General features: G+C 48.2%; 1 protein-coding gene across 1 annotated transcript; it reads left to right on the top strand.

The window, feature by feature from the left end:
• The first annotated feature begins 19,013 nt into the window (after positions 1–19,013).
• On the top strand, positions 19,014–64,760 carry LOC137305396 (GTP-binding protein Rhes-like). The gene is made up of 3 exons (XM_067974228.1): positions 19,014–19,456; positions 47,438–47,717; positions 64,204–64,760. The coding sequence occupies exons 2-3, from the start codon at positions 47,447–47,449 to the stop codon at positions 64,731–64,733; spliced, it is 801 nt and encodes a 266-aa protein (XP_067830329.1). The 5' UTR covers positions 19,014–19,456; positions 47,438–47,446; the 3' UTR covers positions 64,734–64,760.
• The last annotated feature ends 7,329 nt before the right edge of the window (positions 64,761–72,089 follow it).

The following is a 72,089-nucleotide window of genomic DNA, read 5'->3' as shown; positions in this document are numbered from 1 at the left end:
AATAAAAATCTGGAATTAAAATACTAGGATCAGTAATGATGGCCATGAAACTACCGGATTGTCGTAAAAACCCATCTGGTTCACTCATGCCCTTGAGGGAAGGAAACCTGCCGTCCTTACCCGGTCTGGCCGATATGTGACTCCAGACCCACAGCAATGTGGTTGATTCTTAATTGCCCTCTGAAATGGCCCAGCAAGCCACTCAGTTGTAAAATCTCGCTACGAAAAGTCATAATAAGAATAAAACCGGACGGACCACCCGGCATCGGACCACTAGGCACCGGACACGACAACGGCAAAACACCAAGCCCAGTCGACCCTGCAAGGTCCTCCTTACTAACATCTGGGGACTTGTGCCAAAATTGGGAGAGCTGTCCCACAGTCTAGTCAAGCAACAGCCTGACTGCCATACTCACAGAATCATATCTTTCAGCCAACGTCCCAGACTCTTCCATCACCATCCCTGGGTATGTCCTGTCCCACCGGCAGGACAGACCAACCAGAGGTGGCGGTACAGTGATATACAGTCAGGAGGGAGTGGCCCTGGGAGTCCTCAACATTGACTCTGGACCCCATGAAATCTCATGGCATCAGGTCAAATATGGGCAAGGAAACCTCCTGCTGATTACCACCTACCGTCCTCCCTCAGCTGATGAATCAGTCCTCCTCCATGTTGAGCACCACTTGGAGGAAGCACTGAGGGTAGCAAGGGCACAAAATGTACTCTGGGTGGGGGACTTCAATGTACATCACCAAGAGTGGCTCGGTAGCACCACTACTGACCGAGCTGGCCGAGTCCTGAAGGACATAGCTGCCAGACTGGGCCTGCGGCAGGTGGTGAGCGAACCAACACGAGGGAAAATCTTACTTGACCTCGTCCTCACCAATCTACCTGTCGCAAATGCATCTGTCCATGACAGTATTGGTAGGAGTGACCACCGCACAGTCCTCGTGGAGATGAAGTCCCGTCTTCGCACTGAGGACACCATCCAACGTGTTGTGTGGCACTACCACCGTGCTAAATGGGATAGATTCAGAACAGATCTAGCAGCTCAAAACTGGGCATCCATGAGGCGCTGTGGGCCATCAGCAGCAGCAGAATTGTATTCCACCACAATCTGTAACCTCATGGCCCGGCATATTCCTCACTCTACCATAACCAACAAGCCAGGGGATCAACCCTGGTTCAATGAGGAGTGCAGAAGAGCATGCCAGGAGCAGCACCAGGCGTACCTAAAAATGAGGTGCCAACCTGGTGAAGCTACAACTCAGGACTACATGCATGCTAAACAGCGGAAGCAACATGCTATAGACAGAGCTAAGCGATTCCACAACCAACGGATCAGATCAAAGCTCTGCAGTCCTGCCACATCCAGTCGTGAATAGTGGTGGACAATTAAACAACTAACGGGAGGAGGAGGCTCTGCAAACATCCCCATCCTCAATGCTGGCGGAGTCCAGCACGTGAGTGCAAAAGACAAGGCTGAAGCGTTTGCAACCATCTTCAGCCAGAAGTGCCAAGTGGATGATCCATCTCGGCCTCCTCCCGATATCCCCACCATCACAGAAGCCAGTCTTCGGCCAATTCGATTTACTCCACGTGATATCAAGAAACGGCTGAGTGCACTGGATACAGCAAAGGCTATGGGCCCCGACAACATCCCAGCTGTAGTGCTGAAGACTTGTGCTCCAGAACTAGCTGCGCCTCGAGCCAAGCTGTTCCAGTACAGCTACAACACTGGCATCTACCCGACAATGTGGAAAATTGCCCAGGTATGTCCTGTCCACAAAAAGCAGGACAAATCCAATCCGGCCAATTACCGCCCCATCAGTCTACTCTCAATCATCAGCAAAGTGATGGAAGGTGTCGTCGACAGTGCTATCAAGTGGCACTTACTCACCAATAACCTGCTCACCGATGCTCAGTTTGGGTTCCGCCAGGACCACTCGGCTTCAGACCTCATTACAGCGTTGGTCCAAACATGGACAAAAGAGCTGAATTCCAGAGGTGAGGTGAGAGTGACTGCCCTTGACATCAAGGCAGCATTTGACCGAGTGTGGCACCAAGGAGCCCTAGTAAAATTGAAGTCAATGGGAATCAGGGGGAAAACTCTCCAGTGGCTGGAGTCATACCTAGCACAAAGGAAGATGGTAGTGGTTGTCGGAGGCCAATCATCTCAGTCCCAGGGCATTGCTGCAGGAGTTCCTCAGGGCAGTGTTTTAGGCCCAACCATCTTCAGCTGCTTCATCAATGACCTTCCCTCCATCATAAGGTCAGAAATGGGGATGTTCGCTGATGACTGCACAGTGTTCAATTCCATTCGCAACTCCTCAGATAATGAAGCAGTCCGAGCCCGCATGCAGCAAGACCTGGACAACATCCAGGCTTGGGCTCATAAGTGGCAAGTAACATTCGCGCCAGATAAGTGCCAGGCAATGATCATCTCCAACAAGAGAGGGTCTAACCACCTCCCCTTGACATTCAACAGCATTACCATCGCCGAATCCCCCACCATCAACATCCTGGGGGTCACCATTGACCAGAAACTTAACTGGACCAGCCATATAAATACTGTGGCGACAAGAGCAGGTCAGAGGCTGGGTATTCTGTGGCGAGTGACTCACTTCCTGACTCCCCAAAGCCTTTCCACCATCTACAAGGCACAAGTCAGGAGTGTGATGGAATACTCTCCACTTGCCTGGATGAGTGCAGCTCCAACAACACTCAAGAAGCTCGACACCATCCAAGATAAAGCAGCCCGCTTGATTGGCACCCCATCCACCACACTAAACATTCACTCCCTTCACCACCGGCGCACTGTGGCTGCAGTGTGTACCATCCACAGGATGCACTGCAGCAACCCGCCAAGGCTTCTTCGACAGCACCTCCCAAACCCGCGACCTCTACCACCTAGAAGGACAAGGGCAGCAGGTACATGGGAACAACACCACCTGCACGTTCCCCTCCAAGTCACACACCATCCCGACTTGGAAATATATCGCCGTTCCTTCATTGTCGCTGGGTCAAAATCCTGGAACTCCCTTCCTAACAGCACTGTGGGAGAACCTTCACCACACGGACTGCAGCGGTTCAAGAAGGCGGCTCACCACCACCTTCTCGAGGGCAATTAGGGATGGGCAATAAATGCCGGCCTTGCCAGCGACGCCCACATCCCATGAACGAATAAAAAAAAACATGTGCTCCAAACTGTTGTCCAGCAGGGTGGTAGGAGTGATGTGGACCTGGCTCAGGGGAGGGATGATGACGAAAGGGGACATGGAAGTGGGGACGCCACTCAAAGTGGCCCTACGTCTCACCCGTTGCCCTCCTCTCAACCAGTACCCCCAGTGCTGCCTCCTCTCCAGGTGGCCGAGTCTGCCCCTGCACAGGTGCAGGTGGAGCAGTCTGTGGAAGGGCCCTCACAGGCACCGAAACCCAGAAGACGTCGGCCCAAATCATCTAATCGGTCAGGGCATGAACAAGAGCAACCTGCCACTACCTCTGCTGCAGCCACAGGGGATGCACCGCGTAGGAGTAGTCGGAAGAGAAAGGCGGAGGTTTTGTGAGCACGAAGGGGATGCACAAGGGTGTTGGACAGTTGGTCATGTTTTTTATTTATATTTGATTTTTGTTAAACTCACGTTAAATATTATTATTGTCACCACTACTGCCTCGTCTTGGCCATTCTTGACTGGCTTCTGTGATAGGCCCTTTCATGAGGTTCACCATGAACGGCGACACTTGATGCCACCCAGTGGGTCACTCTACAGTGGGTGTATGTGTAATTGCAGGACTGTTTTGTGCGGGGGGTGTTGGGCGAGGCTGGTGATGTTGCTCATCCTCGGATGAAGTAATGAATGCAGCCATGGTGCCCCCCCATCCTGATGGTCTGAGTTTGAGGGGGTCCGCAAAGTAGGTAAGTGTGTTGGCACAGCAGAGTTTTGGGTGGAAGTAAGAATTTTGAGTGGAAAGACAAAGGTGTTGCTGCCAAAGCTTTGTCTGAAGTGACAGAGTGCCCTGCTGCTATAAATGAGGTTTCCCCTCACCTGTCAAATAATCCTTTGCATCTCCCACGGGCTGCTGGCTAAAACACGTCTGCTCCAACAGGGAGTGTTTCCCAACGCACGGGAAACACACTGAGAATCCTTCAAAATCGCACCGCTGCCAAAATCTCCACTCAATGAGGTCTCTCAAGTACTTTAACTATCTCTCAAACTATGTAAATCATCATCCCGCCGGCTTTAATTGCCGCTGGGAGTCCCACATTCGGGAGGTGCACACGCACCCAGACGTGTCACTGGGGAACCCGGAAGTCAGCGGGTTGGAGCCGGGCTCCGAACCCGCTCCAGATTTCTGCGATTTTCGGAGCCCCACTGCCCCCAACGCACCAGCTCCGCCATCCGAAAATCATTCCCAAAGAGAGAGAGACACACACAAACACCCACAGACAGAGACAGAGAAAGAGAGTCAGAGAGAGACAGACAGAGAGATAGACAGAGAACGAGAGAGACACAGAGTGAGAGAGAATATTATATGGAATGGAGCACTCTGTGTATATTACAGGGAATGGGACACTCTGTGTACATTACAGGGAATGGGACACTCTGGGCTCGATTTTGCGATCGCGTTTCCGGCGGGTTTCCAGCGGGTTGGCCCCGAAAATCCTGATATCCGGTCACGTGACCGGATCGCGACGAAATCCCGGCCACTTCCGGGTACCGCGCTGACGTGCGGGGCTGCGCGCGAAAGCCCCGCTGGTGGGAATCCCGCAGGCAATTAAAGCCAGCGGGGTTCCACTTGAGAGTACTTAACTTGCTCGTTGTGGTCAGTTAATGAGCTGAAGCAGCTGTCAAAAGAGGAAGTGTGGGATTTTAGGTTCAAGGCAGTCAGTTTCCCACACTGGGGGAAACAGTACCTTTCAAACCAGGCGTGTTGCAGCCAGCAGCCTGTGGCAGGTGCCAAGGTGCGCTCCACGGGGGAGAGCCCTCACCCACGCAGGAGGCCACCGCCTCACATAGGGCAACCCCTGCCCTCCACCACCCCCCGCCAAGCCAGAGGACAGACCGACACGAAACCGCAGCCCCAGTCCGAGGACCCACCCACCTACCCTGCACAACCCCTCAGACCAACACCTGCCAGATGGGTGGTGCGTTGACATCGTCGGAGGACGAACAGGATGACCAGCCCCAGCAGCCTCGCAGTCCACGCCGTCCGCCTCGGAGAGGTGGGGCCCCCCAACACGGTGCTGCGGCACACCCACCTGCACAGCAGGAGGGAGGGCAACCGCAGAGAGAGATGCGTCGCAGGAGGCACTACCCTCCGCACAGGGTGTACAGAGCGAGGCTCAGCTTCATGGACCTCTCCGAGGAGCAGTGCATACGGAGGCTCAGAGTCAATCGCCAGGTAGTCGCCGACATCTGCAGCCTCCTTAACGACGAGCTGCTCCCTGATGGACCAAGCAGCATCTTCTTACCTGTCGCCGTCAAAGTCACCACTGCCCTCAACTTCTTCGCATCCGGTTCCTTCCAGGGTGCCACCGGGGACATCACCGGGGTCTGTCAGTCCTCTGCACACAAGTGCATAAGGCAGGTCACCGATGGGTTGTTCCGCAGGGCCTCCCACTACATCAACTTCGCCATGGACGAGCGCAGCCAGATGGAGAGGGCGGTTGGATTCCATGCCATGGCCGGCTTCCCACGGGTGCAGGGTGTAATCGACTGCACCCACATCGCAATACGGGCACCTCCGCATGAGCCAGGGCTGTTCATCAACAGGAAGGGGTATCACTCCATGAACGCCCAGCTCATCTGTGACCACCGCCAGAGATTCCTACACGTGTGCGCCAGATACCCCGGCAGCTGCCACGATGCCTTCGTCCTCAGGGAGTCCGCCGTCCCGCCCATCCTGCAGGCACCCAACGCCGGCAACGGCTGGCTCCTCGGCGACAAGGGGTATCCCCTGCACACGTGGCTCATGACACCTCTGAGGAACCCCATCACCGAGCCAGAGCGTCGGTACAATGACAGCCACACTGCTACCAGGTCTACAATTGAGCAGACCATAGGGCTGCTCAAGATGCGCTTCAGGTGCCTTGATCGTTCTGGGGGAGCGCTGCAATACACACCATTCAGAGTGGGACGAATCATAGTTGTCTGCTGTGCCCTGCACAACATGGCCCAACAGAGAGGGGTGCCGCTGGAGGAGGCCCCATCCACACCCGCCACCCACATTGAGGAAGGCGAGGGCGAGGAGGAGGAGGAGGAGGAGGAGGAGGAGGCGGAGGAGGAGGAGGTGGAGGAGGAGGACGCGCCAGAGGATGTTGGACGACCCATGCGCCGAGCCGCGACTCACCGGGATGGTCGCCGGGCCAGGGAGGCACTCATACGTCAACGGTTCTCCTAGAGTCAGACACTGCGAGGCGCTCGCATCTCCTCACCTGCACATGCGAGGGGCCATACCAGCCCCCTCCACTGAAGAGTGTTGCCAGTAATCCTGCACCCACAGCAGTGTGCCCAATGGGTGGCAGCAGGTGTTCACCGTCATGGTGGCCTCCACGGAACGCACCTATTGCACAAGCCGCGGAAGAATGGACGAGAGGTGGCAGGAGTGGTGAGAATAGAGTATTTAATATCTCCAATGTGACATTATATAAGAAAAATGTACAAAATAATAAACACCCTGGTGTATTCCCTTTGTGATTATAAGGCCTTTGCAATTCTTCTCCGGGAACCCCTACGTGGTGCTACCCCTGTGGCTCCAGCAGAGGTAGTGGCAGGTTGCTCGTCTTCTTGCCTTGACCGGGTAGATGCTTTTGGCGGACGGCCCCTGGGTTTCGGTGCCCGTGAGGGCACCTCCACAGACTGCTCCTCCTGCACCGGGGCAGGGGCAGACTCGGCCACCTGGAGAGGAGGCACCATTGCGGGTACTGGTTGAGAGGTGGGCGACGGGTGGGCCGTGGGGACGCCTTGAGAGGCGTCCCCGCTTCCATGTCCCCGGTCACCATCATCCCTCTCTTGGCCTCGGCCCACATCACCCCTTCCACCCTGCTGGACGGCAGTTTGGATGGCATGTGTGAGGCCTTGCAAGGCCACCCCTAGTGTATCCCTCAGCCTGTTGGTGGCGTCGGAATGTTGCTCACCCTGAATCCGTACAGACGTTGTCAGGGCCTGCATGGACTCGATCTGGAGCTGTGCGTGACGCTCGAGGGAGGCCAGCCTGTCCTCCACCGCAGACAGTCCCGCACCTACCCGCGACACTGTGTCGCCGGTACCCTCCTGTGCCTGCGCCACCAATGCCCACATGCAGGAGGTGGACTCCTCCATCGCCTGCGCTATTGTGGACAATGCGCGCGGCACCTCTGCCAGTACCTCAGCAATTAGCTGGTGCCCCTCGACGACTCTCCTTTTCACTGGTGGCCCCCTGGGTTCAGCATCTGGGTCCGGCTGAGCAGAGCCTGGAGATGAGTGCTCCCTCCGTCGCGGACCCTCCGCGGCTGCCCCTGCCACCAGGGCCTGCTCATGCTCACTCGTGCGCGGTGACTCACCAAGTGCTACCCCAACTAGTTGGCGAGGGGGACCCACCGAGGTGCGTGTCTCTGCGCTGGTGGATGGTTGGCTCTGATGTGACGATGCACCCTCAGAGACCGCCATGTCCTCTGAGGAATCGCCCTCCTCGATCGCTTCACACACAGACGGACCTGCAAGAGAACAGAGGGCACTTTGAGGCATGTGGACCAACTTGACAGTGCGCCTGATGGCAGGTGATGAGACGGTAACTCGCGATCATGGGTGTTGAGTGTCAGCTTTCCCTTACCGGCCGTTTCGGCAGCGACACACTCGCCATCGGCCACCGACAGGCAATGTCGCGTGCGGGCGAGGTCGAGCGCCTCCACCTCGGCGTCGGTGAGCTCCACCACTTGCGGCGGCCCACCTCCGGTGCGTGCCCTTTCACGATCGTTCTTGCTTCTCTTCTCCTGTGAAGGCAAAACACAGATGTGTGAGTGGGTGCGTCTTGCATCGTGAGACGCATCGAGCGTCGGTGTGGTTGGGTTGAGCGTGGCGCGGAACGGATGGGAGGAAGCGTGGGCCACGTGCCCATCCCATTGCATGGGGATTGGGGTGTGTGGTAGTGTTCGGGTGGGGTCAGGGACGGTGGGTACTTGCGTGCACGGCGAGGATGGTGAATGAGTGGCTGTGAGGATTGCTGATGGAGCGCAGTGGTGGCTGTGCAGGAGGGGTTGTGATCTGCTTGGCGTGATGGTGGGGACGGCAGGGAACTTGCGTCCATCTTCTGGGAAGAGTGTTTCCCTCCTCCTCCTCACGCCCTCCAGCATCAGCTGCAGTGCCAGGTCTGAAAAACGGGGCGCAGCCTTTCCCCTTGGCTGAGCCATCGTCTCAAACCGCTTGCTTGTAGCAGGAGGGGCTTTGGGAGACTGCCCCTTTAACTGGAGCTCCTACATCGCGTCGACGGTACTGCGCATGCGCAGCCGGCCGGCACGCAGCTGGGGAGCGCAGAACCCGGAAGCAGGGCTTAATCGGTCCAATTATCCCGCGATCGCGTGGGGGACGCACACGATTAGCCGTCCGCGTTTTCGACGCTCCCGGAGGACCACCCGCTGGGAACCCGCAGGCCTGCTAAATTCGAGCCCTCTGTGTATATTACAGGAAATGGGGCACTCTGCATTTATTACAGTGAATGGGGCACTCTGTGTATATTACTGGGAATGGAGCACTCTGTGTATATTACAGGAAATGGGGCTCTCTGTATAATCCAGGGAATGGGGCATTCTGTATATTACAGGGAATGGGGCAATCTGTAAATTACAGGAAGTGGGGCACTCTGTGTATATTACACGGAATGGGGCACTCTCTGTATATTACAGGGAATGGGGCACCCTGTATATTACAGGGAATGGGGCGCTCTGTGTATATTACAGGGAATGGGGCACTCTGTGTATATTACAGGGAATGGGGCACTCAGGGTATATTACAAGGAATTGCGAACTCTGTGTATATTACAGGGAATGGGGCAATCAGTAAATTACAGGAAGTGGGGCACTCTGTATATTACAGGAAGTGGGGCACTCTGTATATTACAGGAAATGGGACACTTTCTGTATTTCAATGCTTGGGGCATTCTATAAATGCCTATATTACAGGGAATGGGGCATTCTCTGTTTTACAGGAAATGGAGCACTCTGTGTATATTACAGGGAATGGGGCATTCTGTGTATATTACAGGGAATGGGGCAATCTATATTACAGGGAATGGGGCAATCCGTAAATTACAGGAAGTGGGGCATACTGTCTATATTACAGGGAATGGAGCACTCTGTGTATATTACAGGAAATGGTGCACTCTGTACATTACAGGGAATGGCGGACTCTGTATATTGCAGGGAATGGGGCACTCTGTATGTTACAGGGAATGGGGCACTCTGTATATTAAAAGGAATGTAGCACTCTGTGTATATTACAGGGAATGGAGCACTCTGTATACTACAGGAAATGGGGCACTCTGTATCTTACAGGGAATGCGCACTCTATGTTTATTGCAGGGAATGGAGTACTTTGTATATATTACAATGCTTGGGACATTCTATAAATTACAGGAAATGGGGCAGACTCTTTTCATTACAGTGATTGGTGCTCTCTGTGTATATTGCAGGGAATGGGGCAATCTGTGTATTACAGGGAATGGGGCAATCTGTGTATATTACAGGAAGTGGGGCACTCTGTGTATATTACAGGGAATGGGGCATTCTCTATATTACAGGGAATGCGGCACTCTGTGTTTATTGCAGGTAATGGGGCACTCTGTGTATATTCCAGGGAATGGGTCACTTTGTATATTCCAGGGAATGGGGCACTCTGTATTTTACAGGGAATGGAGAACTCTGTATATTACAGGGAATGGAGCACTCTGTATATCACAGGGAATGGAGCACTCTGTATTTTGCAGGGAATGGAGCACTCTGTGTATATTACAGGGAATGGAGCACTCTGTATATCACAGGGAATGGAGCACTCTGTATTTTGCAGGGAATGGAGCACTCTGTGTATATTACAGGGAATGGGGCACTCTGTGTATATTACATGGAATGGGGCACTCTGTGTATATTATAGGGAATGGGGCACTCTGTATCTTGCAGGGATTGTGGCCTACTGGGTATATTGCAGAGAATGTGGCACGCTCTGTATATTGCAGGGAATAGGGCACTGTATATTACAGGAAATGGGGCACTCTGCATTTATTACAGTGAATGGGGCCATCTGTAAATTACAGGAAGTGGGGCACTCTCTGTATTACAGGGAATGGAGCGCTCTGTATATTACAGGGAATGGGACAATTTGTAAATTATAGGAAGTGGGGCATTCTGTGTATATTACAGGAAATTGTGCACTCTGTACATTACAGGGAATGGGGCACTCTGTATATTACAGGGAATGGGGCACACTGGGTGTATGACAGGGAATCGAGCACTCTGTATATTACAGGCAATGGGGCCATCTGTAAATTACAGGAAGTGGGGCACTCTGTGTATATTACAGGAAATGGGGCACTCTCTCTATTACAGGGAATGGAGCACTCTGTATATATTGCAATGCTTGGGGCATTCTATATATTACAGAAAATGGGGCAGACTCTGTTTATTACAGGGATTGGGGCTCTCTGTGTATAATTACAGGGAATGGGGCATTCTGTATATTGCAGGGAATGCGGCACTCTGTGTATATTACAGGGAATGGGGCACTCTGGGTATATTACAGGGAATGGGGCACTCTGGGTATATTACAGGGAATGGGGCACTCTGGGTATATTACAGGGAATGGGGCACTCTGGGTATATTACAGGGAATGGGGCACTCTGGGTATATTACAGGGAATGGGGCACTCTGGGTATATTACAGGGAATGGGGCACTCTGTGTATATTACATGGAATGGGGCACTCTGTGTATATTACAGGGAATGGGGCACTCTGGGTATATTACAGGGAATGGGGCACTCTGGGTATATTACAGGGAATGGGGCACTCTGGGTATATTACAGGGAATGGGGCACTCTGTGTATATTACAGGGAATGGGGCACTCTGTGTATATTACAGGGAATGGTGCACACTGTACATTACAGGATATGGGCCACTCTGTACATTACAGGGAATGGGGCACTCTGTGTATATTACAGGGAATGGTGCACACTGTACATTACAGGATATGGGCCACTCTGTACATTACAGGGAATGGGGCACTCTGTGTATATTACAAGGAATGGGGCAGTCTGTGTACATTACAGGGAATGGAGCACTCTGTATATTACAGTGAATGGGGCACTCTGTGTATATTCCAGGGAATGGGGCACTCTGTATATTACAGGGAATGGGGCACTCTGTGTATACTACAGGGAATGGGGCACTCTGTACATTACAGGGAATACGCACTGTGTATATTACAGGGAATGGGGCACTCTGTGTATATTACAGGGAATGGGGCACTCTGTGTATACGACAGGGAATGGGGCACTCTGTACATTACAGGGAATGGACACTCTTTGTATATTACAGGGAATGGGACACTCTGCATCTTACAGGGAATGGAGCTCTCTGTGTATATTACAGAGATGGGGCACTCTGTATATTACAGGGAATGGGTCATTCTGTATATTACAGGGACTGGGGCATTCTCTATATTACAGGGAGTGTTGCACTCTCTGTTTATTGCAGGTAATGGGGCACTCTGTATATTACAGGGAATGGAGCACTCTGTACATTACAGGATATGGGCCACTCTGTACATTACAGGGAATGGGGCACTCTGTGTATATTACAAGGAATGGGGCAGTCTGTATATATTACAGGGAATGGAGCACTCTGTATATTACAGTGAATGGGGCCATCTGTAAATTACAGGAAGTGGGGCACTCTCTGTATTACAAGGAATGGAGCGCTCTGTATATTACAGGGAATGGGACAATTTGTAAATTATAGGAAGTGGGGCATTCTGTGTATATTACAGGAAATTGTGCACTCTGTACATTACAGGGAATGGGGCACTCTGTGTATATTACAGGGAATGGGGCACTCTGTGTATATTACAGGGAATGGGGCACTCTGTGTATATTACAGGGAATGGGGCACTCTGTACATTACAGGGAATGGGGCACTCTGTGTATATTACAGGGAATGGGGCACTCTGTGTATATTACAGGGAATGGGGCACTCTGTGTATATTACAGGGAATGGGGCACTCTGTATATTACAGGGAATGGACACTCTTTGTATATTACAGGGAATGGGACACTCTGCATCTTACAGGGAATGGAGCTCTCTGTGTATATTACAGAGATGGGGCACTCTGTATATTACAGGGAATGGGTCATTCTGTGTATATTACAGGGAATGGGGCACTCTGTACATTACAGGGAATGGACACTCTTTGTATATTACAGGGAATGGGACACTCTGCATCTTACAGGGAATGGAGCTCTCTGTGTATATTACAGAGATGGGGCACTCTGTATATTACAGGGAATGGGTCATTCTGTATATAACAGGGATTGGGGCTTTCTCTATATTACAGGGAATGTTGCACTCTCTGTTTATTGCAGGTAATGGGGCACTCTGTGTATATTCCAGGGAATGGAGCACCCTGTATACTACTGGGAATGGGGCACTCTCTGTATATTACAGGGATTGGGGCACTGTGTACATTACAAGGAGTTGGGAACTCTCTATATCACAGGGAATGGGGCACTCTGTGCATATTACAGGGAATGGGGCACTCTGTGTTTTACAGGGAATGATGCACTCTGAATATTACAGGGCATGGGGCACACTGTATATCACAGGGAATGGGGAACTCTGGAAATTACAGGAAAAGGGGCACTCTCTATATTACAGGGAATAGGGCAGCCTGTATATTACAGGGAATGGAGCACTATCTACATTACAGGGAATGGGGCACTCTGTATATTACAGGGATTGGGGCACTCTGTATATTACAGGGATTGGGGCACTCTGTATATTACAGGGATAGGGGCTCTTTGTATATTACAGGGAATGGGGCACCCTGTGCATATTACTGGTATTGCGACACTCTGTATGTTACAGGGAATGGGGCATTCTGTATATTACAGGGAGTGGGGCTCTCTGTGTATTGCAGGGAATGGGGCTCTCTGTATATTACAGGGAGTGGGGCTCTCTATGTATTACAGGGAATGGGGCTCTCTGTGTATTGCAGTTTACAGGGCAATCTGTAAATTACGGGGAGTGGGGCACTCTATTTGTATTACAAGGAATGGGACATTCTGTGTATACTACAGGGAATGGGGCATGCTACATATTACAGGGAATGGGGCACTCTGTATATTACAGGGAATGGAGCACTCTGTATATTACAGGGAATGGGGCACTCTGTATATTACAGGGAATGGAGCACTCTATATTACAGGGAATTGAGCACTCTGTATATTACAGGGAATGGAGCACTCTATATTACAGGGAATTGAGCACTCTGTATATTACAGGGAATGGAGCACTCTGTATATTACAGGGAATGGAGCACTCTCTGCAAACCACAATGCTTGGGGCATTCTATATATTACAGGACATTGGGCACTCCATGTACATTACAGGGAATGGGGCACTCTGTGTATATTGCAGGAAACAGGGCACCTGTTATATTACAGGGAATGGGGCACTCTGTTGATTACAGATTATGGGGCTCTCTGCGTATTACAGGGAATGGTGCTCTCTGTGTATTGCAATTTACAGGGCAATCTGTAAATTACGGGGAGTGGGGCATTCAGTGTATATTACAGGGAATGGGGCATTCAGTGTATATTACGGGGAATGGGGCATTCAGTGTATATTACAGGGAATGGGGCATTCAGTGTATATTACGGGGAATGGGGCATTCAGTGTATATTACAGGGAATGGGGCATTCAGTGTATATTACGGGGAATGGGGCATTCAGTGTATATTACGGGGGATGGGCACTCACACTGTATATTAGTTCAGTTTCATTCGCAACCCTTCAGATAATGAAGCAGTCCGAGCCCGCATGCAGCAAGACCTGGACAACATCCAGTCTTGGGCTGATAAGTGGTAAATAACATTCACGCCAGACAAGTGCCAGGTAATGACCATCTCCAACAACAGGGAATCTAACCACCTCCACTTGACATTCAACGGCATTACCAACACCGAATCGCCTACCATCAACATCCTGGGGGTCACCATTGACCAGAAACTTAACTGGACCAGCCATATAAATACTGTGGCTACAAGAGCAGGTCAGAGGCTGGGTATTCTGCGGTGAGTGACTCACCTCCTGACGCCCCAAAGCCTTTCCACCATCTACAAGGCACAAGTCAGGAGTGTGATGGAATATTCTCCACTTGCCTGGATGAGTGCAGCTCCAACAACACTCAAGAAGCTCGACACCATCCAGGACAAAGCAGCCCGTTTGATTGGCACCCCATCCACCACCCTAAACATTCACTCCCTTCACCACCAACGCACCGTGGCTGCAGTGTGTACCATCCACAGGATGCACTGCAGCAACTCGCCAAGGCTTCTTCGACAGCACCTCCCAAACCCGCGACCTCTACCACCTAGAAGGACAAGAGCAGCAGGCACATGGGAACAACACCACCTGCACGTTCCCCTCCAAGTCACACACCATCCCGACTTGGAAATATATCGCCGTTCCTTCATTGTCACTGGATCAAAATCCTGGAACTCCCTTCCGAACAGCACTGTGGGAGAACCTTCACCACACGGACTGCAGCGGTTCAAGAAGGCGGCTCACCACCACCTTCTCGAGGGCAATTAGGGATGGGCAATAAATGCCGGCCTCGCCAGCGACGCCCACATCCCATGAACGAATAAAAAAAAATGACTGAGCTGACTGAGTCCTGAAGGACATAGCTGCCAGACTGGGCCTGCGGCAGGTGGTGAGCGAACCAACACGAGGGAAAAACTTACCTGACCTCGTCCTCACCAATCTACCTGTCGCAGATGCGACAGTATTGGTGGGAGTGACCACCGCACAGTCCTCATGGAGATGAAGTCCCGTCTTCGCACTGAGGACACCATCCAACATGTTGTGTGGCACTACCACCGTGCTAAATGGGATAGATTCAGAACAGATCTAGCAGCTCAAAACTGGGCATCCATGAGGCGCTGTGGGCCATCAGCAGCAGAATTGTATTCCAGCACAATCTGTAAACTCATGGCCCGGCATATTCCTCACTCTATGAGGAGTGTAGAAGAGCATGCCAGGAGCAGCACAGGCATAGCTAAAAATGAGGTGCCAACCTGGTGAATCGACAACTCAGGACTACATGCATGCTAAACAGCGGAAGCAACATGCTAAAGACAGAGCTAAGCGATTCCACAACCAACGGATCAGATCAAAGCTCTGCAGTCCTGCCACATCCAGTCGTGAATGGTGGTGGACAATTAAACAACTAACGGGAGGAGGAGGCTCTGCAAACATCCCCATCCTCAATGATGGCGGAGTCCAGCACGTGAGTGCAAAAAATAAGGCTGAAGCGTTTGCAACCATCTTCAGCCAGAAGTGCCGAGTGGATGATCCATCTCAGCCTCCTCCCGATATCCCCACCATCACAAAAGCCAATTCGATTCACTCCACGTGATATCAAGAAACGGCTGAGTGCACTGGATACAGCAAAGGCTATGGGCCCCGACAACATCCCAGCTGTAGTGCTGAAGACTTGTGCTCCAGAACTAGCTGCGCCTCTAGCCAAGCTGTTCCAGTGCAGCTACAACACTGGCATCCACCCGACAATGTGGAAAATTGCCCAGGTATGTCCTGTCCAAAAAAAGCAGGACAAATCCAATCCGGCCAATTACCGCCCCATCAGTCTACTCTCAATCATCAGCAAAGTGATGGAAGGTGTCGTCGACAGTGCTATCAAGCGGCACTTACTCACCAATAACCTGCTCACCGATGCTCAGTTTGGGTTCTGCCAGGACCACTCAGCTCCAGACCTCATTACAGCCTTGGTCCAAACATGGACAAAAGAGCTGAATTCCAGAGGTGAGGTGAGAGTGACTGCCCTTGATATCAAGGCAGCATTTGACCGAGTGTGGCACCAAGGAGCCCTAGTAAAATTGAAGTCAATGGGAATCAGGGGGAAAACTCTCCAGTGGCTGGAGTTATACCTAGCACAAAGGAAGATGGTAGTGGTTGTTGGAGGCCAATCATCTCAGCCCCAGGACATTGCTGCAGGAGTTCCTCAGGGCAGTGTCCTAGGCCCAACCATCTTCAGCTGCTTCATCAATGACCTTCCCTCCATCATAAGGTCAGAAATGGGGATGTTCACTGATGACTGCACAGTGTTCAGTTCCATTCGCAACCCCTCAGATAATGAAGCAGTCCGAGCCCGCATGCAGCAAGACCTGGACAACATCCAGGCTTGGGCTGATAAGTGGCAAGTAACATTCACACCAGATGAGTGCCAGGCAATGACCATCTCCAACAAGAGAGAATCTAACCACCTCCCCTTGACATTCAACGGCATTACCATCGCTGAATCCCCCACCATCAACATCCTGGGGGTCACCATTGACCAGAAACTTAACTGGACCAGCTACATAAATACTGTGGCTACAAGAGCAGGTCAGAGGCTGGGTATTCTGCGGCGAGTGACTCACCTCCTGACTCCTCAAAGCCTTTCCACCATCTACAAGGCACAAGTCAGGAGTGTGATGGAATACTGTCCACTTGCCTGGATGAGTGCAGCTCCAACAACACTCAAGAAGCTCGACACCATCCAGGACAAAGCAGCCCGTTTGATTGGCACCCCATCCACCACCCTAAACATTCACTCCCTTCACCACTGTCGCACTGTGGCTGCAGTGTGTACCAACCACAGGATGCACTGCAGCAACTCGCCAAGGCTTCTTCGACAGCACCTCCCAAACCTGCGACCTCTACCACCTAGAAGGACAAGAGCAGCAGGCACATGGGAACAACACCACCTGCACGTTCCCCTCCAAGTCACACACCATCCCGACTTGGAAATATATCGCCGTTCCTTCATCGTCGCTGGGTCAAAATCCTGGAACTCCCTTCCTAACAGCACTGTGGGAGAACCTTCACCACACGGACTGCAGCGGTTCAAGAAGGCGGCTCACCACCACCTTCTCGAGGGCAATTAGGGATGGGCAATAAATGCTGTGCTTGCCAGCGAGGCCCACATCCCATGAAAGAATAAAAAATTATGGGGCACTCTGTATATTACAGGGAATGGGACATCCGTATATTACAGGGAGTGGGACACACTGTATATGACGGGGAATGGGGCTCTCTGTGTATATTACAGGGACTGAGACATTCTGTATATTACAGGGAATGGGGCTCTCTGTGTATATTACGGGGAATGGGGCTCTCTGTGTATATTACGGGGAATGGGGCTCTCTGTGTATATTACGGGGAATGGGGCTCTCTGTGTATATTACAGGGAATGGAGCACTCTGTATATGATGGGGAGTGGGGCTCTCTGTGTATATTACAGGGAGTGGGACACTCTGTATTTAACCTGCTCCATGCCTGAATCCGATGCCTCCAAAGTTTTGCAAGTGAGTTTCTCCGCTCATTAGCATTAATGTGTGGGAGCAGGCTTTAACATGACCATGCTCTGCTGCTCTCTCCCTGCCCAGGATTGATGTATTTTACTGCTGAGTACAGTAACCAGATGTTTTGAGCGAGGGTGAATGGTCTGCACTCTGGAACGTGCTGGGGAGAGTGAGGATTGGTGGGTTTACTGACTGAGACCAGCTCGTTACTGGTTTATATGAAGGTTGCTGAGACATTGGGCTCAATTTTAGAATGGAGCTGGGAAGGGGCCGGGGGAGGGGGGTCAAATTGAGGATTCGTAAAATCTTTACGATTTTGACGTAAGGACGTCGGTTTTTTTTTTCAGTTTCCAATCCAACTGGCCGGCTGATTGACAGGGACGGGAGAGCAGCCAGGGAGAGGACGTCTGCAAGTAAGTCTGCAGTAAAGTCTTTCTTTGTATGGATGGGAGGGGGGTGGCACAGGGGGGCATGGGTGGGCACGGGGGTCACGAGTCATGGGGATCGGGATTGGGGGTCAGTCACGGGGGGTGTTGAGATCAGAGGTAATGGGATCGGGGTCTGAGGTCGGAGAGGGAGGATCGGGGGGCAGGGGATCGGGGGGTCCACGGGTGTTGGGAGGTTGGTGCAGGTCGCCTTGTTGGGCCTGGGGGAAGCACTCCTGCTCCTCGGGGCCCACAAACTGTGCCTTTCTCGGCACCTACCTGTTAGTCTCGGGCCTTCTCACCTTCTTTCACGAGGTGTAAAACAGAAGGCCGGGGAATCCTGGCCCCCCCCCCCCCCCGGGGTTAAAATCGGGAATTGGAGAAAACTGGAGGCCTGAAAGGTTTTCAGGCCCGACCTGCCTCCTGGGAGCGGATTGGTCATCCACCCCTCGTCCCGCGGGGTGAAAACTGGAAATGGGCGGGTTGGGGGCGGGTCTGAAATGGTGGCAATTTTCAATGCCCCCCGCACCCAATTTTGTACTTTGAAAATTGAGCCCATTATATTGCCAGTGTGGGTGAGTGTGGGGTGACAGAGCAGTGGGTGACCATCAGTGTGGCTTCCATGGGGTTCAAACTGCCCTGAGCTCTTGGTAGCCAATTGAAAGAGAGATTGTCATTTACTGCAAGATGGAACGATTTTAAAAATTCTCATCCTCATGTAATCCCTCCATGGCCTCCTCCCTCTCCAACATCCTCCAGCCCTACAACCCTCCCAGATCTCTGCGCTCCTCCAATTCTGGCCTCTGGAGCACCCTCTCTCTCCTCCTTAAAACCTCCCTCTTTGGTCACCTGTCCTAATATCTCCTTATGTGGCTTTGGAGCACGCCCTGAATTGGGCTCAGGCTCATTCCTTGTTTCTGGGACTGAGCCGGGCTGGTCGCAGAGAGGCTCCTTCCAGCTCCCACCCTCATCCCCTGTCAGAGAGCTCCTCATTCCGGGGTCCAATGTTTGTCTGACTGACCCTCCCTGGGAAGCGACTTGGGACGTTTAGCTACAATAAAGGCGTGTTATAATATTGACCAATATTCTCCATCTGTTGTAACACTGAATGTGGCGAATTACAGACTGTTCCCCCTCTCATCCCGGGTATCGAGCGGTGGAACTCAGGGAGCTGAGGGAGGGAGCGCATCTCTTCAATCTGGGCAGAGGCTGAGAGTGGAGACCACCCCCCTGGACTGGGCTCCCACCCTGATCCGTCCCGTCACTTCATCCGTGCTTTCAGCATCGAGTCCGGGGATCGAGGCTGCAGACACGGACCGGGAGCCAGCAATGATCTGCGGCCAGTGAAAGCCCGAGGAGCACCGACCCGCTGCACAGCCGCTTCCCCCCGACCCGCCGGAGACTGGGGGCGACCAGAAACACAAAGGTTGGTCCATCACCGCTCCCCGGGACCGCCCGCCGGCCAAACGGTGAGCTCCGAGCCTCGGAATCCGCAATAAACCCGCTCCCCAATAAACCCACTCCCCAATACCGCCCACTGATCCCCAATAAACCCACTCCCCAATAAACCCACTGATCCCCGATATACCCGCTCCCCAATAAACCCACTCCCCAATACCGCCCACTGATCCCCGATATACCCGCTCCCCAATAAACCCACTCCCCAACACCGCCCACTGATCCCCAATATACCCACTCCCCAATAAACCCACTCCCCAACACCGCCCACTGATCCCCGATATACCCACTCCCCAATAAACCCACTCCCCAATAAACCCACTGATCCCCGATATACCCGCTCCCCAATAAACCCACTCCCCAACACCGCCCACTGATCCCCAATAAACCCACTCCCCAATAAACCCACTGATCCCCGATATACCCGCTCCCCAATAAACCCACTCCCCAATACCGCCCACTGATCCCCGATATACCCGCTCCCCAATAAACCCACTGCCCAATACCGCCCACTGATCCCCAATAAACCCACTGATCCCCAATAAACCCACTGATCCCCAATAAACCCACTGATCCCCAATCCCGCCCGCTCCCCAATATACCCACTGATCCCCAATAAACCCACTGATCCCCAATATACCGCCCGCTCCCCAATAAACCCGCTCCCCAATAAACCCCCTGATCCCCAATAAACCCGCTCCCCAATAAACCCCCTGATCCCCAATAAACCCGCTCCCCAATAAACCCACTGATCCCCAATAAACCCACTCCCCAATAAACCCACTGATCCCAAATAAACCCGCTCCCCAATAAACCCACTGATCCCCAATAAACCCACTGATCCCCAATAAACCCGCTCCCCAATAAACCCACTGATCCCCGATATACCGCCCACTCCCCAATAAACCCGCTCCCCAATATACCCATTGATCCCCAATACCGCCCGCTCCCCAATAAACCCGCTCCCCAATAAACCCACTGATCCCCAATAAACCCACTCCCCAATAAACCCACTGATCCCCAATAAACCCACTCCCCAATAAACCCACTGATCCCCGATATACCCGCTCCCCAATAAACCCACTCCCCAATACCGCCCACTGATCCCCGATATACCCGCTCCCCAATAAACCCACTGCCCAATACCGCCCACTGATCCCCAATAAACCCACTGATCCCCAATAAACCCACTGATCCCCAATAAACCCACTGATCCCCAATCCCGCCCGCTCCCCAATATACCCACTGATCCCCAATAAACCCACTGATCCCCAATATACCGCCCGCTCCCCAATAAACCCGCTCCCCAATAAACCCCCTGATCCCCAATAAACCCGCTCCCCAATAAACCCCCTGATCCCCAATAAACCCGCTCCCCAATAAACCCACTGATCCCCAATAAACCCACTCCCCAATAAACCCACTGATCCCCAATAAACCCGCTCCCCAATAAACCCACTGATCCCCAATAAACCCACTGATCCCCAATAAACCCGCTCCCCAATAAACCCACTGATCCCCGATATACCGCCCACTCCCCAATAAACCCGCTCCCCAATATACCCATTGATCCCCAATACCGCCCGCTCCCCAATAAACCCGCTCCCCAATAAACCCACTGATCCCCAATAAACCCACTCCCCAATAAACCCACTGATCCCCAATAAACCCGCTCCCCAATAAACCCACTGATCCCCGATATACCGCCCACTCCCCAATAAACCCGCTCCCCAATATACCCATTGATCCCCAATACCGCCCTCTCCCCAATAGACCCACTCCCCAATAAACCCACTCCCCAATACCGCCCACTGATCCCCAATACCGCCCACTCCCCAATAAACCCGCTCCCCAATAAACCCACTCCCCAATAAACCCACTCCCCAATACCGCCCACTGATCCCCAATAAACCCACTCCCCAATAAACCCACTGATCCCCGATATACCGCCCGCTCCCCAATAAACCCACTCCCCAATACCACCCGCTCCCCAACACCGCCCACTGATCCCCTAAACCGCCCGCTCCCCAATAAATCCACTCCCCAATACCGCCCCTGATCCCCGATATACCGCCCGCTCCCCAATACCGCCCACTGATCCCCAATACTGCCCGCTCCCCAATAAACCCACTCCCCAATACCGCCCACTGATCCCCAATACCGCCCGCTCCCCAATAAACCCACTCCCCAATATACTCACTCCTCCCCTCTATGCTCACTCCTCCCCTCTATGCTCTACCCTCTGTACTCACTCCTCCCCTCTGTACTCACCCCTCCCCTCTGTACCCACCCCTCCGCTATGCACCGCCTGCTCACTTTTTGCCCTGAATTTTGATATTGGGAGCAGTTTGTAATATTTATTCATTGTTTTAAATGATTTGGAGAATTCCGAACATTTGATTGAGATAGCCCCGGAGAGCGGCTGTGCTGCGGCCGGTTTAACCTGCAGTCTTTCCTTGGAAGACATCCTGCAGCTTTATCAAGGGCACAATGTACAAGGTGACCCAGAGACCGGGGCGGGAGCGAGAATTCTCGGCCAGGACAGTCACTTGGACAGAACCTCAGTCAGCCTCTTCAGGTAACCGTGAAAGCGAGACTGCGCCGGGCACTCACCACTGGACCCGGACCCAGCACCACATCGCAGGCTCGGGACAGATGGAGAGGATCCGCGGCCCCCGCACTCACCCCGTCAGATCAATGTTATCAGAAAAGGTCACACAATGAAGGAGCGGTGGAGCAGTGGGGAAGGGGAGATCCGAGCCGGGAGAGGGGGAGGGAACTGAGTTTAGGATGGTGGGAGTTTAGAATGATCACTGTTCAGATTGGACTGATTATAAGAATGGTGTGGTTTATTTTAGAAAGGCGTGGTTTATTTTAGAATGTTGTGGTTTATTTTAGAATGTTGTGGTTTATTTAATTGTAAACAATTTTACAACACCAAGTTACAGTCCAGCAATTTTATTTTAAATTCACAAGCTTTCGGAGGCTTCCTCCTTCCTCAGGTGAACGATGTGGAAATGAAATCCTGGAAATGAAATCGCATTTATAATTCACAGAACAATGCTTGGTGATTACAGACAGTTTTTTCAACTGCCCGTTGCCAAGGCAATCAGTGTGCAGACAGACAGGTGTTACCTGCCAGGTCTCAGAATATACAAATCACCAAAAAAAACAACAAACAAAAAAAAAGAGATAGAGAGGTAGAAACATAGAAAAGACAGCAACTGACCCGTTATATTAAAAACAGATAACATTTGTTCGCTGGTGGGGTAACGTGTAGCGTGACATGAACCCAAGATCCCGGTTGAGGCCGTCCTCATGGGTGCGGAACTTGGCTATCAATTTCTGCTCGACGATTTTGCGTTGTCGTGTGTCTCGAAGGCCGCCTTGGAGAACGCTTACCCGAACGTCGGTGGCTGAATGTCCATGACTGCTGAAGTGTTCCCCGACTGGGAGGGAACCCTCCTGTTTGGCGATTGTTGCGCGGTGTCCGTTCATCCGTTGTCGCAGCGTCTGCATGGTCTCGCCAATGTACCATGCTCTGGGGCATCCTTTCCTGCAACGTATGAGGTAGACAACGTTGGCCGAGTCACAGGAGTATGAACCATGCACCTGGTGGGTGGTGTCCTCTCGTGTGATGGTGGTATCTGTGTCGATGATCTGGCATGTCTTGCAGAGGTTACCATGGCAGGGTTGTGTGGTGTCGTGGACGCTGTTCTCCTGAAAGCTGGGTAATTTGCTGCGAACGATGGTCTGTTTGAGGTTGGGTGGCTGTTTAAAGGCGAGTAGTGGAGGTGTGGGGATGGCCATAGCGAGGTGTTCGTCGTCATTGATGACATGTTGAAGGCTGCGGAGAACATGGCGTGGTTTCTCCGCTCCGGGGAAGTACTGGACGACGAAGGGTACTCTGTTGGTTGCGTCCCGGCATCTCCACATCGTGGTTTATTTTAGAATGTTGTGGTTTATTTTAGAATGTTGTGGTTTATTTTAGAATGTTGTGGTTTATTCAAGAATGTTGTGGTTTATTTTAGAATGTTGTGGTTTATTCAAGAAAGGTGTGGTTTATTTTAGAATGTTGTGGTTTATTTTAGAATGTTGTGGTTTATTTTAGAATGTTGTGGTTTATTCAAGAATGTTGTGGTTTATTTTAGAATGTTGTGGTTTATTTTAGAATGTTGTGGTTTATTTTAGAATGTTGTGGTTTATTCAAGAATGTTGTGGTTTATTTTAGAATGTTGTGGTTTATTCAAGAAAGGTGTGGTTTATTTTAGAATGTTGTGGTTTATTTTAGAATGTTGTGGTTTATTTTAGAATGTTGTGGTTTATTTTAGAATGTTGTGGTTTATTTTAGAATGTTGTGGTTTATTTTAGAATGTTGTGGTTTATTTTAGAATGTTGTGGTTTATTCAAGAAAGGTGTGGTTTATTTTAGAATGTTGTGGTTTATTTTAGAATGTTGTGGTTTATTTTAGAATGTTGTGGTTTATTCAAGAAAGGTGTGGTTTATTTTAGAATGTTGTGGTTTATTTTAGAATGTTGTGGTTTATTTTAGAATGTTGTGGTTTATTCAAGAAAGGTGTGGTTTATTTTAGAATGTTGTGGTTTATTTTAGAATGTTGTGGTTTATTTTAGAATGTTGTGGTTTATTTTAGAATGTTGTGGTTTATTTTAGAATGTTGTGGTTTATTTTAGAATGTTGTGGTTTATTCAAGAAAGGTGTGGTTTATTTTAGAATGTTGTGGTTTATTCAAGAAAGGTGTGGTTTATTTTAGAATGTTGTGGTTTATTTTAGAATGTTGTGGTTTATTTTAGAATGTTGTGGTTTATTCAAGAAAGGTGTGGTTTATTTTAGAATGTTGTGGTTTATTTTAGAATGTTGTGGTTTATTTTAGAATGTTGTGGTTTATTCAAGAAAGGTGTGGTTTATTTTAGAATGTTGTGGTTTATTCAAGAAAGGTGTGGTTTATTTTAGAATGTTGTGGTTTATTCAAGAAAGGTGTGGTTTATTTTAGAATGTTGTGGTTTATTCAAGAAAGGTGTGGTTTATTTTAGAATGTTGTGGTTTATTCAAGAAAGGTGTGGTTTATTTTAGAATGTTGTGGTTTATTCAAGAAAGGTGTGGTTTATTTTAGAATGTTGTGGTTTATTCAAGAAAGGTGTGGTTTATTTTAGAATGTTGTGGTTTATTTTAGAATGTTGTGGTTTATTTTAGAATGTTGTGGTTTATTTTAGAATGTTGTGGTTTATTCAAGAAAGGTGTGGTTTATTTTAGAATGTTGTGGTTTATTCAAGAAAGGTGTGGTTTATTTTAGAATGTTGTGGTTTATTCAAGAAAGGTGTGGTTTATTTTAGAATGTTGTGGTTTATTCAAGAAAGGTGTGGTTTATTTTAGAATGTTGTGGTTTATTCAAGAAAGGTGTGGTTTATTTTAGAATGTTGTGGTTTATTCAAGAAAGGTGTGGTTTATTTTAGAATGTTGTGGTTTATTCAAGAAAGGTGTGGTTTATTTTAGAATGTTGTGGTTTATTCAAGAAAGGTGTGGTTTATTTTAGAATGTTGTGGTTTATTTTAGAATGTTGTGGTTTATTTTAGAATGTTGTGGTTTATTCAAGAAAGGTGTGGTTTATTTTAGAATGTTGTGGTTTATTTTAGAATGTTGTGGTTTATTTTAGAATGTTGTGGTTTATTTTAGAATGTTGTGGTTTATTTTAGAATGTTGTGGTTTATTCAAGAAAGGTGTGGTTTATTTTAGAATGTTGTGGTTTATTCAAGAAAGGTGTGGTTTATTTTAGAATGTTGTGGTTTATTCAAGAAAGGTGTGGTTTATTTTAGAATGTTGTGGTTTATTTTAGAATGTTGTGGTTTATTTTAGAATGTTGTGGTTTATTCAAGAAAGGTGTGGTGTATTTTAGAATGTTGTGGTTTATTTTAGAATGTTGTGGTTTATTTTAGAATGTTGTGGTTTATTCAAGAAAGGTGTGGTTTATTTTAGAATGTTGTGGTTTATTTTAGAATGTTGTGGTTTATTTTAGAATGTTGTGGTTTATTTTAGAATGTTGTGGTTTATTTTAGAATGTTGTGGTTTATTTTAGAATGTTGTGGTTTATTTTAGAATGTTGTGGTTTATTCAAGAAAGGTGTGGTTTATTTTAGAATGTTGTGGTTTATTCAAGAAAGGTGTGGTTTATTTTAGAATGTTGTGGTTTATTTTAGAATGTTGTGGTTTATTTTAGAATGTTGTGGTTTATTTTAGAATGTTGTGGTTTATTTTAGAATGTTGTGGTTTATTTTAGAATGTTGTGGTTTATTTTAGAATGTTGTGGTTTATTTTAGAATGTTGTGGTTTATTTTAGAATGTTGTGGTTTATTTTAGAATGTTGTGGTTTATTTTAGAATGTTGTGGTTTATTCAAGAAAGGTGTGGTTTATTTTAGAATGTTGTGGTTTATTTTAGAATGTTGTGGTTTATTTTAGAATGTTGTGGTTTATTCAAGAAAGGTGTGGTTTATTTTAGAATGTTGTGGTTTATTTTAGAATGTTGTGGTTTATTTTAGAATGTTGTGGTTTATTCAAGAATGTTGTGGTTTATTTTAGAATGTTGTGGTTTATTTTAGAATGTTGTGGTTTATTTTAGAATGTTGTGGTTTATTTTAGAATGTTGTGGTTTATTTTAGAATGTTGTGGTTTATTCAAGAATGTTGTGGTTTATTTTAGAATGTTGTGGTTTATTTTAGAATGTTGTGGTTTATTTTAGAATGTTGTGGTTTATTCAAGAATGTTGTGGTTTATTTTAGAATGTTGTGGTTTATTTTAGAATGTTGTGGTTTATTTTAGAATGTTGTGGTTTATTTTAGAATGTTGTGGTTTATTCAAGAATGTTGTGGTTTATTTTAGAATGTTGTGGTTTATTTTAGAATGTTGTGGTTTATTTTAGAATGTTGTGGTTTATTTTAGAATGTTGTGGTTTATTCAAGAATGTTGTGGTTTATTTTAGAATGTTGTGGTTTATTTTAGAATGTTGTGGTTTATTCAAGAATGTTGTGGTTTATTTTAGAATGTTGTGGTTTATTTTAGAATGTTGTGGTTTATTTTAGAATGTTGTGGTTTATTCAAGAATGTTGTGGTTTATTTTAGAATGTTGTGGTTTATTTTAGAATGTTGTGGTTTATTCAAGAATGTTGTGGTTTATTTTAGAATGTTGTGGTTTATTTTAGAATGTTGTGGTTTATTTTAGAATGTTGTGGTTTATTTTAGAATGTTGTGGTTTATTCAAGAATGTTGTGGTTTATTTTAGAATGTTGTGGTTTATTTTAGAATGTTGTGGTTTATTCAAGAATGTTGTGGTTTATTTTAGAATGTTGTGGTTTATTTTAGAATGTTGTGGTTTATTTTAGAATGTTGTGGTTTATTTTAGAATGTTGTGGTTTATTCAAGAATGTTGTGGTTTATTTTAGAATGTTGTGGTTTATTTTAGAATATTGTGGTTTATTCAAGAATGTTGTGGTTTATTTTAGAATGTTGTGGTTTATTTTAGAATGTTGTGGTTTATTTTAGAATGTTGTGGTTTATTCAAGAATGTTGTGGTTTATTTTAGAATGTTGTGGTTTATTTTAGAATGTTGTGGTTTATTTTAGAATGTTGTGGTTTATTCAAGAATGTTGTGGTTTATTTTAGAATGTTGTGGTTTATTTTAGAATGTTGTGGTTTATTTTAGAATGTTGTGGTTTATTTTAGAATGTTGTGGTTTATTCAAGAATGTTGTGGTTTATTTTAGAATGTTGTGGTTTATTTTAGAATGTTGTGGTTTATTCAAGAATGTTGTGGTTTATTTTAGAATGTTGTGGTTTATTTTAGAATGTTGTGGTTTATTTTAGAATGTTGTGGTTTATTCAAGAATGTTGTGGTTTATTTTAGAATGTTGTGGTTTATTTTAGAATGTTGTGGTTTATTTTAGAATGTTGTGGTTTATTCAAGAATGTTGTGGTTTATTTTAGAATGTTGTGGTTTATTTTAGAATGTTGTGGTTTATTTTAGAATGTTGTGGTTTATTTTAGAATGTTGTGGTTTATTCAAGAATGTTGTGGTTTATTTTAGAATGTTGTGGTTTATTTTAGAATGTTGTGGTTTATTCAAGAATGTTGTGGTTTATTTTAGAATGTTGTGGTTTATTTTAGAATGTTGTGGTTTATTCAAGAATGTTGTGGTTTATTTTAGAATGTTGTGGTTTATTTTAGAATGTTGTGGTTTATTCAAGAATGTTGTGGTTTATTTTAGAATGTTGTGGTTTATTTTAGAATGTTGTGGTTTATTTTAGAATGTTGTGGTTTATTTTAGAATGTTGTGGTTTATTCAAGAATGTTGTGGTTTATTTTAGAATGTTGTGGTTTATTTTAGAATGTTGTGGTTTATTCAAGAATGTTGTGGTTTATTTTAGAATGTTGTGGTTTATTTTAGAATGTTGTGGTTTATTTTAGAATGTTGTGGTTTATTTTAGAATGTTGTGGTTTATTCAAGAATGTTGTGGTTTATTTTAGAATGTTGTGGTTTATTTTAGAATATTGTGGTTTATTCAAGAATGTTGTGGTTTATTTTAGAATGTTGTGGTTTATTTTAGAATGTTGTGGTTTATTTTAGAATGTTGTGGTTTATTCAAGAATGTTGTGGTTTATTTTAGAATGTTGTGGTTTATTTTAGAATGTTGTGGTTTATTTTAGAATGTTGTGGTTTATTCAAGAATGTTGTGGTTTATTTTAGAATGTTGTGGTTTATTTTAGAATGTTGTGGTTTATTTTAGAATGTTGTGGTTTATTTTAGAATGTTGTGGTTTATTCAAGAATGTTGTGGTTTATTTTAGAATGTTGTGGTTTATTTTAGAATGTTGTGGTTTATTCAAGAATGTTGTGGTTTATTTTAGAATGTTGTGGTTTATTTTAGAATGTTGTGGTTTATTTTAGAATGTTGTGGTTTATTCAAGAATGTTGTGGTTTATTTTAGAATGTTGTGGTTTATTTTAGAATGTTGTGGTTTATTTTAGAATGTTGTGGTTTATTCAAGAATGTTGTGGTTTATTTTAGAATGTTGTGGTTTATTTTAGAATGTTGTGGTTTATTTTAGAATGTTGTGGTTTATTTTAGAATGTTGTGGTTTATTCAAGAATGTTGTGGTTTATTTTAGAATGTTGTGGTTTATTTTAGAATGTTGTGGTTTATTCAAGAATGTTGTGGTTTATTTTAGAATGTTGTGGTTTATTTTAGAATGTTGTGGTTTATTTTAGAATGTTGTGGTTTATTTTAGAATGTTGTGGTTTATTCAAGAATGTTGTGGTTTATTTTAGAATGTTGTGGTTTATTTTAGAATGTTGTGGTTTATTCAAGAATGTTGTGGTTTATTTTAGAATGTTGTGGTTTATTTTAGAATGTTGTGGTTTATTTTAGAATGTTGTGGTTTATTCAAGAATGTTGTGGTTTATTTTAGAATGTTGTGGTTTATTTTAGAATGTTGTGGTTTATTTTAGAATGTTGTGGTTTATTCAAGAATGTTGTGGTTTATTTTAGAATGTTGTGGTTTATTTTAGAATGTTGTGGTTTATTTTAGAATGTTGTGGTTTATTCAAGAATGTTGTGGTTTATTTTAGAATGTTGTGGTTTATTTTAGAATGTTGTGGTTTATTCAAGAATGTTGTGGTTTATTTTAGAATGTTGTGGTTTATTTTAGAATGTTGTGGTTTATTTTAGAATGTTGTGGTTTATTCAAGAATGTTGTGGTTTATTTTAGAATGTTGTGGTTTATTTTAGAATGTTGTGGTTTATTTTAGAATGTTGTGGTTTATTTTAGAATGTTGTGGTTTATTCAAGAATGTTGTGGTTTATTTTAGAATGTTGTGGTTTATTCAAGAAAGGTGTGGTTTATTTTAGAATGTTGTGGTTTATTCAAGAATGTTGTGGTTTATTTTAGAATGTTGTGGTTTATTTTAGAATGTTGTGGTTTATTTTAGAATGTTGTGGTTTATTTTAGAATGTTGTGGTTTATTCAAGAATGTTGTGGTTTATTTTAGAATGTTGTGGTTTATTCAAGAAAGGTGTGGTTTATTTTAGAATGTTGTGGTTTATTCAAGAATGTTGTGGTTTATTTTAGAATGTTGTGGTTTATTTTAGAATGTTGTGGTTTATTTTAGAATGTTGTGGTTTATTCAAGAATGTTGTGGTTTATTTTAGAATGTTGTGGTTTATTCAAGAATGTTGTGGTTTATTTTAGAATGTTGTGGTTTATTTTAGAATGTTGTGGTTTATTTTAGAATGTTGTGGTTTATTCAAGAATGTTGTGGTTTATTTTAGAATGTTGTGGTTTATTCAAGAATGTTGTGGTTTATTTTAGAATGTTGTGGTTTATTCAAGAAAGGTGTGGTTTATTTTAGAATGTTGTGGTTTATTCAAGAATGTTGTGGTTTATTTTAGAATGTTGTGGTTTATTTTAGAATGTTGTGGTTTATTTTAGAATGTTGTGGTTTATTTTAGAATGTTGTGGTTTATTTTAGAATGTTGTGGTTTATTCAAGAATGTTGTGGTTTATTTTAGAATGTTGTGGTTTATTCAAGAAAGGTGTGGTTTATTTTAGAATGTTGTGGTTTATTCAAGAATGTTGTGGTTTATTTTAGAATGTTGTGGTTTATTTTAGAATGTTGTGGTTTATTTTAGAATGTTGTGGTTTATTTTAGAATGTTGTGGTTTATTTTAGAATGTTGTGGTTTATTCAAGAATGTTGTGGTTTATTTTAGAATGTTGTGGTTTATTCAAGAATGTTGTGGTTTATTTTAGAATGTTGTGGTTTATTTTAGAATGTTGTGGTTTATTTTAGAATGTTGTGGTTTATTCAAGAATGTTGTGGTTTATTTTAGAATGTTGTGGTTTATTCAAGAATGTTGTGGTTTATTTTAGAATGTTGTGGTTTATTCAAGAAAGGTGTGGTTTATTTTAGAATGTTGTGGTTTATTCAAGAATGTTGTGGTTTATTTTAGAATGTTGTGGTTTATTTTAGAATGTTGTGGTTTATTTTAGAATGTTGTGGTTTATTTTAGAATGTTGTGGTTTATTTTAGAATGTTGTGGTTTATTCAAGAATGTTGTGGTTTATTTTAGAATGTTGTGGTTTATTTTAGAATGTTGTGGTTTATTTTAGAATGTTGTGGTTTATTCAAGAATGTTGTGGTTTATTTTAGAATGTTGTGGTTTATTCAAGAATGTTGTGGTTTATTTTAGAATGTTGTGGTTTATTTTAGAATGTTGTGGTTTATTTTAGAATGTTGTGGTTTATTTTAGAATGTTGTGGTTTATTCAAGAATGTTGTGGTTCATTTTAGAATGTTGTGGTTTATTCAAGAATGTTGTGGTTTATTTTAGAATGTTGTGGTTTATTTTAGAATGTTGTGGTTTATTTTAGAATGTTGTGGTTTATTTTAGAATGTTGTGGTTTATTCAAGAATGTTGTGGTTTATTTTAGAATGTTGTGGTTTATTTTAGAATGTTGTGGTTTATTCAAGAATGTTGTGGTTTATTTTAGAATGTTGTGGTTTATTCAAGAAAGGTGTGGTTTATTTTAGAATGTTGTGGTTTATTCAAGAATGTTGTGGTTTATTTTAGAATGTTGTGGTTTATTTTAGAATGTTGTGGTTTATTTCAGAATGTTGTGGTTTATTTTAGAATGTTGTGGTTTATTCAAGAAAGGTGTGGTTTATTTTAGAATGTTGTGGTTTATTCAAGAATGTTGTGGTTTATTTTAGAATGTTGTGGTTTATTTTAGAATGTTGTGGTTTATTTTAGAATGTTGTGGTTTATTCAAGAATGTTGTGGTTTATTTTAGAATGTTGTGGTTTATTCAAGAATGTTGTGGTTTATTTTAGAATGTTGTGGTTTATTCAAGAATGTTGTGGTTTATTTTAGAATGTTGTGGTTTATTTTAGAATGTTGTGGTTTATTTTAGAATGTTGTGGTTTATTTTAGAATGTTGTGGTTTATTCAAGAATGTTGTGGTTTATTTTAGAATGTTGTGGTTTATTTTAGAATGTTGTGGTTTATTTTAGAATGTTGTGGTTTATTCAAGAATGTTGTGGTTTATTTTAGAATGTTGTGGTTTATTCAAGAAAGGTGTGGTTTATTTTAGAATGTTGTGGTTTATTTTAGAATGTTGTGGTTTATTCAAGAATGTTGTGGTTTATTTTAGAATGTTGTGGTTTATTTTAGAATGTTGTGGTTTATTTTAGAATGTTGTGGTTTATTCAAGAATGTTGTGGTTTATTTTAGAATGTAGTGGTTTATTCAAGAAAGGTGTGGTTTATTTTAGAATGTTGTGGTTTATTCAAGAATGTTGTGGTTTATTTTAGAATGTTGTGGTTTATTTTAGAATGTTGTGGTTTATTTTAGAATGTTGTGGTTTATTTTAGAATGTTGTGGTTTATTCAAGAAAGGTGTGGTTTATTTTAGAATGTTGTGGTTTATTTTAGAATGTTGTGGTTTGTTTTAGAATGTTGTGGTTTATTTTAGAATGTTGTGGTTTATTCAAGAATGTTGTGGTTTATTTTAGAATGTTGTGGTTTATTTTAGAATGTTGTGGTTTATTTCAGAATGTTGTGGTTTATTTTAGAATGTTGTGGTTTATTTTAGAATGTTGTGGTTTATTTTAGAATGTTGTGGTTTATTCAAGAAAGGTGTGGTTTATTTTAGAATGTTGTGGTTTATTTTAGAATGTTGTGGTTTATTTTAGAATGTTGTGGTTTATTTTAGAATGTTGTGGTTTGTTTTAGAATGTTGTGGTTTATTTTAGAATGTTGTGGTTTATTTTAGAATGTTGTGGTTTGTTTTAGAATGTTGTGGTTTATTTTAGAATGTTGTGGTTTATTTTAGAATGTTGTGGTTTGTTTTAGAATGTTGTGGTTTATTTTAGAATGTTGTGGTTTATTTTAGAATGTTGTGGTTTATTCAAGAATGTTGTGGTTTATTTTAGAATGTTGTGGTTTATTTTAGAATGTTGTGGTTTATTTCAGAATGTTGTGGTTTATTTTAGAATGTTGTGGTTTATTTTAGAATGTTGTGGTTTATTTTAGAATGTTGTGGTTTATTCAAGAAAGGTGTGGTTTATTTTAGAATGTTGTGGTTTATTTTAGAATGTTGTGGTTTATTTTAGAATGTTGTGGTTTATTTTAGAATGTTGTGGTTTGTTTTAGAATGTTGTGGTTTATTTTAGAATGTTGTGGTTTATTTTAGAATGTTGTGGTTTATTCAAGAAAGGTGTGGTTTATTTTAGAATGTTGTGGTTTATTTTAGAATGTTGTGGTTTGTTTTAGAATGTTGTGGTTTATTTTAGAATGTTGTGGTTTATTTTAGAATGTTGTGGTTTATTCAAGAAAGGTGTGGTTTATTTTAGAATGTTGTGGTTTATTTTAGAATGTTGTGGTTTGTTTTAGAATGTTGTGGTTTATTTTAGAATGTTGTGGTTTATTTTAGAATGTTGTGGTTTATTTTAGAATGTTGTGGTTTGTTTTCGAATGTTGTGGTTTATTTTAGAATGTTGTGGTTTGTTTTAGAATGTTGTGGTTTATTTTAGAATGTTGTGGTTTATTTTAGAATGTTGTGGTTTGTTTTAGAATGTTGTGGTTTATTTTAGAATGTTGTGGTTTATTTTAGAATGTTGTGGTTTATTTTAGAATGTTGTGGTTTGTTTTAGAATGTTGTGGTTTGTTTTAGAATGTTGTGGTTTATTTTAGAATGTTGTGGTTTATTTTAGAATGTTGTGGTTTATTTTAGAATGTTGTGGTTTATTTTAGAATGTTGTGGTTTGTTTTCGAATGTTGTGGTTTATTTTAGAATGTTGTGGTTTGTTTTAGAATGTTGTGGTTTATTTTAGAATGTTGTGGTTTGTTTTAGAATGTTGTGGTTTATTTTAGAATGTTGTGGTTTATTTTAGAATGTTGTGGTTTATTCAAGAAAGGTGTGGTTTATTTTAGAATGTTGTGGTTTATTTTAGAATGTTGTGGTTTGTTTTAGAATGTTGTGGTTTATTTTAGAATGTTGTGGTTTATTTTAGAATGTTGTGGTTTATTTTAGAATGTTGTGGTTTATTTTAGAATGTTGTGGTTTGTTTTCGAATGTTGTGGTTTATTTTAGAATGTTGTGGTTTGTTTTAGAATGTTGTGGTTTATTTTAGAATGTTGTGGTTTATTTTAGAATGTTGTGGTTTATTTTAGAATGTTGTGGTTTGTTTTAGAATGTTGTGGTTTATTTTAGAATGTTGTGGTTTATTTTAGAATGTTGTGGTTTATTTTAGAATGTTGTGGTTTGTTTTAGAATGTTGTGGTTTGTTTTAGAATGTTGTGGTTTATTTCAGAATGGTGTGGTTTATTTTAGAATGTTGTGGTTTATTTTAGAATGTTGTGGTTTATTTTAGAATGTTGTGGTTTATTCAAGAAAGGTGTGGTTTATTTTAGAATGTTGTGGTTTATTTTAGAATGTTGTGGTTTATTTTAGAATGTTGTGGTTTATTTTAGAATGTTGTGGTTTGTTTTAGAATGTTGTGGTTTATTTTAGAATGTTGTGGTTTATTTTAGAATGTTGTGGTTTATTCAAGAAAGGTGTGGTTTATTTTAGAATGTTGTGGTTTATTTTAGAATGTTGTGGTTTGTTTTAGAATGTTGTGGTTTATTTTAGAATGTTGTGGTTTATTTTAGAATGTTGTGGTTTATTCAAGAAAGGTGTGGTTTATTTTAGAATGTTGTGGTTTATTTTAGAATGTTGTGGTTTGTTTTAGAATGTTGTGGTTTATTTTAGAATGTTGTGGTTTATTTTAGAATGTTGTGGTTTATTTTAGAATGTTGTGGTTTGTTTTAGAATGTTGTGGTTTGTTTTAGAATGTTGTGGTTTATTTCAGAATGTTGTGGTTTATTTTAGAATGTTGTGGTTTATTTTAGAATGTTGTGGTTTATTTTAGAATGTTGTGGTTTATTCAAGAAAGGTGTGGTTTATTTTAGAATGTTGTGGTTTATTTTAGAATGTTGTGGTTTATTTTAGAATGTTGTGGTTTATTTTAGAATGTTGTGGTTTGTTTTAGAATGTTGTGGTTTATTTTAGAATGTTGTGGTTTATTTTAGAATGTTGTGGTTTATTTTAGAATGTTGTGGTTTATTTTAGAATGTTGTGTTTTTTTTGATAGCGGTGTGATTTATTTAAGAATATTTTTTTTAGCATCCAGTTGCTGTTTGAAGCCTCTTACACTGTCAATTTCAATCGATCTGCGTGGTATTGTGTTCCTTCACCCTCTCACACTTTTCATGATTTTTTAAAATCTGACTTCTTTTATTCTGTTTCCTAATCTGAATTGTGCCCCCTGGTATTTGAACTAATGTAGCGAACAATTTGTCAATTCCCTTCATATTCTTGAAGATTTCAATCAGGTCATCACCAAGTCTCCTTTTCGAATGGAAACAAATCCAACTTCCTCAATCATTCCTCGTGGTTTCAGCCCCTGACGCCCAGGACCTCTGCAACCCAGTGTTTCATTTGTCCGTTGTTTTAATGAGCTGTTGATGGCATAGATTTATTCAGCTTAACCCCTGGACCTTTATATTACTCAGTGCTGGCCCCGTGTTCTACTTAACAAACAATCTCTCTTTTGAGTCCTCACTCCCATATTAATTATTGTACGCCTATCACATTGAATTGCATCTGCCACCTATTGGCCCAATTACCCAGGTGATCTAAAAATAGTGTTTGTGATATTAGCTCTGGATATTTGAATTAATTATTCAATCGAGGTGTTGACCAGTTTAAAATACCAGACAGAATTATTACATTCAACAGCAATAATTGTTTGACCGTTAATATCACAGCCATTTCAACAGCAACAACAACCCCCATTTATACAGAGCCTTTAATGTAGTAAAACGTCCCAAGGTGCTTCACAGGAGCGATCATCAAACAAAAATTGACACCGAGCCACATAAGGAGATATTAGGACAGGTGAACAAAACCTTGGTCAAAGAGGGAGGTTTTAAGGAGCGTCTTAAAGGAGGAGAGAGAGGGAGAGGTTTAGGGAGAGAATTCCAGAGTTTAGGGCCCAGGCAGCTGAAGGCACGGCCACCAATGGTGGAGCGATTAAAATCGGGGATGTACAAGAGACCAGAATTGGAGGAGCGCAGAGATCTCGGAGGGTTGTAGGGCTGGAGGAGGTTACGGAGATAGGGAGGGGGCGAGGCCATGGAGGGATTTGAAAACAAGGATGAGAATTTTAAAATCGATGCGTTCCCAGACCGGGAACCAATGTAGGTCAGTGAGCACAGGGGGTGATGGGTGAACGGGACTTGGTGCGAGTTAGGATACGAGCAGGAGAGTTTTGGATGAGCTGGAGTTTATGGAGGGTGGAAGATGGGAGGCCGGACAGGAGAGCATTGGAATAGTCCAGTCTGGAGGTAACAAAGGCACGGATGAGGGTTTCAGCAGCAGATGAGCTGAGGCAGGGGCGGAGACGGGCGATGTTACGGAGGTGGAAGTAGACGGTCTCGGTGATGGAGCGGATATGTGGTCGGAAACTTATCTCAGGGTCAAATAGGACGCTGAGTTTTTACTTCCTTCAGAACATGATTGCATTCTTCATTATTTACCCTGCTTCCTATTTTGACACCTTGAAGACTTTGTTTAAAACACACTATCATTACTGTATCATCTAAAAATAGAAATGTCACACTTCAGCCGTCGAAATTCAGATCTCACACTCCAAGGGCTCGAATTTAGCAGGCCTGCGGGTTCCCAGCGGGTGGTCCTCCGGGAGCGTCGAAAACGCGGACGGCTAATCGTGTGCGTCCCCCACGCGATCGCGGGATAATTGGACCGATTAAGCCCTGCTTCCGGGTTCTCCGCTCCCCAGCTGCGTGCCGGCCGGCTGCGCATGCGCAGTACCGTCGACGCGATGTAGGAGCTCCAGTTAAAGGGGCAGTCTCCCAAAGCCCCTCCTGCTGCAATCAAGAGGTTTGAGACGATGGCTCAGCCAAGGGGAAAGGCTGCGCCCCGTTTTTCAGATCTGGCACTGCAGCTGATGCTGGAGGGCGTGAGGAGGAGGAGGGAAACACTCTTCCCAGAAGATGGACGCAAGTTCCCTGCCACCGCAACCAGGAAGGCATGGGCAGAGGTGGCGGCGGAGGTGAGCAGCAGGGGCAACACCCCAAGGACTTGGGAGCAGTGCTGCAAGCGCTTCAATGACCTGACTAGGTCTGGCAAGGTGAGTACACCAACGCACCCTCCCACATCCCGTCCCCACCATCACGCCAAGCAGATCACAACCCCTCCTGCACAGCCACCACTGCGCTCCATCAGCAATCCTCACAGCCACTCATTCACCATCCTCGCCGTGCACGCAAGTACCCACCGTCCCTGACCCCACCCGAACACTACCACACACCCCAATCCCCATGCAATGGGATGGGCACGTGGCCCACGCTTCCTCCCATCCGTTCCGCGCCACGCTCAACCCAACCACACCGATGCTCGATGCGTCTCACGATGCAATACCCACTCACACATCTGTGTTTTGCCTTCACAGGAGAAGAGAAGCAAGAACGATCGTGAAAGGGCACGCACCGGAGGTGGGCCGCCGCAAGTGGTGGAGCTCACCGACGCCAAGGTGGAGGCACTCGACCTCGCCCGCACGCGACATTGCCTGTCGGTGGCCGATGGCGAGTGTGTCGCTGCCGAAACGGCCGGTAAGGGAAAGCTGACACTCAACACCCATGATCGCGAGTTACCGTCTCATCACCTGCCATCAGGCGCACTGTCAAGTTGGTCCACATGCCTCAAAGTGCCCTCTGTTCTCTTGCAGGTCCGTCTGTGTGTGAAGCGATCGAGGAGGGCGATTCCTCAGAAGACATGGCGGTCTCTGAGGGAGCATCGTCACATCAGAGCCAACCATCCACCAGCGCAGAGACACGCACCTCGGTGGGTCCCCCTCGCCAACTAGTTGGGGTAGCACTTGGTGAGTCACCGCACACGAGTGAGCATGAGCAGACCCTGGTGGCAGGGGCAGCCGCGGAGGGTCCGCGACGGAGGGAGCACTCATCTCCAGGCTCTGCTCAGCCGGACCCAGATGCTGAACCCAGGGGGCCACCAGTGAAAAGGAGAGTCGTCGAGGGCCACCAGCTAATTGCTGAGGTACTGGCAGAGGTGCCGCGCGCATTGTCCACAATAGCGCAGGCGATGGAGGAGTCCACCTCCTGCATGTGGGCATTGGTGGCGCAGGCACAGGAGGGTACCGGCGACACAGTGTCGCGGGTAGGTGCGGGACTGTCTGCGGTGGAGGACAGGCTGGCCTCCCTCGAGCGTCACGCACAGCTCCAGATCGAGTCCATGCAGGCCCTGACAACGTCTGTACGGATTCAGGGTGAGCAACATTCCGACGCCATCAACAGGCTGACGGATACACTAGGGGTGGCCTTGCAAGGCCTCACACATGCCATCCAAACTGCCGTCCAGCAGGGTGGAAGGGGTGATGTGGGCCGAGGCCAAGAGAGGGATGATGGTGACCGGGGACATGGAAGCGGGGACGCTTCTCAAGGCGCCCCCACGTCCCACCTGTCGCCCACCTCTCAACCAGTACCCGCAATGGTGCCTCCTCTCCAGGTGGCCGAGTCTGCCCCTGCCCCGGTGCAGGAGGAGCAGTCTGTGGAGGTGCCCTCACGGGCACCGAAACCCAGGGGCCATCCGCCAAAAGCATCTACCCGGTCAAGGCAAGAAGACGAGCAACCTGCCACTACCTCTGCTGGAGCCACAGGGGTAGCACCACGTAGGGGTTCCCGGAGAAGAATTCCAAAGGCCTTATAATCACAAAGGGAATACACCAGGGTGTCTATTAATTTGTACATTTTTCTTATATAATGTCACATTGGAGATATTAAATAGTCTATTCTCACCACTCCTGCCACCTCTCGTCCATTCTTCCGCGGCTTGTGCAATAGGTGCGTTCCGTGGAGGCCATCATGACGGCGAACACCTCCTGCCACCCATTGGGCACACTGCTGTGGGTGCAGGATTACTGGCAACACTCTTCAGTGGAGGGGGCTGGTATGGCCGCTCGCATGTGCAGGTGAGGAGATGCGAGCGCCTCGCAGTGTCTGACTCTAGGAGAACCGTTGACGTATGAGTGCGTCCCTGGCCCGGCGACCATCCCGGTGAGTCGCGGCTCGGCGCATGGGTCGTCCAACATCCTCTGGCGCGTCCTCCTCCTCCACCTCCTCCTCCTCCGCCTCCTCCTCCTCCTCCTCCTCCTCCTCCTCGCCCTCGCCTTCCTCAATGTGGGTGGCGGGTGTGGATGGGGCCTCCTCCAGCGGCACCCCTCTCTGTTGGGCCATGTTGTGCAGGGCACAGCAGACAACTATGATTCGTCCCACTCTGAATGGTGTGTATTGCAGCGCTCCCCCAGAACGATCAAGGCACCTGAAGCGCATCTTGAGAAGCCCTATGGTCTGCTCAATTGTAGACCTGGTAGCAGTGTGGCTGTCATTGTACCGACGCTCCGGCTCGGTGATGGGGTTCCTCAGAGGTGTCATGAGCCACGTGTGGAGGGGATACCCCTTGTCGCCGAGGAGCCAGCCGTTGCCGGCGTTGGGTGCCTGCAGGATGGGCGGGACGGCGGACTCCCTGAGGACGAAGGCATCGTGGCAGCTGCCGGGGTATCTGGCGCACACGTGTAGGAATCTCTGGCGGTGGTCACAGATGAGCTGGGCGTTCATGGAGTGATACCCCTTCCTGTTGATGAACAGCCCTGGCTCATGCGGAGGTGCCCGTATTGCGATGTGGGTGCAGTCGATTACACCCTGCACCCGTGGGAAGCCGGCCATGGCATGGAATCCAACCGCCCTCTCCATCTGGCTGCGCTCGTCCATGGCGAAGTTGATGTAGTGCGAGGCCCTGCGGAACAACCCATCGGTGACCTGCCTTATGCACTTGTGTGCAGAGGACTGACAGACCCCGGTGATGTCCCCTGTGGCACCCTGGAAGGAACCGGATGCGAAGAAGTTGAGGGCAGTGGTGACTTTGACGGCGACAGGTAAGAAGATGCTGCTTGGTCCATCAGGGAGCAGCTCGTCGTTAAGGAGGCTGCAGATGTCGGCGACTACCTGCCGATTGACTCTGAGCCTCCGTATGCACTGCTCCTCGGAGAGGTCCATGAAGCTGAGCCTCGCTCTGTACACCCTGTGCGGAGGGTAGTTCCTCCTGCGACGCATCTCTCTCTGCGGTTGCCCTCCCTCCTGCTGTGCAGGTGGGTGTGCCGCAGCACCGTGTTGGGGGGCCCCACCTCTCCGAGGCGGACGGCGTGGACTGCGAGGCTGCTGGGGCTGGTCATCCTGTTCGTCCTCCGACGATGTCAACACACCACCCATCTGGCAGGTGTTGGTGTGAGGGGTTGTGCAGGGTAGGTGGGTGGGTCCTCGGACTGGGGCTGCGGTTTCGTGTTGGTCTGTCCTCTGGCTTGGCGGGGGGTGGTGGGGGGCAGGGGTTGCCCTATGTGACGCGGTGGCCTCCTGCGTGGGTGAGGGCTCTCCCCCGTGGAGCGCACCTTGGCACCTGCCACAGGCTGCTGGCTGCAACACGCCTGGTTGAGGAGGGACTGTTTCCCCCAGTGTGGGAAACTGACTGCCTTGAACCTAAAATCCCACACTTCCTCTTTTGACAGCTGATTCAGCTTATTAACTGACCACAACGAGCAAGTTAAGTGCTCTCAAGTGGAACCCCGCTGGCTTTAATTGCCTGCGGGATTCCCACCAGCGGGGCTTGCGCGCGCAGCCCCGCACGTCAGCGCGGTACCCGGAAGTGGCCGGGATTTCGTCGCAATCCGGTCACGTGACCGGATATCAGGATTTTCGGGGCCGCCCCGCTGGGAACCCGCCGGAAACGCGATCCCAAAATCGAGCCCCAAATGTCACAGTTCAAAGTGACAAAAGTATTTTAAGAAGAGAAGAGACAGTGTCATTGAAAGCTGAGGGGAATTGCTGGTTACTCTCTGTTGGTGAGGGAAGTTTGGAGATTGACCTGGAGTTGGACATTTGCAAACTTCCCTCACAAAATTCCAATTAAACTCTGATTAACCTCAGAACATTGTTGGACCACCTCCCTGATACGTCTGGTACTTGCATATTGTTCACTCAACTCTAGAGGGCCCCCTGATGGGAGTAAGCACTTTGTGGCAATTGTCCTCCAAGGTCTCTCCTGTGATGTTCCAGTTATTGTTTGACTGAAGATTGGAGAGGGTGCTGGAAGTAAAAGCAGCTGATTATTACCACACCAATTTGAGTGTTTATTCAGATATATCATTCCTCACAAGGGATTCCTGAGCAGTGGCCTTAAAGGGACAGACCAGGTTAGCAATTCAACATCACATGTGCACCAGATCTAAGACTATCTGTGACCAATGCCCCAGAATTGTTTATTAATATTTTCCAGAGCTCCGCACTTGTCCTGGTTGTTTTGAAGTTCCGAGTGTCGCTGGTTCAGAATGTTGGGCTGGGTTTAAACGTGATCTTAGAATGGCTTGTGCTGCCTGCCTGGTAGCAGTGCCATTGGTGGAAGTGAGTTGTCCGTCTGTGGGCCTTTAGATTGTTCCGAGGGAATTGGTGAAGGGGGAGAGGGGCACTGATGGTGAAGGTATCAGGGTGAGGAGTGCCTCGAATAGTTACCATGGAGGAACCGTCCTTGTAGCTACAGCAGGATGGTGAACAGAGTGGCATGACCTCAGGGACAGGCTCTTGGCATGGGTTCTAAAGTCATGTCTTTGTGGTGTCCTGATAATTGGCCATTGACATCTGCTGACAGCAGAACAGCTGAGAGCAGAACATTGTGTATTTACAAGGTGAGCAGAACCCTCCCTTATAACTGGTGGTATTTTCTCCAAGACTATTTAGCTCCAACTACAGGCTTTCGTGGTCAGTGGACTTTGTGTCATAGAATCAGATGGGGCCAATTTTAACCTAACTCGCCTGGCGGGAAACTGACAGGATCAGGTGCAACATCCTGCCCAACGTCACTCTCCATTGAAGTAAATATCGGCCAGGGTGTAAATACAGCGTTCCACCTGATCCCATTGGGTTTCCGCAAGGCAGGTTAGGTTAAAATTTCCGCCATAGAATCTTACAGCACAGAAGGAGGCCATTCGGCCCATTGTGCCTGTGCCGGCTCTTCAAAGGAGCTATCAAATAGGTCCCATTCCCCCCACTCTGGCAAGGCCGGCATTTATTGCCCATCATTAATTGCCCTTGAGAAGGTGGTGGTGAGCCGCCTTCTTGAACCGCTGCAGTCCGTGTGGTGACGGTTCTCCCACAGTGCTGTTAGGAAGGGAGTTCCAGGATTTTGACCCAGCGATGATGAAGGAACGGCGATATATTTCCAAGTCGGGATGGTGTGTGACTTGGAGGGGAACGTGCAGGTGGTGTTGTTCCCATGTGCCTGCTGCCCTTGTCCTTCTAGGTGGTAGAGGTCGCGGGTTTGGGAGGTGCTGTCGAAGAAGCCTTGGCAAGTTGCTGCAGTGCATCCTGTGGATGGTGCACACTGCAGCCACAGTGCGCCGGTGGTGAAGGGAGTGAATGTTTAGGGTGGTGGATGGGGTGCCAATCAAACGGGCTGCTTTGTCCTGGATGGTGTCGAGCTTCTTGAGTGTTGTTGGAGCTGCACTCATCCAAGCAAGTGGAGAGTATTCCATCACACTCCTGACTTGTGCCTTGTAGATGGTGAAAAGGGATTTGGGGAGTCAGGAGGTGAGTCACTCGCCGCAGAATACCCAGCCTCTGACCTGCTCTCGTAGCCACAGTATTTATGTAGCTGGTCCAGTTAAGTTTCTGTTCAATGGTAACCCCCAGGATGTTGATGGTGGGGGATTCGGCGATGGTAATGCCGTTGAATGTCAAGGGGAGGTGGTTAGACTCTCTCTTGTTGGAGATGGTCATTGCCTGGCACTTGTCTGGTGCGAATGTTACTTGCCACTTATCAGCCCAAGCCTGGATGTTGTCCAGGTCTTGCTGCATGCGGGCTCGGACTGCTTCATTATCTGAGGGGTTGCGAATGGAACTGAACACTGTGCAGTCATCAGCGAACATCCCCATTTCTGACCTTATGATGGAGGGAAGGTCATTGATGAAGCAGTTGAAGATGGTTGGGCCTAGGACACTGCCCTGAGGAACTCCTGCAATGTCGTGCGGCTGAGATGATTGGCCTCCAACAACCACTGGAGAGTTTTCCCCCTGATTCCCATTGACTTCAATTTTACTAGGGCTCCTTGGTGCCACACTCGGTCAAATGCTGCCTTGATGTCAAGGGCAGTCACTCTCACCTCACCTCTGGAATTAAGCTCTTTTGTCCATGTTTGGACCAAGGCTGTAATGAGGTCTGGAGCCGAGTGGTCCTGGCGGAACCCAAACTGAGCATCGGTGAGCAGGTTATTGGTGAGTAAGTGCCGCTTGATAGCACTGTCGACGACACCTTCCATCACTTTGCTGATGATTGAGAGTAGACTGATGGGGCGGTAATTGGCCAGATTGGATTTGTCCTGCTTTTTGTGGACAGGACATACCTGGGCAATTTTCCACATTGTCGGGTAGATGCCAGTGTTGTAGCTGTACTGGAACAGTTTGGCTAGAGACGCAGCTAGTTCTGGAGCACAAGTCTTCAGCACTACAGCCGGGATGTTGTCGGGGCCCATAGCCTTTGCTGTATCCAGTGCACTCAGCTGTTTCTTGATATCACGTGGAGTGAATCGAATTGGCTGAAGACTGGCTTCTGTGATGGTGGGGATATCGGGAGGAGGCTGAGATGGATCATCCACTCAGCACTTCTGGCTGAAGATGGTTGCAAACGCTTCAGCCTTGTCTTTTGCACTCACGTGCTGGACTCCGCCAGCATTGAAGATGGGGATGTTTGCAGAGCCTCCTCCTCCCGTTAGTTGTTTAATTGTCCACCACCATTCACGACTGGATGTGGCAGGACTGCAGAGCTTTGATCTGATCCGTTGGTTGTGGAATCGCTTAGCTCTGTCTATAGCATGTTGCTTCCGCTGTTTAACATGCATGTAGTCCTGAGTTGTAGCTTCACCAGGTTGGCATCTCATTTTTAGGTACGCCTGGTGCTGCTCCTGGCATGCTCTTCTACACTCCTCATTGAATCAGGGTTGATCCCCTGGCTTGTTGGTAATGGTAGAGTGAGGAATATGCCGGGCCATGAGGTTACAGATTGTGCTGGAATACAATTCTGCTGCTGCTGATGGCCCACAGCACCTCATGGATGCCCAGTTTTGAGCTGCTAGATCTGTTCTGAATCTATCCCATTTAGCACGGTGGTAGTGCCACACAACACGTTGGATGGTGTCCTCAGTGCGAAGACGGGACTTCATCTCCACGAGGACTGTGCGGTGGTCACTCCTACCAATACTGTCATGGACAGATGCGTTTGCGACAGGTAGATTGGTGAGGACGAGGTCAAGTAAGATTTTCCCTCGTGTTGGTTCGCTCACCACCTGCCGCAGGCCCAGTCTCGCAGCTATGTCCTTCAGGACTCGGCCAGCTCGGTCAGTCGTGGTGCTACCGAGCCACTCTTGGTGATGGACATTGAAGTCCCCCACCCAGAGTCCATTCTGTGCCCTTGCTACCCTCAGTGCTTCCTCCAAGTGGTGCTCAACATGGAGGAGGACTGATTCATCAGCTGAGGGAGGACGGTAGGTGGTAATCAGCAGGAGGTTTCCTTGCCCATGTTTGACCTGATGCCGTGAGATTTCATGGGGTCCAGAGTCAATGTTGAGGACTCCCAGGGCCACTCCCTCCTGACTGTATATCACTGTACCGCCACCTCTGGTGGGTCTGTCCTGCCAGTGGGACAGGACATACCCAGGGATGGTGATGGAAGAGTCTGGGACGTTGGCTGAAAGGTATGTTTCTGTGAGTATGGCTAGGTCAGGCTGTTGCTTGACTAGTCTGTGGGACAGCTCTCTCAATTTTGGCACAAGTCCCCAGATGTTAGTGAGGAGGACTTTGCAGGGTCGACTGGGCTTGGTGGTTTGCCTTTGTCGTGTCCGGTGCCTAGTGGTCTGATGCCGGGTGGTCCGTCCGGTTTTATTCTTATGACTTTTTTTAGCGAGATTTTACAACTGAGTGGCTTGCTGGGCCATTTCAGAGGGCAATTTAGAATCAACCACATTGCTGTGGGTCTGGAGTCACCTATAGGCCAGACCGGGTAAGGACGGCAGGTTTCCTTCCCTAAAGGACATTAGTGAACCAGATGGGTTTTTACGACAATCCTTAGACTATTAATCTCCAGCCCCTCTTTCTATACAGTGTGAATAGTGACTAAAACTGACCCCATGCTGCTGATCCACCACCTTTAACGGAACCCTGATCTGTGGACCTACTGCGCCTTCTGATTGGCCTCCGATCTGGGACTGTGCAACCTCTGATTGTCCACCCACTGTTCGACTTCTCCCTCCTCTGGGTTCAGTGAGTGCCTCCTGTTCTGATGACTCACCGGGCCGTAGAGGTGCAGACGGTCCTGGTCCTGGCCCTGGTCCTTGTGGTGTGGTGTGTATTGTTATTGTCTTCCTAGTGCAGGCAAATAATACTGAATAGAAAGCAAGTGGACTCTTACCATCGACTGCACCTCTTATCTGGTGCTTGAGAAAGTAGAAGATAAGGAGTAGGACACTTACCATTGTCACTGGGAGATACGCTCATTCCAGCTCTCTGACCCCCCTCCAGACTATCCAGGACAAATTCCACAACATTGTTCAGGTGTCACCACCTTGATAGTCTCCACCTTGTGATTTTGGATCATTACCTTCCTGATGTCATGGACTCTCCTTGTAACCTCCTGTCACCATCTGCAGATGGAACTTGTGATGTGGGACCGTTCTGGTGATTTCATCAGGGGCTGGCAGTCGTGGATATGGATTGTGGGCTGTGCATCAGAGCTGAAATGATAGCCCACATGGCCACCACCTGTTGGACAATCAGATTCACCTCTGTGGGAGGAAGGACTCGTTGGTCGATTCTTCAAGTATTGAGTTTCTGCTCAATACTTTCTGAATTGCTGAAAACTCTTTGCTTACGGAGGTCATGGGGCTCCCAGGGGTCACAAAGGGTGGTTTCTTATTGGAATCACAAGACCGATTGCTTATGGGGAGGTCACGAGGATCATTCTTTATTTAGGTCGAGGGTCATTTCTCATAGGGGTCAGAGAGTCATTTATTACAAGAGTCTCAAGTCGCATTTCTTGCTTGGTATGGTGCTGTGATTTAGATCCATCCTGTCCCTCTCTGTCCCAGTCTCTCTATCCCTCCATCCTGTCCCTCTCTGTACCAGTCTCTCTATCCCTCCATCCTGTCCCTCTCTGTCCCAGTCTCTCTATCCCTCCATCCCGTCCCTCTCTGTCCCAGTCTCTCTATCCCTCCATCCTGTCCCTCTCTGTACCAGTCTCTCTATCCCTCCATCCTGTCCCTCTCTGTCCCAGTCTCTCTATCCCTCCATCCCGTCCCTCTCTGTCCCAGTCTCTCTATCCCTCCATCCTGTCCCTCTCTGTCCCAGTCTCTCTATCCCTCCATCCCGTCCCTCTCTGTCCCAGTCTCTCTATCCCTCCATCCTGTCCCTCTCTGTCCCAGTCTCTCTATCCCTCCATCCCGTCCCTCTCTGTCCCAATCTCTCTATCCCTCCATCCTGTCCCTCTCTGTCCCAGTCTCTCTATCCCTCCATCCTGTCCCTCTCTGTACCAATCTCTCTATCCCTCCATCCTTCTCCAAGCTGTGACACTGGTTCCTGGTGAGATGGTGACTGCTACACCTGAATAATCACAAGAGAGAGAACGATAGAGTGGGAGCTGAGGAGAGGAGAGCAGGAGCCTGGGGCTGTCCGCAGGTGTCAGTGGAGTGAAGGTTTGGTCAGTAGTTCCATTGTATTAATTAGTTGATGAAATGGCACCCAATTGGAGTTGCTGGTTCCTTAGTCTGAGAATCTGAAACGACAGAATTGGAGGTGTATTGGGAGCGAGCTCAGTGCCTGGACGGGCCCAAGTCAGGGACTATTCTCTGCTCTCCATTCCAGTCATTGCCCCACTCTCCATATCCACCCACACCCCTCAATAGAGTGCTGATTCTCAGACACCCTGTCCAATGGTCTCCTCTCTCTCCTCCCCTCCCCTCCCCTCCCCTCCCCTCCCTTCCCCTCCCCTCCTCTTCTTCCCCTCCTCTCCTCTCCCCCTCTCCTGCCCTGCCTTCCCCTCCCCTCCCCTCGAGGCACTGACTCATGTGGGGCTCAGTCCCGTGGGAAACAGCTGCTCTGCACCTGATTATTGGACGGAAGCGGAGGGGGGTGGATGGCGGAGTGGGGAGGGAGGGAGGGATGGATGGAGGGGCGGGGGGGTGGATGGCAGAGCGGGTGGGGTGGATGGCGGGGCGGGGGAGGGGCGGATGGCGGGGCGGGGGAGGGGCGGGGGAGGGGCGGATGGCGGGGGCGGGGGAGGGGCGGATGGCGGGGCGGGGGGAGGGGTGGATGGCGGGGCGGGGGGGATGGCGGGGCGGGGGGGTGGATGGCGGGGGAGGGGTGGATGGCGGGGCGGGGGGGTGGATGGCGGGGGAGGGGTGGATGGCGGGGCGGGGGGCGTCGATGGTGGAGTCGGGGGGGGGAACCAGGAGGAGATTCCCTCCGAATTGGAGACCAATTGGAGCATTTATATTAAGCCTGGTTGGGGTCAGTTATGGGGCTCTGGGACTCCAGCACTCCATTTACCCATCCAACCATCAAGGCTCCGTTCAGGAGGAAAGGGGTCACGGTCATGCCCCATAAACAGATGAAATCAGTCCTTTAAGCGGCGTGTTGCAGCTCACCAGTCTGCCCTCAGACCCTTCAGTTGTACCTTGTAACTCTGCTTCTCTAACGTGGAGCTCTCCGTTGTCTAGGTGAGGGCGATGATGAAGACTTTCCATTCCACCCCAGCCTCGCTGAATGTGCCAGCCAAGAACTCCTACAGGATGGTGATCCTGGGGGCCTCCAAGGTGGGCAAATCCTGTGTTGTCTCTCGCTTCCTCAACAGTAGGTTCGAGGAGCAGTACACTCCCACCATCGAGGACTTCCACCGCAAAGTTTACAACATCCACGGCGACGTCTACCAACTCGACATCCTGGACACGTCCGGGAACCACCCGTTCCCCGCCATGAGGAGACTTTCCATCCTCACAGGTAGGGAGAGGGAGGGGGAGGCAGAGAGGGGGATGGAGGAAGCAAGAAGGAGAGAGAGAGAGACTGGAATATACAACAACAACCCCCATTTATATCACGCTTTTAACGTAGTAAAACGTCCCAAGACGCTTCACTGGAGCAATTATCAAACAAAATTTGACACCGAGGCACATGAGATATTAGGACAGGTGACCAAAAGCTTGGTCAAAGAGGGAGGTTTTAAGAAGCGTCTTAAAGGAGAGAGAGAGGGGGGGAGAGGTTTAGGGAGGGAATTCCAGAGCTCAGGGCTCAGGCAGCTGAAAGCACGGCCGCCAATGGTGGAGCGATTAAAATCGGGGATGGGCAAAAAGCCAGAATTGGAGGAGCGCAGAGATCTCGGAGGGTTGTGGGGCTGGAGGAGGTTACAGAGATAGGGAGGGGCGAGGCCATGGAGGGATTTGAAAACAAAGATAAGAATTTTAAAATCGAGGCGTTCCTGGACCGGGAGCCAATGTAGGTCAGCGAGCACAGGGGGTGATGGGTGAACAGGACTTGGTGCGAGTTAGGATACGGGCAGCAGAGTTTTGGATGAGCTGAAGTTTATGGAGGGTGGAAGATGGGAGGCCGGCCAGGAGAGCATTGGAATAGTCCAGTCTGGGGGTAACAAAGGCACGGAGGAGGGTTTCAGCAGCAGATGAGCTGAGGCAGGGGCGGAGACGGGCGATGTTACAGAGGTGGAAGTAGAAGGTCTTGGTGATGGAGCGGATATGTGGTCGGAAACTTATCTCAGGGTCAAATAGGTTGCTAACGGTCTGGTTCAGCCTCAGACAGTGGCCGGGGGGAGGGATGGTTTCAGTGGCGAGGGAACGGAGTTTGTGACGGGGTCATAAGAACATAAGAAATAGGAGCAGGAGTAGGCCATATGGTCCCTCGATCCTGATCCGCCATTCAATCAGATCATGGCTGATCTTCCACCTCAACTCCACTTTCCTGCCCAATCCCCATATCCCTTGATTCCCTCAGAGTCCAAAAATCTATCAATCTCAGTCTTGAATATTCTCAACGACTGAGCATCCACCGCCCTCTGGGGTAGAGAATTCCAGTGATTCACAACCCTCTGAGTGAAGAAATTCCTCCTCATCTCAGTATTAAATGGCCGACCCCTTATCCTGAGACTATGCCCCCTAGTTCTAGACTCTCCAGCCAGGGGAAACAATCTCTCAGCATCTACCCTGTCAAACCCTGTACGAATATTATATGTTTCAATGAGATCACCTCTCATTCTTCTAAACTCCAGAGAGTATAGGCCCATTCTACTCAATCTCTCCTCATAGGACAACCCTCTCATCCCAGGAATTAATCTAGTGAACCTTCGTTGCACCGCCTCTAAGGCGAGTATATCCTTCCTTAGATAAGGAGACCAAAACTGTACACAGTACTCCAGGTGAGGTCTCACCAAAGCCCTGTACAACTGTAGTAAGACTTCCTTACTCTTGTACTCCAATCCCCTTGCTATAAAGGCCAACATACCATTCGCCTTCCTAATTACTTGCTGTACCTGCATGTTAACTTTTTGTGTTTCTTGTACAAGGACACCCAAATCTCTCTGAACATCAATATTTAATAGTTTCTCATCATTTAAAAATATTCTGTTTTTCTATTCTTCCTACCAAAGTGAATAACCTCACATTTCCCCACATTATACTCCATCTGCCACCTTCTCACCCACTCACTTAACCTGCCTATATCCCTTTTCAGACTCTTTGTGTCCTCCTCACAGTTTACTTTCCCACCTAGCTATGTATCATCAGCAAACTTGGATACATTACACTCGGTCCCTTCATCTAAGTCATTAATATAGATTGTAAACAGCTGAGGCCCAAGCACTGATCCTTGCGGCACCCCACTAGTTACAGCCTGCCAACCTGAGAATGGCCCGTTTATCCCTACTCTCTGTTTTCTGTCCGTTAACCAATCCTCAATCCATGCTAATATATTACCCTTAATCCCATGAGCCCTTACCTTGTGTAACAATCTTTTATGTGGCACCTTATCGATTGCCTTTTGAAAATCCAAATATATTACATCCACTGGTTCCCCTTTATCTACCCTGCTAGTTACATCCTCAAAAAACTCTAATAAATTTGTCAATCACGATTTCCCTTTCATAAAACCATGTTAACTCTGTCTGATCATATTATGATTTTCTAAGTGCCCTGTTACCACTTCCTTAATAATGGATTCCAGCATTTTCCCTACTACTGATGTCAGGCTAACTGGTCTTTAGTTCCCTGTTTTCTCTCTCCCTCCTTTCTTGAATAGCGGGGTTACATTTGCTACCCTCCAATCCACAGAGACCGTTCTAGAATCTCGGGAATTTTGGAAGATCACAATCAATGCATCCACTATCTCTGCAGCCACCTCTTTTAGAACCCTCGGATGTAGGTCGTCAGGTCCAGGGGATTTATCAGCTTTTAGTCCCATTAGTTTCTCAAGTACTTTTTCTTTACTGATAATAATTACTTTAAGTTCCTCACTCTCATTAGACCCTTGGTTCCCCACTATTTCCGGTATGTTTTTTGTGTCTTCGACTGTGAAGACAGATACAAAATATTTGTTTAACGTCTCTGCCATTTCATTATTCCCCATTATAATTTCTCCTGTCTCAGCCTCTAGGGGACCAACGTTTACTTTCACTACTCTCTTCCTTTTTACATACTTATAGAAGCTCTTACAATCTGTTTTTATATTTCTTGCTAGTTTATTATCATTTTTGGTCATTCTTTGCTGGTTTCTAAAACTCTCCCAATCCTCAGTCTTACTATTCTTCTTGGCCCAAAGACAATGGCTTCGGTCTTCCCAATATTTAGTTGGAGGAAATTTTTGCTCATCCAGTAGTGGATGTCGGACAAGCAGCGTGACAAATGAGAGACAGTGGAGGGGTGGAGGGAGGTGGTGGTGAGGTAGAGCTGGGTGTTGTCAGCGTACATGTGGAATCTGAAGCGTGTTTTCGAATGATGTCGCCGAGGGGCAGCATGTAGATGAGAACATAGAGATTCAAGGGTATTCACAGAGAGAGAGAGAGGGATATATACAGAGAGAGAGAGAGGGATATACAGAGAGAGAGAGAGAGACAGGGATATACAGAGAGATAGAGCGAGGGATATACCGAGAGAGAGAAAGAGAGAGAGAGAGAGAGAGAGACAGGGATATACCGAGAGAGAGAGAGAGAGACAGGGATATACCGAGAGAGAGAGAGAGAGAGACAGGGATATACCGAGAGAGAGAGAGACAGGGATATACCGAGAGAGAGAGAGAGAGAGACAGGGATATACCGAGAGAGAGAGAGAGACAGGGATATACCGAGAGAGAGAGAGAGACAGGGATATACCGAGAGAGAGAGAGAGAGAGACAGGGATATACCGAGAGAGAGAGAGAGACAGGGATATACCGAGAGAGAGAGAGAGAGAGAGACAGGGATATACCGAGAGAGAGAGAGAGAGAGACAGGGATATACCGAGAGAGAGAGAGAGACAGGGATATACCGAGAGAGAGAGAGAGAGACAGGGATATACCGAGAGAGAGAGAGACAGGGATATACCGAGAGAGAGAGAGAGACAGGGATATACCGAGAGAGAGAGAGAGAGAGAGAGAGACAGGGATATACCGAGAGAGAGAGGGAGGGAGAGAGAGAGAGAGAGACAGGGATATACCGAGAGAGAGAGAGAGAGAGAGACAGGGATATACCGAGAGAGAGAGAGGGAGGGAGAGAGAGAGAGAGAGACAGGGATATACCAAAAGAGAGAGAGAGACAGGGATATACCGAGAGAGAGAGAGAGAAAGAGAGAGAGACAGGGATATACCAAAAGAGAGAGAGAGACAGGGATATACCGAGAGAGAGAGAGAGAAAGAGAGAGAGACAGGGATATACCGAGAGAGAGAGAGAGACAGGGATATACCGAGAGAGAGACAGGGATATACCGAGAGAGAGACAGGGATATACCGAGAGAGAGAGAGAGACAGGGATATACCGAGAGAGAGAGAGAGACAGGGATATACCGAGAGAGAGACAGGGATATACCGAGAGAGAGAGAGAGAGAGAGAGAGAGGGATATACCGAGAGAGACAGAGACAGGGATATATCGAGAGACAGAGACAGGGATATACCGAGAGAGAAAGAGATAGGGATGTACACACAGAGAGAGAGAGAGAGTCCGGGATATACAGAAAGAGATAGATAGAGATACACACAGAGACAGGAGTATATATAGAGAGAGAGACAGTGATATATACAGAGAGACAGGTATACAGAGAGAGAAAGAGACAGGTATACACAGAAAGAGTGACGGGGATGTGGGCAGAGAGTGACGGAGATTTCAGGAGAAACTTCTGTACCCAGAGAGTGGTGAGAATGTGGAACTCACTCCCACAAGGAGCAGTTGAGGCGACTAGCATAGATACATTCAAGGGGAAGCTGGATAAACACACGAGGGAGAAAGGAATAGAAGGATATGCTGATAGGGTGAGATGAAGTAGGGAGGGAGGAGGCTCGTGTGGAGCATAAACATGGACTCGTTGGGCTGAATGGCCTGTTTCTGTGCTGTAGATTCTGTGTAATTCCAGGTAATATGCACATATATACAGAGAGAAAGATAAGGATATACACAGAGAGCGAGGGATATACAGAGAGAGAGAGAGAGAGACAGGGATATACACAAAGAGAGAGCAATATACAAAGAGAAACAGAGTCAGTGATATACACAGTGAGAGAGAGAGTGATATACAGAGAGTTGGGAATATACTGTACAGAGAGTGGGTGGGATGGGCTTGGATGGGAGGTGTTGGGGTACAGGAGGGATGGGCTTGGATGGGAGGTGTTGGGGTACGGGAGGGATGGGTTTGGATGGGAGGTGTTGGGGTACGGGAGGGATGGGCTTGGATGGGAGGTGTTGGGGTACGGGAGGGATGGCCTACAGGGATTTTCCCTACCTTTTCTTGTTCCTCTCAATAAAAGTTTGACAAGCATTTCTGATGAAGACACTCTTCCTTTAAAGATGTGTTGGGGGTGTAGCAGGCCTGTGCCAGGGCTAGACTGCCTCCAGAGGTCAACAAGGACAACTCCATGTTGAACACCACTTGGAGAAAGCTCTGAGGGTAGCAGGGGCACAGAATGTACTCTGGGTGGGGGACTTCAATGTCCATCACCAAGAGTGGCTCGGTAGCACCACGACTGACCGAGCTGGCCGAGTCCTGAAGGACATAGCTGCTAGACTGGGCCTGCGGCAGGTGGTGAGCGAACCAACATGAGGGAAAAACCTACTTGGCCTCGTCCTCACCAATCTACCTGTCGCAAACGCATCTGTCCATGACAGTATTGGTAGGAGTGACCACCGCACAGTCCTCGTGGAGATGAAGTCCCTTCTTCACACTGAGGACACCATCCAACGTGTTGTGTGGCACTACCACCATGCTAAATGGGATAGATTCAGAACAGATCGAGCAGCTCAAAACTGGGCATCCATGAGGCGCTGTGGGCCATCAGCAGCAGCAGAATTGTATTCCAGCACAATCTGTAACCTCAGGTAATGGCCCGGCATATTCCTCACTCTACCATTACCAACAAGCAAGGGGATCAACCCTGGTTCAATGAGGAGTGTAGAAGAGCATGCCAGGAGCAGCACCAGGTGTACCTAAAAATGAGGTGCCAACCTGGTGAAGCTATAACTCAGGACGACATGCATGCTAAACAGCGGAAGCAACATGCTATAGACAGAGCTAAACGATTCCACAACCAACGGATCAGATCAAAGCTCTGCAATCCTGCCACATCCAGTTGTGAATGGTGGTGGACAATTAAACAACTAATGGGAGGAGGAGGCTCTGTAAACATCCCCATCCTCAATGATGGCAGAGTCCAGCACGTGAGTTCAAAAGACAAGGCTGAAGCATTTGCAACCATCTTCAGCCAAAAGTGCCGAGTGGATGATCCATCTCGGCCTCCTCCCGATATCCCCACCATCACAGAAGCCAGTCTTCAGCCAATTCGATTCACTCCACGTGATATCAAGAAACGGCTGAGTGCACTGGATACAGCAAAGGCTATGGGCCCCGACAACATCCCAGCTGTCGTGCTAAAGACTTGTGCTCCAGAACTAACTGCACCTCTAGCCAAACTGTTCCAGTACAGCGACAACATTGGCATCTACACGACAATGTGGAAAATTGCCCAGGTATGTCCTGTCCACAAAAAGCAGGACAAATCCAATCCGGCCAATTACCGCCCCATCAGTCTACTCTCAATCATCAGCAAAGTGATGGAAGGTGTCGTCGACAGTGCTATCAAGTGGCACTTACTCACCAATAACCTGCTCACCGATGCTCAGTTTGGGTTCCGCCAGGACCACTCGGCTCCAGACCTCATTACAGCCTTGGTCCAAACATGGACAAAAGAGCTGAATTCCAGAGGTGAGGTGAGAGTGACTGCCCTTGACATCAAGGCAGCATTTGACCGAGTGTGGCACCAAGGAGCCCTAGTAAAATTGAAGTCAATGGGAATCAGGGGGAAAACTCTCCAGTGGCTGGAGTCATACCTAGCACAAAGGAAGATGGTAGTGCTTGTTGGAGGCCAATCATCTCAGCCCCAGGGCATTGCTGCAGGAGTTCCTCAGGGCAGTGTCCTAGGCCCAACCATCTTCAGCTGCTTCATCAATGACCTTCCCTCCATCATAAGGTCAGAAATGGGGATGTTCGCTGATGATTGCACAGTGTTCAGTTCCATTCGCAACCCCTCAAATAATGAAGCAGTCCGAGCCCACATGCAGCAAGACCTGGACAACATCCAGGCTTGGGCTGATAAGTGGCAAGTAGCATTCGTGCCAGACAAGTGCCAGGCAATGACCATCTCCAACAAGAGAGAGTCTAACCACCTCCCCTTGACATTCAACGGCATTACCATCACCGAATGCCCCACCATCAACATCCTGGGGGTCACCATTGAACGGAAACTTAACTGGACCAGCCATATAAATACTGTGGCTACAAGAGCAGGTCAGAGGCTGGGTATTCTGCGGTGAGTGACTCACCTCCTGACTCCCCAAAGCCTTTCCACCATCTACAAGGCACAAGTCAGGAGCGTGATGAATACTCTCCACTTGCCTGGATGAGTGCAGCTCCAACAACACTCAAGAAGCTCGACACCATCCAGGCAAAGCAGCCCGCTTGATTGGCACCCCATCCACCACCCTAAACATTCACTCCCTTCACCACTGGCGCACTGTGGCTGCAGTGTGTACCATCCACAGGATGCACTGCAGCAACTCGCCAAGGCTTCTTCGACAGCTCCTCCCAAACCCGCGACCTCTACCACCTAGAAGGACAAGAGCAGCAGGCACATGGGAACAATACCACCTGCACGTTCCCCTCCAAGTCACACACCATCCCGACTTAGAAATATATTGTAAACAATTTTACAACAACAAGTTATAGTCCAACAATTTTATTTTTAATCCCACAAGCTTTCAGAGGCTTCCTCCTTCCTCAGGTGAACGGTGTGGAAATAACATTTTCGAATCCTTCGCATTTTAAAATCACAGAACAATGCCTGGTGATTACTGCCCGTTGCCAAGGCAATCACAGTGAGCAGACAGAAAGGTGTCACCTAAAAGGCCACCGAATATACAAACCCCCAAAAACAAAAAAAGAGAGAGAGATAAGGAAGACAGTCATTGACCCGTTATATTAAAAACAGATAACATTTGTTCGCTGGTGGGGTTACATGCAGCGTGACATGAACCCAAGATCCCGGTTGAGGCCGTCCTCATGGGTGCGGAACTTGGCTATTAATTTCTGCTCGACGATTTTGCGTTGTCGTGTGTCTCGCAGGCCGCCTTGGAGTACGCTTACCCGAAGGTCGGTGGCTGAATGTCCCTGACTGCTGAAGTGTTCCCCGACCGGGAGGGAACCCTCCTGTCTGGCGATTGTTGCGCGGTGTCCGTTCATCCATTGTCGCAGCGTCTGCATGGTCTCGCCAATGTACCATGCTCTGGGGCATCCTTTCCTGCAACGTATGAGGTAGACAACGTTGGCCGAGTCACAGGAGTAAGAACCGTGCACCTGGTGGGTGGTGTCCTCTCGTGTGATAGTGGTATCTGTGTCGATGATCTGGCATGTCTTGCAGAGGTTACCGTGGCAGGGTTGTGTGGTGTCGTGGACGCTGTTCTCCTGAAGGCTGGGTAATTTGCTGCGAACGATGGTCTGTTTGAGGTTGGGTGGCTGTTTGAAGGCGAGTAGTGGAGGTGTGGGGATGGCCTTAGCGAGGTGTTCGTCGTCATCGATGACATGTTGAAGGCTGCGGAGAACATGGCGTAGTTTCTCCGCTCCGGGGAAGTACTGGACGACGAAGGGTACTCTGTTGGTTGCGTCCCGTGTTAGTCTTCTGAGGAGGTCTACGCGATTTTTTGCTGTGGCCTGTCGGAACTGTCGATCGATGAGTCGAGCATCATATCCCGTTCTTACTAGGGCGTCTTTCAGCGTCTGTAGGTGTCCATCGCGTTCCTCCTCGTCTGAGCAGACCCCGTGTATTCGCAGGGCCTGTCCATAGGGGATGGCCTCTTTGACATGGTTAGGGTGGAAGCTGGAAAAGTGGAGCATCGTGAGGTTGTCCGTGGGCTTGCGGTAGAGTGAGGTGCTGAGGTGCCCGTCTTTGATGGAGATTCGTGTGTCCAAGAAAGAAACTGATTCTGAGGAGTAGTCCATGGTGAGCTTGATGGTGGGATGGAACTTGTTGATGTTATCGTGTAGTCTCTTTAGTGATTCCTCACTGTGGGTCCATCGAAAGAAAATGTCGTCGATGTATCTGGTGTATAGCGTTGGTTGGAGGTCCTGTGCAGTGAAGAAGTCCTGCTCGAACTTGTGCATGAAAATGTTGGCGTATTGGGGTGCGAATGTGGTCCCCATGGCTGTTCCGTGTGTTTGGGTAAAGAACTGGTTATCGAAGGTGAAGACATTGTGATCCAGGATGAAGCGGATGAGTTGTAGAATGGCGTCTGGAGATTGGCTGTTGTTGGTGTTGAGTATTGATGCTGTCGCAGCGATGCCGTCATCGTGGGGGATACTGGTGTAGAGTGCCGAGACGTCCATCGTGGTGAGAAGTGTTCCTGGTTCAACAGGTCCGTGGGTACTGAGTTTTTGTAGGAAGTCTGTAGTGTCGCGACAGAAGCTGGGGGTTCCCTGTACGATGGGTTTCAGGATGCCCTCGATGTATCCAGAGAGGTTCTCACACAGGGTTCCGTTGCCTGATACGATAGGACGTCCGGGTGTGTTGGCTTTGTGTATCTTTGGGAGGCAGTAGAAGTCTCCCACGCGGGGAGTACGTGGGATGAGAGTGCGTAGGATGCTTTGAAGGTCTGGATCGAAGGTCTTGATCAGTTTGTTGAGCTGATGGGTGTGTTCTTTGGTCGGGTCTGCGGGTAACCGTCTGTAGTGTTCCTGGTTGTCCAGTTGTCGGTATGCTTCTTTGCAATAGTCCGTTCTGTTCTGTATGACTATGGCTTCTCCTTTGTCCGCTGGTTTGATGACGATGTTGCGGTTGGTCTTGAGAGCGTTGATGGCGTTGCGTTGTGCTCGGGTGACATTCTGGACTGTCTTCCGAGTACGGCTGATGAATCTGGCATAGACGCATTTCCTGACAGCTTGAGCATACATGTCAAGCTGAGGGCAGCGACCCTCCGGAGGAGTCCAGTTTGACTCTTTCCTCTTCGGTTGCTGTACCGCGGATCCCTCTGTCTGCTGTTCTGGATCGTTGATTGTCTCATTGGGTTCGCTGATGAATTCCTCTGTGTCCGCCGCGAGACTAGTGGGGTCCATTTTGGTGTTGGGGCAGAAATTGAGCCCTCGGCTGAGAACTTCGATTTCGTCTGGTTGAAGGGTGTGGTCGCACAAATTGACAATAGACTTCCCTGTGGCTCTGGGAATTCTACCACAAACCACAAAATTTCAGCAGCGAACCCAATGAGACAATCAACGATCCGGAACAGCAGACAGAGGGATCCACGGTACAGCAACCGAAGAGGAAAGAGTCTCACTGGACTCCTCCAGAGGGTCGCTGCCCTCAGCTTGACATGTATGCTCAAGCTGTCAGGAAATGCGTCTATGCCAGATTCATCAGCCGCACTCGGAAGACAGTCCAGAATGTCACCCGAGCACAACGCAACGCCATCAACGCTCTCAAGACCAACCGCAACATCGTCATCAAACCAGCGGACAAAGGAGGAGCCATCGTCATACAGAACAGAACGGACTATTGCAAAGAAACATACCGACAACTGGACAACCAGGAACACGACAGACGGTTACCCGCAGACCCGACCAAAGAACACACCCACCAGCTCAACAAACTGATCAAGACCTTCGATCCAGACCTTCAAAGCATCCTACGCACTCTCATCCCACGTACTCCCCGTGTGGGAGACTTCTACTGCCTCCCAAAGATACACAAAGCCAACACACCCGGACGTCCTATCGTATCAGGCAACGGAACCCTGTGTGAGAACCTCTCTGGATACGTCGAGGGCATCCTGAAACCCATCGTACAGGGAACCCCCAGCTTCTGTCGCGACACTACAGACTTCCTACAAAAACTCAGTACCCACGGACCAGTTGAACCAGGAACACTTCTCACCACGATGGACGTCTCGGCACTATACACCAGTATCCCCCACGATGACGGCATCGCTGCGACAGCATCAATACTCAACACCAACAACAGCCAATCTCCAGACGCCATCCTACAACTCATCCGCTTCATCCTGGATCACAATGTCTTCACCTTCAATAACCAGTTCTTTACCCAAACACACGGAACAGCCATGGGGACCACATTCGCACCCCAATACGCCAACATTTTCATGCACAAGTTCGAGCAGGACTTCTTCACTGCACAGGACCTCCAACCAACACTATACACCAGATACATCGACGACATTTTCTTTCGATGGACCCACAGTGAGGAATCACTAAAGAGACTACACGATAACATCAACAAGTTCCATCCCACCATCAAGCTCACCATGGACTACTCCTCAGAATCAGTTTCTTTCTTGGACACACGAATCTCCATCAAAGACGGGCACCTCAGCACCTCACTCTACCGCAAGCCCACGGACAACCTCACGATGCTCCACTTTTCCAGCTTCCACCCTAACCACGTCAAAGAGGCCATCCCCTATGGACAGGCCCTGCGAATACACAGGGTCTGCTCAGACGAGGAGGAACGCGATGGACACCTACAGACGCTGAAAGACGCCCTAGTAAGAACAGGATATGATGCTCGACTCATCGATCGACAGTTCCGACGGGCCACAGCGAAAAATCGCGTAGACCTCCTCAGAAGACTAACACGGGACGCAACCAACAGAGTACCCTTCGTCGTCCAGTACTTCCCCGGAGCGGAGAAACTACGCCATGTTCTCCGCAGCCTTCAACATGTCATCGATGACGACGAACACCTCGCTAAGGCCATCCCCACGCCTCCACTACTCGCCTTTAAACAGCCACCCAACCTCAAACAGACCATCGTTCGCAGCAAATTACCCAGCTTTCAGGAGAACAGCGTCCACGACACCACACAACCCTGCCACGGTAACCTCTGCAAGACATGCCAGATCATCGACACAGATACCACCATCACACGAGAGGACACCACCCACCAGGTGCACGGTTCTTACTCCTGTGACTCGGCCAACGTTGTCTACCTCATACGTTGCAGGAAAGGATGCCCCGGAGCATGGTACATTGGCGAGACCATGCAGACGCTGCGACAACGGATGAACGGACACCGCGCAACAATCGCCAGACAGGAGGGTTCCCTCCCGATCGGGGAACACTTCAGCAGTCAAGGACATTCAGCCACCGACCTTCGGGTAAGCGTACTCCAAGGCGGCCTTCGAGACACACGACAACGCAAAATCGTCGAGCAGAAATTAATAGCCAAGTTCCGCACCCATGAGGACGGCCTCAACCGGGATCTTGGGTTCATGTCACGCTGCATGTAACCCCACCAGCGAACAAATGTTATCTGTTTTTAATATAACGGGTCAATGACTGTCTTCCTTATCTCTCTCTCTTTTTTTGTTTTTGGGGGTTTGTATATTCGGTGGCCTTTTAGGTGACACCTTTCTGTCTGCTCACTGCGATTGCCTTGGCAACGGGCAGTAATCACCAGGCATTGTTCTGTGATTTTAAAATGCGAAGGATTCGAAAATGTTATTTCCACACCGTTCACCTGAGGAAGGAGGAAGCCTCCGAAAGCTTGTGGGATTAAAAATAAAATTGTTGGACTATAACTTGTTGTTGTAAAATTGTTTACAATTGTCAACCCCAGTCCATCACCGGCATCTCCACATCATGGAAATATATCGCCGTTCCTTCATCATCGCTGGGTCAAAATCCTGGAACTCCCTTCCTAACAGCACTGTGGGAGAACCTTCACCACACGGACTGCAGCGGTTCAAGAAGGCGGCTCACCACCACCTTCTCAAGGGCAATTAGGGATGGGCAATAAATGCCGGCCTCGCCAGCGACGCCCACATCCCATGAACAAATAATAAATACTGCTGGGTTTATATAATGTGGGCACCACTTGGAGCCCTGTAACTTCAGGCCTCTGGGGGCAGGAGTGGCAGATCGGGAAGGCTTGTGTTTGTATTGTGCCCTGTCGTGGCATGGTGCCCCCTGGGGAAACATTAAACAGCAACCCCTTGCCCCTTTCCACTAGCTCACTGGGCCCAGCCAGACCGTGTGGTCAGCCTGCGAGTTTGGCCATGTGATTTGAAGATGGCAACACGATAAAGTTCACCCTCCCAATCAATGCCCGGCTTCACCTGCAACGGATTTGAACTCAGTAATCAGAGGGCGCTGTCGCACCGGGGTTGCCAACTGTGATTGGACGATTGGACTGGAGGATTCATCACATGACCTCCTGCATCTAACCGTCCCGCCCCCACTCTGCCACCATTGGTTGCCCGACATGTCCAGCCTCTCATCGCCCCACACCCCCCACTCTCCCATTGGAAAGTGAACAGACTCTTCATTACCCAATTGGATGATTTTTGACTGTCAGTCAAACAACCCCCATTTATACAGAGCCTTTAACATCGTGAAACGTCCCAAGGTGCATCACAGGAGCGATTATCAGACAGAATTTGACACCGAGTCACATGAGATATTAGGACAGGTGACCAAAAGCTTGGTCAAAGAGGGAGGTTTTAAGAAACATCTTAAAAGGAGGCGAGAGAGACAGAGAGGTTTAGGGAGGGAATTCCAGAGCTTAGGGCCGAGGCAGCTGAAGGCACGGCCACCAATGGTGGAGCGATGAAAATCGGGGATGCACAGAGGCCAGGATTGGAGGAGCGCAGAGATCTCGGAGGGTTGTAGGGCTGGAGGAGGTTACAGAGATAGGGAGGGGCGAGGGCCATGGAGGGATTTGAAAACAAGGATGAGAGTTTTAAAATCAAGGAGTTCCCAGACCGGGAGCCAATGTAGGTCAGCGAGCACAGGGGGTGATGGGTGAACGGGACTTGGTGCGAGTTAGGATACGGGCAGCAGACTTTTGGATGAGCTGAAGTTTATGGAGGGTGGAAGATGGGAGGCCGACCAGGAGAGCATTGGAATAGTCCAGTCTGGAGGTAACAAAGGCATGGATCAGGGTTTCAGCAGCAGATGAGCTGAGGTAGGGGCAGAGACGGGCGATGTTACGGAGGTGGAAGTAGACGGTCTTGGTGATGGAGCGGATATGTGGTCGGAAACTCATCTCAGGGTCAAATAGGACACTGAGATGCGAACGGTCTGGTTCAGTCTCAGACAGTGGCCAGGGAGAGGGATGGAGTCGGTGGTGAGGGAACGGAGTTTATGGCGGGGACCAAAGACAATGGATTCGGTCTTCCCAATATTTAGTTGGGGGAAATTTCTGCTCATCCAATACCGGATGTCGGACAAGCAGCGTGACAAATCAGAGACAGTTGAGGGGTCGAGGGAGGTGGTGGTGAGGTAGAGCTGGGTGTTGTCAGCGTACATGTGGAATCTGAAGCGTGTTTTCGGATGATGTCGCCGAGGGGCAGCATGTAGATGAGAAATAGGAGGCGGCCAAGGGTAGATCCTCGGGGGACTCCAGAGGTAATGGTGTGAGAGCGGGAAGAGAAGCCATTGCAGGTAGTTCTCTGGCTACGACTGGATATGAATGGAACCAGGTGAGCCCAGTCCCACCCAGCTGGACGATGGAGGAGAGGCGATGGAGGAGGAGGGTGTGGTCAATCATGTCAAAGGCTGCAGACAGGTGGAGAAGGATGAGGAGGGAGAGTTCACCACGGTCAGAGTGACATAGGATGTCATTTGTGACTTTGATAAGGGCCGTTTCAGGGGGCGGAAATCTGATTGGAGGGATTCAAACATGGAGTTGTGGGAAAGATGGGCACGGATTTGGGAGGCAGCAACACGTTCAAGGACTTTGGAGAGGAAAGGGAGGTTGGAGATGGGGCGATAGTTTGCAAGGTCAGAGACGTCAAGGTTGGGTTTTTTGAGGTGGGGGGTGATGATGGCAAATTTGAAGGGGAGGGGGACTTGAGGAGAAGGAACCATTAACAATATCAGCTAAGATGGGGTCCAGGAAGGGAAGTTGGGTGGTCAGCAGTTTGGTGGAAATAGGGTCGAGGGAGCAGGAGGTGGGTCTCATGGTCAAGATGAACTCGGAGAGGAGATGAGGGGAGAGAGGAGAGAAACTAGAGAAAGATGTGAGTTCAGGGCTGGGGCAGGTGGGCACCGTAGGGGAAGTTTGGCTCGGTGGGCTAGGGGAAGGGAGGGAAACGGCAGAGGCAGCTGAACGGATGGTCTCAATGTTAGTGAGAAAGAATTCCATGAGCTCCTCGCACTTGTTGGAGATGAGAGAGGAGGGGGCAGGGAGAGGGGTTTAAGAAGACGGTTTGTAGTGAAGAGAAGCCGGGGGTTATCTTTGCATTCCAGGATGATCCTGGAATAGTGAGCAGTTTTGGAAGAGGAGAGCAGGACCCGATTTGCTTTATGTGGTCCAGCCAGATCTGGCGATGAATGGCTGAACCAGTTGTCCACCATAAATGTTCAAGTCTGCGTCCCTTGGACTTAAGGGAGTGGAGGTGAGGGCCGTACCAGGGGGAATGATCATGGTGAGAGAGAGTAATGGTTTTAATGGGGACAAGGGAATCAATGGTGGAGGTGAGGGAGTGATTGATCAGATTGGTAGCTGCAGAAATGTCGTGGTGAGTGGAGGGTCAAAGGTTAGAGAGTTGGGAAACAGCCTTTTTTTCCCATTTATAACTAATAAACAAAAATGTTGGAAGAAAATTTTAAAAACACACCATTTTTTAAAATCCGCCAATGATTTTTGTCCTGGAGATTCAGGTTTAATTCCGGGAGACCCCAGGGCAATCCTGGAGTGCTGGCAACCCCGAGGGAGTAACTTCACTTTCTCCATAATACTGGGTTCACTGTCCAATTGACCTCTAAACTTTAACCTTTGTCCACTCCATATGTTGGTGCCTGTGTCAAGCCTTTGATCCACCCAATCCCTTCCCCCGCCGGGGAAACTCGGGAATGTAGTAAACAATGTGGAGGAGAGTAACAGACTTCAGGAGGACAGAGACAGACTGGTGAAATGATCAGACACGTGGCAGATAAAATTTAACCCAGAGTAGTGATGCATTGTGGTAGGAAGAATGGGGAGAGGCAAAATAAACTAAATGGTACAATTTTAAAGGGGGTGCAGGAACAGAGAGACCTGGGGGTGTGTGTACACAAATCTTTGAAGATGGCAGGACAAGTTGAGAAGGCTGTTGAAAAAACATATGGGATCCTGGGCTTTATTAATAGAGGCAGAGAGTATAAAAGCAAGGAAGTTATTCTAAACCTTTATAAATCACTGGTTAGGCCTCAGCTGGAGTATTGTGTTCAATTCTGGGCACTTTAGGAAGGATGTCAAGGCCTTGGAGAGGGTGCAGAGGAGATTTACTAGAATGGTGCCAGGGATGAGGGAATTCAGTTATGTGGAGAGACTGGAGAAGCTGGGATTGTTCTCCTTAGAACAGAGGTCAAGGGGAGATTTGATAGAAGTGTCCAAAATCTTGAAGGGTTTTGATAGAGTAAATAAGGAGAAACTGTTTCCAGTGGCAGTGGGTCATTAATCAGAGGACACAGATTTACGGTAATTGGCAACAGAACCAGGGGGGAGATGAGGAGAATGTTTTTACACAGCGAGTTGTTCTGATCTGGAACGCGCTGCCTGAAAGGGCGGTGGAAACAGATTAAATAATAACTTTCAAAAGGGAATTGGATAAATACTTGAAAAGGAGAAATTTGCAGGACAATGGGGAAAGAGCAGGAGGATGGGACTAATTGGATAGCTCTTTCAAAGAGCCGGCATAGGCACGATGGGCCGAACGGCCTCCTTCTCTGCTGTTTGATTCTGTGATTCAATGTTTTCCAGGTGATGTTTTTATCCTGGTCTTCAGTCTGGACAGCCGGGGGTCCTTCGAGGAAGTGCAGCGCCTGCGCAGGCAGATCATCGAGTGCAAGACGTGCCTGAAGGACAAAACCAAAGAGGTGACGGAAATCCCCATGGCCCTGTGTGGCAACAAGGTGGACCGTGCCGAGCTGCACCGGGAGATCCAGGCCGAGGAGGCCGAGCGGCTGGTCGCCGGCGATGCCAATAGCGCTTACTTCGAAATCTCCGCCAAGAAGAACTCCAACGTGGAGGAGATGTTCAGGGCCCTGTTCAGCATGGCCAAGCTGCCCCACGAAATGAGCCCTGCCCTTCACCGCAAGATCTCGGTGCAGTACTGCGAGGCGCTGCACCGCAAGTCCTCCCGCCTGCGGCGCACCAAGGAGCTTGGGGCATTTGGCATGGTTTCCCCCCTGGCCCGCAGGCCCAGCATCAACAGCGACCTGATGTACATTAAAGAGAAGGTGCTCGGCCAAGGGCAGGCCAGGGAGCGAGAGAAGTGTCTCATCCAGTGACTGCCATCAAAGAGCGGGGCGGTTTCAGGCTCCAACACTCCGACACTGTCCCACTCACGGGAGAGAGGGGAGAGAGAGGGGGGGGAGAGAGAGGGGGGTGGGGAGAGAGAGAGAGGGGGGGGTGGGGAGAGAGAGGGGGGAGAGAGAGAGAGAGAGAGGGGAGAGAGAGAGAGAGAGAGGGGTGGGGAGAGAGAGAGGGGGGAGAGAGAGAGGGGGTGGGAAGAGAGAGAGGGGGTGGGAAGAGAGAGAGAGAGGGGGAGAGAGAGAGAGGGGGTGGGAAGAGGGGGGAGAGAGAGAGAGAGAGGGGGGGAGAGAGAGAGAGGGGTGGGGAGAGAGAGAGGGGGGAGAGAGAGAGAGAGGGTGGGGGTGGGAAGAGGGGGGGGGAGAGAGAGAGAGGGGGGAGAGAGAGAGAGGGGTGGGGGGAGAGAGAGAGAGAGGGGTGGGGAGAGAGAGAGGGGTGGGGGGAGAGAGAGAGAGGGTGGGGGTGGGAAGAGGGGGGGGAGAGAGAGAGAGGGGGGGAGAGAGAGGGGTGGGGAGAGAGAGAGGGGGAGAGAGAGAGAGAGGGTGGGGGTGGGAAGAGGGGGGGAGAGAGAGAGAGAGAGGGGTGGGGGGAGAGAGAAGGGGGAGAGAAAGAGGGGGAAGGGGAGAGAGAAGGGGGGAGGGAGGGGGAGAGAGAGAGAGAGGAGGACTTGTGAAATATCCATTGTGTCAATATTAAGAACAAAAACTAAATCTGTTGGTAATATGCAAACTAATGTCAATCCTTTGCTGAATCTCTAATTGTTTCTCAGTGAAACAGAGGGGAAACTTCCTGCTCTCGGCCTGATTTCTGTCCAGTGAGGGCTGTTCCTCAGGGGCAGTGCGGCACAACCATTGGTTTATATCCTGTCCAATCAGCTGATTAAACACATTGATCGTGTTTGTGACTATCTCCATATGTTCCTGTCTGTGTGAGTGAGAGACTGTATCTGGTGTGGGTGTGAGTTAGTGTCTCTGTGTGTGAGTGTGTCTGTGGGTGTGTATGTGGGTGTGAGTGTGTCTGGGTATGTATGTGGGTGTGTGTGTGTCTGTGGGTGTGTGTGTCTGTGGGTGTGTGTGTGTGTGTCTGTGTGTGTGTGTGTGTGAGCAACACAAGCTGGTCCCGATCTTGATCCTGGTCCCAATCTGGATCCTGATCCTGATCCCGGTCCCATCCTTACCCTACCTCTGCACACATGCATTTTGCAACAGGAGTCCCTGATAACTGGCAGCCGTGGGATCTCTGGCTGATTATACGCTGCCCTCGCCCCGGGGACCCTGACAAACCCTGACTGCTCCCCTCACACAGACCAGTGATGGAACCAGAGGCTGATTTAATGGCCCAGTACCTCATTGGGCACTTCAAAGACACCAGGTAATTTTTTTTAAATTTCAAAATATAGTTTATTTCATGAAATTTAAGGATACTCACAGTTCGATGTAAATATCACAATTACAGTTCAAGACAATACAATACAGATCGTACTCAATACGATCCCATTATCACAATTTAAACACAGTACAGATCTCCTAATACATTCTGTACAATACCAGGTGGGACGGCCTTACACGGTGGCCTTTCCCCATAGAGCCTTTGTGTAGGCCGCACCTCGCTTCAGTGCGTCCCGCAGCACGTGCTCCTGGACCTTGGAGTGTGCCAGTCGGCAACACTCGGTCGTGGGCAGCTCCTTCAGCTGGAAGACCAGCAGGTTTCGGGGGGACCAAAGGGCCTCCTTCACCGAGTTGATGGTCTTCCAGCAGCAGGTGATATCTGTCTCGGTGTGCGTCCCGGGGAACAGCCCGTAGAGCTCAGCGTCCTGTGTTACCGAGTTGTTGGGAATGAACCGGGACAGATACCAACACATCTCTCCCCACACCCTCTGCCCGAAGGGACAGTCCACCAGGAGATGGACGACGGTCTCGTCCCCACCGCAGTCTCGAGGGCAGCTCACGGTGGCGCTGAGATTCTGTGCGTGTTGGAAGGACCGCACTGGGAGGGCCCTTCTCACCACCATCCAGGCTACATCCTGGTGCCTGTTGGTCAGTTCCAAGACATTCTGCTAAATGGCATCGACCGTCTGGTCAGAGAACTGCCATTCCCTTCTGCTTAGCTCCTTATCTTTGTTTCCTTTGTTTCTGAAGATAACATCGCACTCGTTTACATCCAGTCCATCACATTATTTCATCTCACTGCGGAGGAATTCACTAAAGTGTGAAGTCTGCCATGATTTCTATCGATGTGGGTTCAGGTACACTGAAAATGGAGGAGGGGGGAGAGAGGGGGAGGGGAGAAGGGAGAGAGGGGGAGGGGAGAAGGGAGAGAGGGGGGGAGGGAGAGAGGGAGGGGAGGGAGAGAGGGAGGGGAGGGGAGAAGGGAGAGGGGGGAAGAGAGGGAGGGGAGGGGAAAGGGAGAGGGGGGAAGAGAGGGAGGAGGGGGAGGGGAGGTGGGGATAGAGGGAGGGGGGAGGGGGAGAGAATGGAGGGGGAGGGGAGAGAGGGGAGGGGGAGAGAATGGAGGAGGGGAGAGGGGAGGGGGAGGGGAGGGAGAGGAGTAAGAGGGGGTGGGAAGAGAGGAGGGGAGAGAGGAGGGGTGGGGAGGGAGAGGGGGAGGAAGAGAGGAGGGGAGGGGAGGGGGAGGGCGAGAGGAGGGGAGGGGGGAGGGGAGGGGGAGAGAGGAGGGAGAGGGGGAGGGGAGGGAGAGAGAGGAGGGGGAGGGGAGGGAGAGAGAGGAGGGAGAGGGGGAGGGGAGGGAGAGAGGAGGGGAGGGGAGGGGGTGGGGAGGGAGAGGGGGAGGGGAGGGAGAGAGGAGGGGAGGGGAGGGGGTGGGGAGGGAGAGGGGGAGGGGAGGGAGAGAGAGAGGGAGGGCGAATCGTGTTTCTCTGAAGGTCCTGTCTTTTATTGGTGGATACAATTTACCAGCTGCGGCTAGGCTCGGATTGGCCGCTGACGTTATGATTATCTGCTCACGGCTCTAACAAGAGGCGGAGTGACTCCAGCATCTGGCCAGATGTGATCTTAGCGATCAAAGGAGAAATGAGTGATCGAATGTGACAGAATGAGATGCCGAGTGGATCAACAGGTGATCAACTGAGTGATCACATTGAGAAGGAGTCAGTGACCAGGACTGAGTGGGAACAAGTCGGGGGGCAGGGGAGGACCGAGTCGGGGGGAGGGGAGGACCGAGTCGGGGGGAGGGGAGGACCGAGTCGGGGGGAGGGGAGGACCGAGTCGGGGGGAGGGGAGGACCGAGTCGGGGGGAGGGGAGGACCGAGTCGGGGGGAGGGGAGGACCGAGTCGGGACGGTTCTTTAGAAAAATGGAGTCACTCTGGGGCACCTTGAAAATATTGCAAATTTTACAAGATTTTCTTTTGTGTTTTGAAAACCCATTCCACCCACGACCTACAGTCTGGGTCTCGGTTCACAATGAGGGAGAAAGAACTCATTTATACAGCACCTCCCCTGACCTCAGGATGACCCAAAGTGCTTTACAGCCAATGAAGTACTTTTGAAGTGTAGTCACTGTTGTAATGTAGGAAACGCAGCAGCCAATTTGCGCACAGCAAGATCCCACAAACAGCAATGTGATAAATGACCAGATAATGTGTTTTTTTTACGTTGGTTGAGGGATAAATATTGGCCCCAGGACGCCGGGGAGAACTCCCCTGCTCCTCTTCAAAATGGTGCCTTGAGACCACTGAGAGGGCAGACGGAGCCTCGGTTTATCATCTCATCTGAAAGACGGCCCCTCTGACAGTGCAGCACTCCCTCAGCACTGCACTGGAGTGCCAGCCTGGATCTTGCACTCGAGTCTCTGGAGTGAGACTGGAACCCACGACCTTCTGACTCAGAGACGAGAGCACTACCCGCTGAGTCTCAACAAACCAGCTGTTGTGAGGTCATGAGAAGCCCCTTGTACAGGCACCAGCCCATAACTCACGCCCGGCCGGGAGCTGGGATAGTCTGGATTTAATGAGCTTGTAGTTCACCAGATCCAGCGGAATTTGTGACTTGCCAGGTGCCATGATAGTGGCTGAGTGGCAAAACACACGGCAATTGTTCCCACGATTGAATCAGGATAGAGCCGATCTTTTTGGTAATGGTCTCCTGGACTGAGTGATCCCTGTAGATCCATGTGACCAATCTCCCATGGAACTAGCAGCAAATAATTTGAAAGTTATTGACTCTGCTGAGTGTAATGTCTCCGTGTGAGTGTCACAGTTTGGGGTTATAACATTAGATCATTTCTCAAGTATAGCTTCATTGGCCACTCCTGTAAATGGGCCTTTTGTCCCTTACAATCCGGAGTGCACCCTTTTCTGCCCATTATCTTGGTAAGCAATGGAGAGGTGCAGGGATTGCAATAGAGAACCCTTACTCCATACAGCAGCTACTCGAATATAGCACATACCCACACGTGATGCTCCTCTCTTCAAAAGCAGACAAAAGTGGGTGAACATTCTTACCAAAATCAAGGTGTAGACTTTTATAAAGTGCCACATAATAGACTTGTTAGCACAATTAAAGCCCATGGGATTAAAGGGACAGTGGCAGCGTGGATACAAAATTGGCTGAGGGACAGAAAGCAGAGAGTAGTGGTGAACGGTTGTTTTTCAGACTGGAGGGAAGTATACAGTGGTGTTCCCCAGGGGTCAGTATTAGGACCACTGCTCTTTTTGATATATATCAATGACCTGGACTTGGGTATAAAGGGTATAATTTCAAAGTTTGCAAATGACACAAAACTCGGGAATGTAGTAAACAATGTGGAGGACAGTAACAGACTTCAGGAGGACAGAGACAGACTGGTGAAATGGGCAGGCACATGGCAGATGAAATTTAATGCAGAGAAGTGTGAAGTGATGCATTTTTTTTTTTTTATTCGTTCACGGGATGTGGGCGTCGCTGGCAAGGCCGGCATTTATTGCCCATCCCTAATTGCCCTTGAGAAGGTGGTGGTGAGCCGCCTTCTTGAACCGCTGCAGTCCGTGTGGTGACGGTTCTCCCACAGTGCTGTTAGGAAGGGAGTTCCAGGATTTTGACCCAGCGACAATGAAGGAACGGCGATATATTTCCAAGTCGGGATGGTGTGTGACTTGGAGGGGAACGTGCAGGTGGTGTTGTTCCCATGTGCCTGCTGCTCTTGTCCTTCTAGGTGGTAGAGGTCGCGGGTTTGGGAGGTGCTGTCGAAGAAGCCTTGGCGAGTTGCTGCAGTGTATCCTGTGGATGGTACACACTGCAGCCACAGTGCGCTGGTGGTGAAGGGAGTGAATGTTTAGGGTGGTGGATGGGGTGCCAATCAAGCGGGCTGCTTTATCTTGGATGGTGTCGAGCTTCTTGAGTGTTGTTGGAGCTGCACTCATCCAGGCAAGTGGAGAGTATTCCATCACACTCCTGACTTGTGCCTTGTAGATGGTGGAAAGGCTTTGGGGAGTCAGGAGGTGAGTCACTCGCCGCAGAATACCCAGCCTCTGACCTGCTCTCGTAGCCACAGTATTTATATGGCTGGTCCAGTTAAGTTTCTGGTCAATGGTGACCCCCAGGATGTTGATGGTGGGGGATTCGGCGATGGTAATGCCGTTGAATGTCAAGGGGAGGTGGTTAGACTCTCTCTTGTTGGAGATGGTCATTGCCTGGCACTTATCTGGCGCGAATGTTACTTGCCACTTATCAGCCCAAGCCTGGATGTTGTCCAGGTCTTGCTGCATGCGGGCTCGGACTGCTTCATTATCTGAGGGGTTGCGAATGGAACTGAACACTGTGCAGTCATCAGCGAACATCCCCATTTCTGACCTTATGATGGAGGGAAGGTCATTGATGAAACAGCTGAAGATGGTTGGGCCTAGGACACTGCCCTGAGGAACTCCTGCAGCTATGCCCTGGGGCTGAGATGCTTGGAGGGAAGAATGAGGAGAGGCGACATAAATTAAATGGTACAATTTTAAAGGGGGTGCAGGAACAGAGAGACCTGGGGGTGAATGTACACAAATCTTTGAAGGTTGCAGGACAAGTTGAGAAGGCTGTTAAAAAGGCATTTGGGATCCTGGGCTTTATTAATAGAGGCATAGAGTACAAAAGCAAGGAAGTTATGCTAAACCTTTATAAATCACTGGTTAGGCCTCAGCTGGGCTATTGTGTTCAATTCTGGGCACCACACTTTAGGAAAGATGTCAAGGCCTTAGAGAGGGTGCAGAAGAGATTTACTAGAATGGTTCCAGGAATGAGGAACTTCAGTTATGTGGAGAGTCTGGAGAAGCTGGGATTGTTCTCCTTAGAGCAGAGAAGGTTATGGGGAGATTTGATCGAGGTGTTCAAAATCATGAAGGGTTTTGATAGAGTAAATAAGGAGAAACTGTTTCCAGTGGCAGAAGGGTCGGTAACCAGAGGACACAGATTTAAGGTGATCGGCAAAACAGTCAGAGGCGACATGAGGAAACATTTTTTACGCAGCCAGTTGTGATGTTCTGGAATGCACTGCCTGAAAGGGCGGTGGAAGCAGATTCAATAATAACTTTCAAAAGGAACTCGGATAAATACTTGAAGGGGAAAAAATTACAAGGCAATGGGGAAAGAGCAGGGGAATTGGACTCATTGGATAGCTCTTTCAAAGAGCCAGCACAGGCACGATGGGATGAATGGCCTCCTGTGCTGTACCTGCTATGATACTATGACCCCAACCAATCAATCAACTGGACTCCAGCCAATCAATCAACAGGACTCCAGCCAATCAATAATTCTATCCACCGCTCATCGTTCTCAGAAACAGCTGCCAATCAAAGTTACGACTCCAGACTGGGGTTCTGCCTTTGACCTGCGACCTGGAAGCACGTGACCACCCTGCAGCTCCTGAAACAAAAGCAACAGGTGTTACTTTGAGTTACGTCAAGACTGCAGCACAGAAACAGGCCATTCGGCCCAACCGGTCTGTGCCAGTGTTTATGCTCCTCACCAGCCTCCTCCCTCCCCACCTCAGCTCACCCTATCAGGATACCCCTGATGTGCTCATCGAGCTTCCCCTTTAATGGTTGGATCTCCTGTAAATACATTGAGACAAAGAGCCAATCATCGAAATGGAGGCAACCTTTGACAATAGCAACGATACTTATCATTGGATGAGACTGGACCGGTCCCATCCAATGATAAGTATCGTTGCTATTATTGGCCTCAGTTTTATTAAATTACGTTTACAAAGATCACTGCAATCAGTTCATCGGGAACTGAACAAAGATATCTTCCTTTGAGAACGTCCTGGTATGATTCTATTTTAACTCCTTACATGCTGATTCCAGTAATACAAAATATCCGTTAAAAAATTCAGCGCGGACAAAAATTTATGTTTT

Source organism: Heptranchias perlo, chromosome 40 (genome assembly GCF_035084215.1).
Source record: "Heptranchias perlo isolate sHepPer1 chromosome 40, sHepPer1.hap1, whole genome shotgun sequence".
NCBI classification, from domain to species: domain Eukaryota; kingdom Metazoa; phylum Chordata; class Chondrichthyes; order Hexanchiformes; family Hexanchidae; genus Heptranchias; species Heptranchias perlo.
This window is presented reverse-complemented; position numbering and strand designations above follow the sequence as displayed.

Excerpts from the sequence above, each read along its gene's own strand:
- LOC137305396 (XM_067974228.1), top strand. The coding sequence starts at position 47,447 with ATGATGAAGACTTTCCATTCCACCCCAGCCTCGCTGAATGTGCCAGCC. Across the intron at positions 47,718-64,203 it reads GAGACTTTCCATCCTCACAG|GTGATGTTTTTATCCTGGTC; the intron begins GTAGGGAGAGGG and ends AATGTTTTCCAG.